Source organism: Cricetulus griseus, chromosome 3 (assembly GCF_003668045.3).
Source record: "Cricetulus griseus strain 17A/GY chromosome 3, alternate assembly CriGri-PICRH-1.0, whole genome shotgun sequence".
Classification (NCBI taxonomy): domain Eukaryota; kingdom Metazoa; phylum Chordata; class Mammalia; order Rodentia; family Cricetidae; genus Cricetulus; species Cricetulus griseus.
Genome location: NC_048596.1, coordinates 58,872,608 through 58,943,494, shown reverse-complemented (window position 1 = coordinate 58,943,494; position 70,887 = coordinate 58,872,608). Strand labels below are relative to the sequence as shown.

General features: G+C 49.7%; 2 protein-coding genes across 2 annotated transcripts; both read right to left on the bottom strand.

The window, feature by feature from the left end:
• Positions 1-39,352: 39,352 nt before the first annotated feature.
• Positions 39,353-53,509, bottom strand: Ifitm10 (interferon induced transmembrane protein 10). Its single transcript, XM_027409173.2, has 4 exons — positions 53,468-53,509; positions 52,678-52,917; positions 51,356-51,808; positions 39,353-39,794 (listed from the first exon to the last, which is right to left on the bottom strand). The coding sequence occupies exons 1-4, from the start codon at positions 53,507-53,509 to the stop codon at positions 39,645-39,647; spliced, it is 885 nt and encodes a 294-aa protein (XP_027264974.1). The 3' UTR covers positions 39,353-39,644.
• A 2,849-nt stretch (positions 53,510-56,358) lies between these two features.
• Positions 56,359-68,419, bottom strand: Ctsd (cathepsin D). Its single transcript, XM_027408899.2, has 9 exons — positions 68,246-68,419; positions 66,065-66,224; positions 63,971-64,094; positions 63,210-63,328; positions 61,469-61,689; positions 57,873-57,995; positions 57,454-57,598; positions 57,265-57,363; positions 56,359-57,174 (listed from the first exon to the last, which is right to left on the bottom strand). The coding sequence occupies exons 1-9, from the start codon at positions 68,311-68,313 to the stop codon at positions 57,007-57,009; spliced, it is 1,227 nt and encodes a 408-aa protein (XP_027264700.1). The 5' UTR covers positions 68,314-68,419; the 3' UTR covers positions 56,359-57,006.
• Between the last annotated feature and the right edge of the window lie 2,468 nt (positions 68,420-70,887).

Here is a 70,887-nt window from a genome sequence, read left to right as displayed (position 1 = left end):
TATGGATTCCAGATGAAAGTATTGCACCCTGTCATGGGTCTGGTGTGTTCAATAAGTCCTTGACACCAGCTTTCCTGAAAATATTTTTTGCTATATCCCTGTGCTCATATGGTCCCAGCCTGCTTTGCTAAGCTTGTGGCATGGCACCTTTTGACTTTAGTCAAAAGTCAGTCTGTGTTTCATGGCTGGTGTCAGACAGGTAGTGATGTCTACTTGCACAGGGAAGTGCAGAGTCATCCTGACTCTATATTTGCACTCAAAATGGAGCCAAATGCCACTTTATGAAATGGAGTCACCCAGGGCAAGGCATAGCCTGAAATCCACTGTTTATACAATATAGAGCAGCTTAAATCAGGGAACTGCCAGATCGCAACACCATGTCCTGGAGATTCTGTCAGCTTTGGGAATGTGGGCAGATCTGCCCATAAAATCCTGATTCAAATAGTGTTGGGACTTCAGTCTGTGACTCTGTCAGGTTTGGGAGAGCTCTGGCATTATCATTTAGGGTGTTTAAACTGTAGCCTTGCAGCTGGCCATCTTTCAGCTGGAGATCCAGCTCCCGCCCCTGGGAAGACACAGAACTTGAATTTTCCAGTAGCAAACAATGCAGAGAATGACTCCCAGCATGCTCTAGGGAATGCAGCCCCTGCCTGAGCCTGCAGCTGTGTCCCCAGGCTGTGTGTGGGGCAAGGCCTGGCTGCCCAGTTGGCTGGTGTCCCACTATTTGGGGAGATGAATGGGACGTGGCAGGTGTGAGAGTGAGGGGAGTCAGGGGAGGGTAGTGGGGACCAACAATAGTCAAAGTGGCTGATACACTTGAATTAAAATGTTATACCAACCACATTGCTTTGTACAACAAATGTATACAACTCAAAATAACTAACCAGCCAAAAGACATGGGCTCAGTCAGTGAAGTACTAGCCATCGAAGCGTGACTATCCGAGTTCAGTCCCCAGCACCCATGTAAAAATCTGGGTGTAATGGCATGTGTCTATCACAGCATTGAGGACTCAAAGACAAGAGATCTCTGAGGCCCACTGGCCAGCAGCCAGTCTAGCCTAATTGGTGATTCCCACTTCTAGTGAGAAATCCTGTCAGGAAAAACAGGTGGGATGGCAGCTGAGGAATGACACCTGAGGGCAATCTCTCTCTGACTTCCTCATCTCTCCCTCTGTGTGTGTGTGTGTGTGTGTGGTGTGAGTGTATGTATGTGCTGTGTGTGTGGTGTGTGAGTGTGTGTATGAATGTGTGTGAATGTGTGTGGTGTGTGTGTAAGTGTGTGGTGTGTGAGTGTATGGTCTGTGTGTGTTGTGTGTGTAGTGGTATGGTGTGTATGTGTGAATGTGTGTGTGTGTGTGGTGTGTGTGTGGTGTGTGTGGTGTGTGTGAATGTATGTGTGAATGTGTGTGTGGGGTGTGTGTGTGTGTGTGTGTGTGTGTGTGTGTGTATGTGTGTGTGTGTGTGTGTGTGTGTTTGTGATGTGTGTGAGTGTGTGTGTAAAAACAGAGACATGGTGTTACACTTGGCCTTTGACTTTTTCAAGGATGCCCATGCCTGTGTGACCATCTACAGAGGCTGCAGCAGCACCCAGAAAGATAGACTGCTGAGAAAACCCTGCTGCCTCAGGGCCTGGAGAACAAGAAGGCGTGGCTTAGGAGCCATCTTAGTCAGGACCTTAGTGTAGCATTGCCCAGCATGAGAAAGCACTGGCTGATTTACAAACTATACATCAGTGAGAAATTAAACGGAAATGTAAAAAATGGTTTCCACCTAAAGTGGCTTCTGATTTCTGTGTCCATTGTGGTCTGCTGAGCAAGTGCCTGGCACAGGCCATTTTACTTACATGTTTCTTTTCTTTCTTTCTTTCTTTCTTTCTTTCTTTCTTTCTTTCTTTCTTTCTTCCTTTCTTTCTTCCTTTCTTTCTTTTCCCTTCCTTCCTTCCTTCCTTCCTTCCTTCCTTCCTTCCTTCCTTTCTTTCTTTTTTTTACATTTTGTTTGCTTGTTTCTTCGAGACAGGGTTTCTCTGCATAGCCCTGGTCATCCTGGAATTTGTTCTGTAGACCAGGCTGGCCTCAAATTTAGAGATCCACCTACCTTTGCCTCCTAAGTGCTGGGCTTAAAGGTGTGAGCCACTACCACCCAGTTACTTGTGTGTTTCTGAATGTGAATGTTTTATGTACAGATAAGACCAACTGAAGCATATATAGTTTTCAGGCAGAGGCTCATGAAGACCAGGCTGGACTCAAACACACTATGCATTTGAGAATGTTTTCGAACTCCTGACCCTCCTGCCTCCACTTCCAGAGAGGAGCTGGTGCCTAAGGAGGTCAGAAGAGGGTGTCATATCCCCTGGAACACAGGTTGCAGATGGCCATGTAGATGCTAGGAATCCAACTCATGCCCTCTGCAAGAGAAGCAACTGCTCTTAACTGGTGGGGTCCAAGTTCAGCCCCAACTTCAACACCTGGCTGCAGCATGGATGCCTCTATTTGTCTCAGTGATGTAAACAACACCAAACAAAATGACTTGTACAAGGGCTTTGGGCTCCAAGAACACCCAAAATTTCAGGCTTGGAAGCTAGAAGGACAGGCTGGCTGCAGTTGCAAGAGGCTACCACCAGGTGACAGTGTTGACTGAAAAAAAATGAACAAGTGGCTGGCTGGACTGATAGAGCCCCTCGCCCAGGCAGAGCAGCAGCTACCACATTGAGTGCCCCTGTGAAGGATCCTGATCTGGTTCTGTGTTGAGAGGCTTCGTGCTGTCCTGGTGGCTCAGTTCTGTCTGAGAGGTGAAGCTCATCTGTGGACCTGGGCTCAGCTCTTCCATTTGTGAGCAGAATGTGACTGCTGGTCTCAATATCTCCACCCTGCCACCAGGATGTCTCCAGCTGAAGCTGTATAATCTGAAGATATTGGGGGGGGGTCCCTGTGTCCCAGAACTGCCCCCTTTCTACCTATGCAGCACAGCACATTCATGCCCAGAGGTCTTGAACCTGGCCTCACTGAATGTCCAGTTGGATGACCAGCCCTCTGCATGCTGAGCTTGACCAATGCTCAGCTTTCACACTTCTGGTAGGACATGAAGGGGTCCTTTGAACCTTGGGGTGTGCATGATTCTCCCTAGTTAGATATTGATGGTCCTACTCAACTCCTGCCTTTGTCTTTGGTTCCAGGTTTGGAAGCCATAAGCCAGAAAGCCCCGGGGCCCTGCAGGGTTAGGGCTGGAGCTCACATCCTTCTTTGCTACGTGCTGCAAAGCAGCTCCAGGCCCCAGGGCCTTTTCCATGACATAAGCACAGACTTTCCTGTTGAATGTGGGAAGTCTTCCCCTATGGCCTACCTTATCACAGGACTCTGCTCACCCTGCCTGACATCATGATTACTGCTTTATGACAGGGTTCAGGTGCCTGGGGATACACATGATGGTCAAGTGGGACCTCGGCCTGAAATGAGAAGAGGTCACTCCTATCTCTCTTGACAGACCCTGACTCAACCTGGGTGCACTCAGATGGGGACAAGAGATGTGGGTAAGAGTCCCAGTGGACAGAAGGCATCTCTGGCAAACTGTGTCTACTGTCATTATGTTCCTCCAGGCCCAGCTTACCTGACCTCCACTACAAGAGACAGGAAAGGCCTGGGTTGTTAGCCTCTGTTGTTGGAGGAAGGTCACTCTCATCTTGCAAAAGTCACCCAGGCTAGGGCTTCCCCTCAAAGGAACAGCAGTGAGAGATGACTTCCGCCTAAGTCAATAAAATGCAAGAATTTGATATCTGTGCACAAGACAGATGCCCCAGATAAAGTACAGCAGCTGCTTGTAAAAGGACTTGGCCTCAAAGGCAGAAAGAAAATGCTTGAACATGAAGGAAAAAAAAAAAAAGCAACTTTCTCAAAGTCAGTGTGAACCCCTCATGCTCAGAGTTGAAGCTCAAACTGTTGCGATTAAAGAGGACAGCCAGGAGCCTCTGTCACTGCTTTGAGTGACTGTGAGTCTAACCAATACAGTGGGTGAGGACCATACAAGCTGCCTGTGGGAAGGGCTGGCAGGAACAGTGCGTGGCCAGCGTCAGGCTTGCTTTGCTGGATCACTGCAGGGTCAGTGTCAAGGCACCTGGTTTGCCCAGGTATGGGAGGTTCCCGGGGGCACTGGACTTTTGGTGCTAAAAGATGCTCTCTTAGACTAAGCCACGCAGCAGCCTACCACCCTTGACTCATGGCATGCCCTCCTCCCCACTCCCAGCTCTTCTGGACAGCTGAAAGGCCATCTGCTCTGGCCCTTCCACAGCATAGGTTTCCATGAGTGCCAGCCACTGGCTAGTGAGCCTCCAGGCATAGGATTTGCTCATATTTCTGCTAGCCTCTTTACCTCCATCTTTTAAACTTGGAGTGTATGAGTAGCCTTTGAATCTCATATCACATTTTGGGTCTCAGTTCTATCGATCACTTGTCAGCACAGAGATAGTTACAAAGAGGGTGTGTTCGGAGGTACCTGTGTCTTGGAACAACAGTACAAAATCAAGCAAACTGGACTCACAAAGCAATTTGAAGAAAGTTGTGGTACTGTCTACATACATGGACCTTAATTTGTCCCCATTGTGTGGGCCAGAGAAATGACTCATAGGTTAAGAGCACTTGCTCCTGTTTCAGAGGCTCATCACCCATAGAGGGCCTCACAACTACCCATAACTCCATTTCCAGGGGATCTGATGTCCTCTTTAGTTTCTGTGGATACTAGGGAACAGACTGGCTGGTGCAAAGATCAGGGTGAGAAGGATTCAGAGGAAAGTTTTACTGTGAGCTTGTGTGTGTGTGTGTGTGTGTGTGTGTGTGTGTGTGTGTGTGTGTGTAAAGAAGAGGACAATCCTAGGTGTCAGAACTCTGACACCTTCAACCTTTGTTTTAGACAGGGTCTCTTGTCAACCTGGAATTTCATCATGTAGGCCAGTCCTACCTGGCCAGCCATCTGTTGGAGAGCCCCTGCCACTGCCTCCTGTCTCACCCACACTGGAATTACAAATGTGTGTCATTGCACCTGGCTCATTGCATAGGTTCCAAATTAATTTTCCCATGCTTCAGGCTTACAAGAAAAGCATTTGCCAACTAACCCATCTTCTCAGCCCTTGCTGTGAGTTTATTAATGGGATTATTGATGCCTGGGCTCTGTGATCAAATATCCATCCCATAATTAGAGCTGTGCATCAAACAGAGGTAATAATAGTGCCAGGTTGCAGAGTGGTGTGCATATCCTGGGCACTTAGCTAATTTATAGAGAAATTAGGAGCAAATCTTGTAACCTAATAATTTTTCAAGAGAAAAAGAAGTGCCTCGGTAAAGATGAGAAGGAAGGAAAAATGAGAAGCAGAAAGCAGAGTGGGGGCCTGGGTCTAGTGTCTGACAAGCCAACCCCCAGCCAGAGACAAAAGCAAGCTGCCTTCAAGGTGGAGCACACTGCCCCTGGCAGGACATGGTTTTCCATCCCTGGGAGACAGTGTTTATGTGTGGGGTGGCAGCTTTGACAGCATAAATACACAGAGTCTTGACAACAACATAGCTGAGGATGGCGTCGGCAGAAATCAATTAAACACAAAAGGTTTGCAGCCTTGGGCAATAAACAACAAAACTGATTTAGCTAGTGTAATTCTTAATCAAACTTGTGAGCTGTTAGTTTGCCCAGGCACACACAGCACATCTTCCATGTCCTGTGGGAAGTCCATATTTCATGGAGTCCTCTCAGTGCCAGGCTTCTCAAGGCCTTGAGCTATGTCCTGAGCCCAGGGGTGGCAGAGAGGCCCAGGAGTTTGCAAGGGGTGTTGGGTAGTGGGGCTGAGAGGCCCTGTCATGCTCTATTGCAGGGTTGTCAGTGGTGGGTACGGAAGAAACCAACCACAAATGACAGGAAGAGTTCTTTGGGATGGCTACAAAGGATGGTGGCTGGAGTTGCAGCCAGGCAAAATGAAGCTAAGGGGAAGGTAACATGGGGACCATTAAGCAGGAAGAAAGAGGTACAGCCAAGGGCGTTTGACTCAGTTCCAGTTCCCTGTGACCGTGGGTCACATGGCAGGGGTAGGAGCATTGAGACAGAGAGACAGGGAGCACAGAGGACATCACGGGGAACAGTTTTGCTGTCACGTTGCATGTGTCACAGCTAATAGCAGCATGGTAGCCAGCAGCAAAATGTCCCTCCCAGCCCAGAAGGTGAGGAAGGCAAAGGTGGCCACTCTGGAGTCTGTCACTTCCTCACAGAAACTGTTCATCAACAGAGGACAGTGTTGCTGAGGGGACTGACCCCAGGCAGGGACATGCAGAGCTGGCTGGCGATGACAGTCTTTACCACACTGAGTGGTACTGTGAGCCCAAGACACACACTAACAGCATGAGAAGACACTAGGCCTTGTGGTGCCCTGAGTGTCAGAGTTGTGCTGGGCTTAAAGGCTCGTGGTGTCTCCTCCAGCAAGGCTGGGTTCCAGCAGACAGTGAGAACTTCCACCTGGCTGTGTTGTCCTCTTTGTAAGACTTGTACCTCACAACACCGAGGCCACTCTTTTCTTGGAAACCTCCGTGCGGATAGTATCCTGAGCCAGGAGCCCCTGTCCCCTCCCCTCCCATCTTGGTTTGACAACCCTCTGAGTGTAAGTGAAATGCCAGGACTCTAGGGGGGACCTTGAGTTTCTTGGGGTCCTCCCTGGGGCAGTGGTGGTTGCCTCGTGTAGCGGTCATGATCTTGTCCCATCATCATCAGGAGTCATTAGTAATGTTTATTGCCCTGCTGCCACGAGGCTTCAAGTCAGAAGGCAGTTAACTGTCGTTGCCTTCCTTACACAGGGGACAGCTTGCTTGTGCTGTGCGAGGAGTGCCTCTCTTTGTGGTCAAGAGAACAAATAAAAGTGTTCAAGATGACAAGCTAAATGACAACTAGCAAATTCCAACAGTGACTAATGTATCCTAGGAGAACAAAGTTGGCCTCACTGACACCCAGAACTCTCAGAAGTTATTAAGGGGCTAAGTGCTCTACCCAGTAAATCATGGCCCTAATGGAGCTGTGACCTTAAGTACAAACTGCATCAAACCACAGTGTAAAGAGAAGAGGAGGACACGGGGCAGGGAAGCGGGGGCAGGGGTTGGCAGGGAAGAGAAGGGAAGGAGAGGGAAGTAGAGAGGAGGGGAGGAGGGAGGGGAGAGAAGGGAAGGAAAAAGGGAAGGGAAGGGAAGGGAAGGGAAGGAAAGGGGAAGGGAAGGGAAGGGAAGGGAAGGGAAGGGAAGGGAAGGGAAGGGAAAGAGTAGCAAGTAGCAAGCATTTCTGTGCCTTCATCCCTGGTGCATTGCTATAATAGTGCACTGCTACAGCCAGTATCTGCATGAGTACAGATGAGCCAACTGCTGCAGTCAGCTGCTGCATGGGTGCAGAGTACTAACTTCATTGATCGGAAGGCTGGACACTCTTCTGGAAATCCCTGGACAAAATGTGCCCCAAGTCTCCACAATAGCAATTCCCCTGTCTTGGTGAGAGCAGTGGGCACAGCAAGGAATGGTTGGACTTGCAGGATGCTGCTGACCCTCCCGAGGGGGCCCAGGGAGACCTGCAAAACGTCACAGAAAAATGAAAGGCAAGGAGATGGGGAGACAGCTGCGGCCTCCTGTAAACAGTCTGATTCCCAATGCGAACCAGATTGTGGCCCAGGACCTCAGGTAAACATGTGTGTCAGCAGCCCCCAGCCCCCCACCGCCCAGGAGGCCCAGGGTCTGCATGGCCCAACTCTGGGACACATCACCGTCACCGCCCAGACGGTTCCTAATTAGGCAAAATTAGGCCTTGCATTCCTCCCAAATCCCCAAGATCTCTGCAATTTCAGGTCTTCCCCAAAGGAAAACATCGGGTAATTAAACAGCACGAGCAAGAATGGTATAGAATGTTCTCTGGCTGAGGAAGCAGCTCTGGTTTCCCACCCACCTTGGCTGGACAGAGGATCTGCTGGGAGGTGGATTAACCATGGCCTTGTTCTCAGGGCCTGGGTGGCCGTGGGCCTGGGGGAAGGGGGTAGGCAGACCTGGTCTTGGATCTCTGCTGCTGGGGTGTGGGGCTCTTAGGCCCCCATGGCCTGGGTTGTGCCTGTTGGCAGCACCAAGGACAGTGTCTTCGACAACAAATTGTTGAGATGGGGCTGTGTCCCATCATAAGCAGCTCCATGTTGAGTAAAACAGTGGTTTTTCAGGTTGTGTGTTGCTCAGAAAGACTCCATTTTATGAGTAGCTTTTGACTTCATTCTGCAAATGAAGGATGACTGTGCCTGGGTGGACACTCAAATGGCTCCACCTGGCCAAGCCACATTGATAAAAAAATTTACTCTGGGGGTGGAAAGGGTACCACCTAGAGTTTTATCAGAGTGAACTGAAACCATGGGGACACATGAGTGTTTTAGAATCATACCAGGAAACCTAGGCCCAAGAACTCACCAAACATACCAGACTAAGGAAAGAGTAGAGATCCCTCACCTGGACACTATAAAGAGATATATAGACTTAGTGATGGTAGCCACCACCCCACCCCACCCCTGCCACACCCCAACCTGTCATATGATCACTTGGCTCAGTTGTTAAGAACACTGCTGCTCCTCCAGAGGCCCTGAGTTTGGCTCCCAGCACTCACGCTGGATGGCTCACAACTAACTGTTCATGTGAGATCCAACTTCAGGAGATCCAGCTCTCTCTTCAGGCCTCTTCAGACACCAGGAACACACATGTACACAGACACAAAAAAAATGTTTAATGCTTGTTGTTGAACCCTTTCCAGACAGAAAAATGCTGCTGAACAAGCCCTCGGCCCGCACGTCCTCTGGCTCAGAGTGGATTTGAGGGCCAGGGCTCCATTTCTGTGACACCCTCCCCTCCCCACCTCAACTTCTGTGTTTTCTCTGAGACGGTTTCTGCTTCGTTCAAAGTGTTGCTTTGGTTTGGTTGGTTGGTTTATTTGAGGCAGGGTCTCACTCTGGCTGAAACTGTAGGACAGGCTAGCTCTAATTCACAGAGATCTGTTTGCATCTGCCTCCTGGTGTTAAGGGTGTGTGCCAGAACTCCAGGACTCACTCTAAGTGTTGGGATGTTGTCTGTAGACCCTGTGGGTCCTAGATACTCTGTCCAATAAAAGCAGATGCATCCCAGTTTTTCAAACTGTGGGATATGGAGTGGTGAAGGATGTGACAGAAGCATCAGGGTCTGCATTCACAAAGACAAAAAGTGATTTCAGAGTCAAATGTGTTTGAATCCACGGTCTCTCTGGTAAGACTGGCCATTATTCTTTCCTTTTAATTTATTTGTGTGTGTGGTGTGTCTGTTTGGTGTATGTGGGTGGGGTGTGTGGAGAGAGTGTGGTATGTCTGCTGTGGGTGTGTGTGTGGTGTGGGCATGGGGGTGGTATGTGTGGGGTATGTGGGGTATGTGGTGTGTGTGGGTAGGGTGTTTGTGTGGGTGGTATGTGTGGTATGGGGGGTGTGGTGTGGTGTGGTGTGTGGTGTGGTGTGTAGGGGGTGTGGTGTCTGGTATGGGGGTGAGGTGGGGTGTGTGTGGGGTGGTAAGTGTGGTATGGGGGTGGGGGGTGGTGTATGTGTGTGTGTGGTGTATGGTGTGTATGGGGTGTGGGTGGGTGGGTTTTGTGTGGTTGTGGTATGGGGGTGTGGTGTGGATGGGTGGGTGGAATGTGGGGTGGGGGTGTGGCGTGTGTGGTATGGGACGTGACACGGGGCACATGTTGGGAGTCAGAGGACATCTTGGCAGAGTTGGTTCTCTCCTGCCTTCTTGTGAGACCCAGGACAACTCAGGGCTCCAGGCTTCTTTACAGCAAGTTCCTTAACCTACCTAGTCATCTCTCTACCTTAGCGATGTTCTCATCTTTAATAAGTGGTAGAAGAGTTGCTTTAAAATTTTTATTTAGATACATTTTAATATTGCATTAATTACCAGCGAATGTTTGATATGCATACCTATTTTGAAGGAGAGCTTGTCAGGAGTGTAATCTGGAGGTGTGGGAGAATTTCTCATATTGAAGGAGGGTTGTATGTAGAAAAATTGATGCTTGTTCTGGAGCACTCCCTGCCTAAAGGGCAGCAGCTAGGGATCTCAGTCTTTGGGAACAATCTAATCTACCCAAATGGGACAAATGTTGCCATCATGGGGCCCTGTTCAGCAGCCTTGTACAATAGTATCTTTAGCTTTACCCTCTGATGGAAGTCTGGCACTGTCTGGCCTGGCTTGCTGGTCCCCTCTCTCAGATAGGAGGCTGTAACCTGGGCATACTGCTGATGTCCCCTCCATTCCCTCCTCCAGAACATTGCTAGGGTATGTTCATGACTTAGTCCCACAGCTCTCTGCACATAGCCGTGAGTGTGCCCATGTGTCAGGTGGTGTGGTTTCCTTGTGACACAAAGGCAGGTCAGATGTGGGCATTTTGAAGACAGATGTGGCTCCATGGTGAGTATAGGGGGTATACTCACACACAGGATCTGCAACCCGTTGCTGCCACTTTAAAGTCCTTGAGGTGAGCAGTATGGTTCCAGCAGATGGTGGGCGTGGCCTTGCTGTTCAGGGTAGAAAGCAATGAGGCCTGCTGGCCTGGAAGGGGGTGTGGAGGTAGATACTCAACTAGTACCAGGGACTAAGGACAGGGCACCTAAGTCTTCTTGATGACTTCGTTGACATGCCCAGCTTCCAACACTGTGAGTGTGGAGGTCAGCAGCCTTATGTTAGGAGGTCATTCATTTGTTCTTGTTTAAGGAGGCCGCCACAGCAAACGACCAAGCCAAGAGAGCAACAAGACAGGAAAGGCTGGGTGACCACTCAGAGCACAGCAAATTTTCACTGTTGGCCATGAGAGGACCATCTCCTAGGGTTGTCAGCCAGAAGGTAACACTGTGACTTTTACCGTTTGGCTTTACCTTTGCCTCTCTGATAAGACATCCCATTCCCTGAGGCCTCAGTGCTAACTCACAAACACACACGTCTGTAATGTCTATAATGAGTGACACCAGGCCTCTTGTCTGCGTCTGTATGAGACCTAAGAGGCCTGTACTAACTACTCTTATCAAATTCTGCTTAACACATCCTGTAGGGAGACCTCTCCCACCATTGACTTTCAGGCTACAGGGTGGGGAGAGAGGTGAGGGCTGAGAAGATAATCCCTTATCAGCTGTGTATGCCCAGCTCCCAGGACAGCTATGAGGCTGGCCTCATCCCCTGGGCCCTTCCCTTCCTGTTGAAGGAAATAGAGGCTTAGGGCCCAGAAGGGGCTCAGCCAGATCACAGGCAGGCATGCTGACCATGCTGGAGGAGGCTGGCTCCCTGGGGAGTCCTGATTGTACCACATGTCAAGAGTGAGTCTCAGCAGACGCTGGCCCAGCACCCTCCTCCAGAGCCAGGAACAGCTTTCCTCTGGCGTGGGAAAAGTATAGGAGGTCAGGGTCACTCCTCATGGCTCTTCCGTGGGAATCTGTTCACAGTGGGGCCTTCCTGTGGGGATGCTGTACATACAGGTCTGCCTCTCCTACACAAGAAGGTCACTAGACTCTTTTCCTGCCCTGGCCTTCAGGTGCCTGCCTGTCCCTGGCTTCTCACCCCCAGATGTCCCACAGTAGGGCTTTAATGTGCTTCCTCCAAACACTCTGGCCTATCTGAGCCTATCCTCTAGAGCAGTAGCTCTCAACCTGTGGGTCATGACCACCCAAACCATTGGAAAACACAGATATTTACATTACAATTCATACCACTAGCCAAGTTACAGTTATGAAGGAGCAAGTGAAAATAGTGTTATGGCTGTTATAGTGTTCCTCACCACAACATGAGGAACTGTATTAAAGGGTCACAGAATTAGGAAGGCTGAGGATCACTGCTCTAGAGGGATACAAGATGACCTTCACAGGAGAAAGCAAGATCATCTTGGCTCACCTTGGTCAAGGCAGGGTTCTGTGGGACGTGGGTAGCACACTTTACCTCCATCTTGCTAGGAAAACACAGCATTCCTGTGGAATCAAAGCAGAATTTTATAAGAACAGAACAATGGAGAGGAGAAAAGTCATGAAGACTGTCCCATGGCCACGTGTGTCACACTTGTGTCTTCTAGGGCATGAGTTAACTGGAAGATGGGAGCTTGCGCCATAGAGGTAGCAACTGCAATGAAGTGATAATCAGGTTACAGAGAGCAAAACCAGTGAGGCCACCTTCACCTTCCACTGTACGGGTCCAGGGAACCAGACTCAGCTTGTCAGGCCTAGCATAAGTGCCTTTACCCGCTAAGCCAGCTCACCAGCCCTTTAAATGGCATTTTTGAAAGAGGGATTTTGCAATGACTTCTTCTTGAAAGACAGCTTAGAGAGAGATAAAAGAGAAGAGAGGAGATCAGAGGAGAGGAGAGGAGAGGAGAGGAGAAGAGAGGAGAGGAGGGGAGAGAGAGATGCAGACACACTCTTCCACTGGTGTAGGGCTGAACCCGCCTTGGGGACTGTAGTCTCAGCCCTGACTTGTCAGCCTGGTGCTCTCAGGAGAAGGGGTGGAACAGGCAGGAGACAGCATGGGAAGGAATGAAGATGGGGCCAACTGGGTGTGGGTCTAAAAGGTCAAACGATCTTGTTTTCTCTCACAAGGTGCTAGAGAGATCAGCTGTGTAAGAGGCCATGGGGCCTGTGTGGTGGTGAACACATGCAGTCCCACCACTGGAGAGGCAGGGGAAGGAAGGCTGAGAGTTCTGGGCCAGCCTGGGCGCCACAGCGAGACCATGTCTAAGAAAAGAACAATGGCTGAGCTTTTTAGTTAACTTCCAGAACACAGACCAACTGACTCACAGCTTTCTCAGATACAATTGACACATTGCACAGTGTTGTGTACAGTCAATAGGTCTGGATGCAGTCACAAAGCTGGGTGGCATTGCCACAGTCCATTCCCAAAGGACTGTACAGTTGTCAGCAGCCACTCTGCCTCCTCACTATTGCTACGAGGCCACACACCAGCTAATCCCCTTTCTCCTCTCTTTGCTTGTGACAGACATTGAATATTCGTGGATTTACCTGAGATGTAGTCTTTTGTGGCTGGTCCTTTTACTCTAGATTCATCAATGTCTCATCCCTTTTTACCGAGGAATACAATTCCAATGCATGGATATACCACAATGCCCTAACCCACAAATACATGGAAGGACATTCATTGTTTCCACCTTGGGGCTTCTGTAAACTTTATTGCTATGAACCTATGGGTGCAAAGTTTTAAGGTAATTTTCACACTTAATACTTATAGAGAAGGCCATGCATGTAATGTGGTGTATGAGAGGAAGCCAGAGGACAACCTATGAGGACTGGTTGTCTCTTTACCCAGTACGGGTCCCAGGGATTGAACTCAGGTTCTTAGGTTTGTTGGTAAGCTTCTTTACTTGTTAAACCGTCTCAAATGCTCGTGTGTGAGCCAGATTTTATTCGGACACATACTTTCATTTCTCAATGGTGTGCTCAGGTGGAGCTGTTGAAACATGATAACTCTGTGTATAGAGACACAACAAAGCCATTTATTTGCCAGAGCAGCCCTGTCATTTAATACACCTTTCAAGTGTATAACTTAATTTAATACATTTAATACACAGGGTCCAAGTCCCCCCAAACCCTGGCCTTCTCCTGTTGTCTGTGAAACCTTAGTACTCTCAGAAAGATTTTTTAAATTATTACATTTGTGTGTGAGACACACACACACACACACACACACAGAGAGAGAGAGAGAGAGAGAGAGAGAGAGAGAGAGAGAGAGAGAGAGAGAATATGCCAGTGTGTATATGTGGAGGAGGTCAGAGGACAACCTGCTGGAGTCCATTCTCCCCTGTCATATAGGTCCAGGGGTCCGAACTCGGGGCAAAGGCCTAGCAGGCCCTCTCCCGGTGAGGTTTTGATCTGCACTGCCCACTGGTAAATGATGCAATTCTCAAATGCTAATCATCTGCAAATATTCTCTGGACCCTGTGTGTTCGGATAGTGCCATCATTTCTTTAGACTGAGTCTGCCATCCTCTCTGTTAGCCTTGCATGCTACACTTTTACCCGTCATTTGTTACTTCCAGCAGCTTTTTGATGACCCTTGCAGAATTTCCACATGGGCAGGCAGGCAGCCTGTCTTCCATCTTCCTCTGCAATCTGTCGCCTTTCTTGTTTCTCATGCCTTGCAGGCCAGACCCTTCCTTGAAGGGTGGCAGACAAGGCCGGGGAGCCACATTCCTGCCTGGTTCCTTATCTCTGAGGGAAGCATTTAATCTCTCAGTACTTGCTACAAAGTCCACCACATATTTTTCATAGATGCCTTTTTTATCAGATGGAGAAAATGCCTTTGAACTCCCAGCTTCTTGAGAGTTTTATGCTGAATAGATTTTGGATTTTTCAAGTGTTTTTCTGATATATATGACTATAATCCCATGGGTATTTTCGTTTGTTAATATGGTGAATCCAGTCTGTTTATATGGGGAATTTGCTGACTTCAAATACCCAGATACTCTTTGCTCCTAGTAAGGGCTGTGTGCCTCCACCAGGGCTAATCCTTTGTATATGTTACTGGATCTGACGTGCCAGGTTGTTCCATATGTGCGCGTGAGAAATGCTGGACCCCAGTTCCCTTGACACTCCAATCTTATTTTTGATACCAGTGTGAAGCCACGTAAGCCTGGGGGTTGGGCAGGGACCATGAAGCCACTGTGGCTTCTTTGCTGAGGGCTGGTGGGTTTGTCGGTCACAGACCACCCTACCAGCGTGGGGCTGTGTCAGAGCATCTTTAGCTACTGCTGTAACTTCCCGAACACATCAGGCTGGCCCACTCAATCAGCGCTCTGGAAGAGCTTTGGTCATTTCTGGTCAGAGACTTTACCATGGATTTCCCTTCTTCTCTTAAACTAGTTTTTTTTTTCAAGTTTTATTTTGTTTTTAATTTTGTACATGTGTTTGTATGGGGCATGGTATGTACATGTGTGAGGAATCCAGGGGAGACTATTAGATCCTCTGGAGCTGGAATCACAGGTGGTTGTGAGCAGCCCTATGTGAGTGTTGAGAACCAAACTTGGGTCCTCTGCAAGAATAGGAAACATACTTAAGCATGGGACCATCTCCACCACCCCCAGTGCTTCCTGTTCCTTTTGTATAGAATCTATAGAATCAAAATCCAAACTGAAAAATAAAAGCACTACGGTTCTGAAGGGACATCCATGGAAGATTGAGGGGACCCTGAGGCGGGGTAGGGGAGGGTGCAACAGAATAGCCAGTGAACATGCAAGAGAATTGGCTATCAAAAAAAAAAAAGTAACTTCTTCACTGATAGTCATAATAAAGAAGGTGTGTGGTTGCCAGGCATGGTGGCATGCACACTTGGAATCCAAGCTTTAGGGAAGCAGAGGCAGAAGAATCAGGAGTTCAAAGCCATCCTCAGTTACATAGCAATTTCAAGACTATCCTGGGCTACATGAGACCTAGTCCAAAACAAAACATAAATAAAAATACATTTTTCAGGAGAAGAGAAAGTGTTTCCAGCAATTATAACAGCAAGGCAATGAATCCCTCTCCCTCTTAGAAGATTGTTTATTTTTATGTGTATGAATGTGTGTCTGCATGTATGTCTGTGATGTGCCGTTACTATGAGGCCAGAAGAGGATATTAGATCCCCTAGAACTGGAGTTACAGATGGTTGTGAGACACCGTGTGGGTGCTGGGAATCGAACCTGAGTCCTGAGAAAGAGCGGCCAGTGCTCTTAACTGCTGAGCCTTTTCTTTGGCTTCCTGGCTTTCTATTCTTAAGACCCAAATTAATCACACAAATCTGCAGGCCATCAGAGACTGGACAGGAAAGAGCAGGTGATTCCTGTGGGACTTGGGCTCTGTGGAGATTCTTGACATTTTCTCACTAAGTACATTCATGTCATCAATCACGGTGGTTGGTTTTATATTTTTTCCTTTGTCGATCTGTATAGACATAACAGTTCTTATCGAAACTACAACAGCTAACCTCATTTTTATTTAGCAAAATGGAGGCACCCTTTCACTTGATTCTGAGACTTGCTTCAAAGTCAGCGAGCGACCCATGGAAGGGACACCCTGAGAGGAGGCATCCAAGCAGACCACAGACAGAAAGAAGCCACCCCTCCATAGTCCCCTTATTCTCAGGAGGCTGCAAAGCAGCTCACTGGAGGAAGAGAGCATCTGACATGTATCTGGGGCAGCTGGTCATCCACAGGCTTTAAAGGCCCGTGAAGGTGGAGAGATGATTGGGACCCAAGTTGAATCCCCAGCACCATATAAAAGCTGGGTTTGGCAACACACTTGTAATTCCAGCATCTGAGAGGTAGATGAGAGGCTAGCAGGCCAGCCTGGACTACATAGTGAGATACTAGCTGTAAAAAAAAACCAAACTAAACACAAAAAACCCTACATCGTGCAGAGGCAGATGAACCAGTTGAAGCAGATACAGAGCCTTGAAGAGACAGGGTGTAAATGAAATGCTTCAAAGGCAAGTGAACTCCTGGCAGAGCATGCAGCCCGCACTGCCTCGCAGGAACACAAGTCCATTAGGCCTGCAGCAGCAAGACTGATGGCAGTTCCACATGGCATCTTGTAAGGAGCCAGAAGAACGAGGTGTCCCCCCACTCTGCCCGTGGGAAGGTAGAATAGCATATCATCTCTGGAAAATTGTTTGACAGTTTCTCAAAAAACTAAACATACACTGACCATACGGCTCAACAGTCCAGTTCTGGGCGCCCAGCCCAGAGGCAAGAACATGTGTGTTCGCACGAACCCCGCACACAGTTGCACCTACACTCTTTGATGTATAACCCTAACTGGAAATGATTAAAGTGTTCTCAGTGGGATAGTGGGGGGGGGCGAGCTTGTGGGTGGGTCTGTGACGGGGAATACAACTGTCCACTCAGGAACAGTCAGGATCTCAGGGAATCACACAGATGAAAAGACAAGCCAAAGAAAACTAGCCCCATATATCCCTCTCCTACACCATGTTCTAAGTGACAAGACAGTGGCCCCTGGAAAGGACAAAGGGCTCGAGCACTTCATGGGAAGAGATGGGAGTAAGGTGTGCACAGAAGTGTGCCTGTGTCTCTGTAGCAGCTGCACAGTCACTCCTGCTGTGAGCTGGCACAGAGCCAGATGCCCAGCTACAGGACGCCCATCTGCTATGAGTGCCCCACACTGTGTGGCAGCATGTGGGGACTCGAAGCTGTGCTAGGAATTTACTGTAATTATTTAAGAAAAAATTCACCTGCGCAGATGGCTCCTTCAGTAAAGGACCCGAGTTTGATCTTCAGCCCCTAGGTTAAAAGGCTGGGTATGGCAACACATGCCCATAATCTCAGATTGCACTTGGGAGGCAGAGGCAGAGGCAGGAGGATCTCTGGGGCTCCATGGATAGTCTGTCTAACTTCATCAGAGAATTCTAGTTTCAACAAGAGACTTTCTCCAAAGACAAGATGGAGAGTATTGAGAAGAGCATCTGATGTTTCCCTCTGGCCTACACACACACAAACACATACACACATACACACACACACACACACACACACACACACACGCACGCACGCACGCACGCACGCACGCACACACAACACTGTGTGTCTATGCAGACATGTGCATACATGCAGACATGCACACAAAGCATCATGAGCTGGGGCTGTCATTTTGGTGCTCAGGAGACTGAAGCAAGAGGACTGTGAATTTGGAGCCAGCCTAAGCTACATGGTAAGACCTCTGAATAATAAACAACAGCAATATTTTTTTATGGCCTAAGAGTGTCACTCGGCAGCAAAGCACTTGGCTCCTATGCATGAAGCCCTAGGTTCAATGTGCAGAGCAGCAAAAACAAAAGCAGGAAGCACAGCAGAAGCCACCAGCAGCAGCAAAGGCCTAGCAGGCAACTTTGCCTTGTGGGTAAGAGGAAAGAACAGAAGAGAAAAGGATGTGTCTGGTTAGTTTCACGGACACTGTAGAAAAAGATAAGGCAGACTAAAGCAGACTCTTGTAAAATTATGGAAGAAGGGCCAGGCATGGTAGTGCACCCCCCATAATCTCAGCACTCAGGAAGCAGAGGCAGGAGGATTGCTATGAGTTCCAGACATCCAGGACTATGTGGTAAGACCCTGTCTCAAAAATAAAATAAAGTAAAATAAAATTGTGGAAGAAAACGACACTCCCCCAGGAGCCATTCTAACATTTAGTCTTCAAAAAACGGAAGAAACACAATTTAAAAGTGTAGGGAAAAGAAGTGTAAAAAGTCTAAACACAGAAAGCAAGCAACGGGTACATTGAAGACCCAAGGCTTGTGAGGGTGACTGGGCAGGATCTCACCTTGCACTGGCCACTTCCTAGGGGTCATGGAGAATTGAAGGACTGAGTGGGCACTTCTGCCAGCTACACAGACCCCTCTTAATCCTGCTGTATACTGTCGAAGACACTGTCCTTGGTGCTGCCAACAGGCACAACCCAGGCCATGGGGGCCTAAGAGCCCCACACCCCAGCAGCAGAGATCCAAGACCAGGTCTGCCTACCCCCTTCCCCCAGGCCCACGGCCACCCAGGCCCTGAGAACAAGGCCATGGTTAATCCACCTCCCAGCAGATCCTCTGTCCAGCCAAGGTGGGTGGGAAACCAGAGCTGCTTCCTCAGCCAGAGAACATTCTATACCATTCTTGCTCGTGCTGTTTAATTACCCGATGTTTTCCTTTGGGGAAGACCTGAAATTGCAGAGATCTTGGGGATTTGGGAGGAATGCAAGGCCTAATTTTGCCTAATTAGGAACCGTCTGGGCGGTGACGGTGATGTGTCCCAGAGTTGGGCCATGCAGACCCTGGGCCTCCTGGGCGGTGGGGGGCTGGGGGCTGCTGACACACATGTTTACCTGAGGTCCTGGGCCACAATCTGGTTCGCATTGGGAATCAGACTGTTTACAGGAGGCCGCAGCTGTCTCCCCATCTCCTTGCCTTTCATTTTTCTGTGACGTTTTGCAGGTCTCCCTGGGCCCCCTCGGGAGGGTCAGCAGCATCCTGCAAGTCTGTTCACTCCATATGGCCCTTGTGGGGACTCAAAGCTCCAGGCAAGGCCTCAGAGTGGGCAGTGTGGCTCTGAGTGGACTGTGAAGATGTGAAAAACTCAGGACACAGGGGCACTGTGGGCAAAGGCCCCGGTAGAGGACAAGGTTTGCTCCGTTCCTAAGTCCTCATCGGGACCAGTAGAAACAGTGGGTGTCTGAGCTCTCTGGAATGTTCTGGACGCAGAGAATGAGTAGCATGGGCACAGGGTCTGTGACTTGATTGGATACTGACTAGAGTCCACCCACAGGACTGAGGGCCAGACACACTCAAAGGTTCCCATTCTCTGCAACGCTGCTGCCTGTTGGGTCCCGTTGGCCCCAGCCTTTCTCCCACTGAAGAATACACCTCAGCAGCTCAAGTCCTCCATTCCACTGGTGAGGCTGCCTCAAGTGCTCCTGCCTCCACCACTCTCATCCAGAATGCACTCTCACTTGTGCTCACATCCTTCAGTGGGTACCCCAACCAAAAAAAGGCCAGTTATGTGTCTCCTCTTCACCCTCAAGCCCCAGAACAGGACTGGGATCTGAGAAAGGCCTTTCCTGTGAGGGCTGACCTTTCTCCAGCCACTAGGGGGAGCCCTCTCAGCCCCAGTGCACCTGCCCCTTTGTGGGCCTGAAGCTCCCTCTCTGTCATGGGCATGGCACTAATGCCTGTCCCAGCTGAGAAACGTGGAGAAGAGGCAGAGAGCGCAGAAAACTGAAGCTGTGGTAGTGGCCAGTGTCCAACCTGGACACAGGGACGTGTCAGTGGCAGAGGCGGGGAGGCTGCAAGAAGCAGGGCGTTGCATAAGGGACAGTATGGGCAGAGTCACTTCCCTATGGGTTTGAGTGGTATGTAGAGAGGCAGGACAGGGTCCAGCAGGGCCCAGAACAGTTGGAGACACTGCAAGAAGGAGCTGTTGTCTTCCCAGAGGTCAGAGTTCCATGCTCTGCTCTGTTTCCTTGTCAGTCTCTTCCTGAAGGGCCTGAATCATCTCAGGGACTATTTAGGAGGGTCAGGGGGGAAGAGTAGGTGACCACACACCTAACAACATGGCCCACTAGTGGGCCAGTGGGCACCTCTATACACCACCCTAAGCCGCACCCTTCAGACACCCACTGTGGGGTTCTGAGCTCTCACTGCCTGGAATCCTAAGGTCCCTGCCTCAGTGCTTTCAAAGTCAGGTCCTGTCTTGCCAGGACCACAGGCTCAGAGCATGCAGCCACCAGGGGGCGCCCATGCACCACTCAGCTGAGGACTTGTCTAAATGGGTCCTTGCCTGACTAGGTGAGCTCCTCCAGAACTGGCTTCTGTAGGCTCATAGGACACAGCCTGTGCCTAGGAAGGAGGAAGCAACAGATTGATGATGCCCGGGTTCAGAGGACAAACTGGTCTCTCACAGAGAGCTGGCAATTTGTTCTTCGTGACCTCTGATTTCCAAAGCTCTCCCCATCAAACTGGCTTTTTAAGACAGACGAGATAGAGCGCCGGAGACTTTCTGTTATTGCGGGATGCCATGTAGCTGGGAGAAGGTGCTGAGTCTATGGGAGACTAGTCTCTGGCCCAGCCACTCAGCCTCTGGACTCCATTTTTTTTGAAGGAAGTGGGTGGGATGGTCCCTGCAGCCTTGTCCATGTTGCTGAGGGACTGAGGTGCTCCTTGGAGTAGAATGCTGCTTTTCAAAGGTGCACAGATGTCCTGGATGGAGCACCCAGCTTTCCATCTGAGTCCCTCCTAGATGATGAGCTTTCATTTTGTAGCAGGGCCTGTAGACTCAGGGGTACTCCTGAGCCCACATCAATAATGCCACTAGGTTTTTAGTATATGTCTATCCATGCCTGTGCCCTGGCTACTCTAGGACCATAAGGACATACTGACAGGGTTCCCTTGGCCCTGGCTTCTGATGGGACTCTACATATGTAGGCCCCCACATACTTTAGCACTTTCCAGTGTTCACCTGAATTGACCATATGGTGCTTCCCTTCCAGTGCTCTGTGTATGGGGACAGGCCTTCCACAGCTGTGACTCTCAGAGCTCTGGTTACTGTGCTTGCCTGCTAGGCTGGCTGGTCTCAGAGGCTCTCTGCTAGCTGTTGTGTGCTATGCCTGCTTCCATCTGTCTCCATCTCTGCCAGACAACCAGCCAGTGCCATCAGTGACCACAGGGTACTGAATGACATATCATCTCCGCACCTTGAATAAGTCTAAGTCAGCCAGTCCTCAAGCATTGATTCTGCAGGACCCAAGTTCTTAAGCTACAGGTGTCCCCCACCATCCAAGCACGATCCCACAGGGTCTGAGAAATTCTGATTCCTGCCCTAGACCTTATCTCCTCTCCATCCCCAGTGATGCACTGATCCTGATTCTTGTTTTGACCCCCCTGATGCCCTGACCCTGAGTCCCAACCCTGAGTCCTGCTCTGATCCTATTTCTTATCCTAACCCCAAGTCCTCCTTTGATGCTCTGACCCTGAGTGTCAGGGCCTGAATATGAATATGATATTTCAGATACAGGCCTCAAGCTCAATTACAGGAGCTCAAATCTCCCATTGTCTTTTAGATGTCAGCTGGTTACCTCTGGATGGCCTGGCCAAGGTGGAGAATGTCTCCTAGTTTGCATAACAATAGACCTAGGCCCTGGGTGGGCCCACACCTATCCTGAAGGCTAGTGAAATGTGCCTGGTGCCAGAAGGCTGGTGCCCTTGTAGAATGTCTGAGAGCTTGAGTATGTGCTTCGAGGACTATCTTGAGGATTAAAGGAAATATTTGATATCAGCTCTATATATGATAATAGATATCTTCTGCCACTACCCCCACTTTTGGAAAGCCATTTAAAAGGATGCTTGAGGACTAGAGAGATGGCTCAGAGGTTAAGAGCACTGACTCCTCTTCCAGAGGTCCTGAGTTCAATTCCCAGCAACCACACGGTGGCTCACAACCATCCGTTATGAGATCTGGTGTCCTCTTCTGGTGTGCAGATATACATGGAAGCAGAATGTTGTATACATAATAAATAAATAAATAAATAAATAAATAAATAAATAAAATCTTTAAAAAAAAAGGATGCTTGAATAAACCATGGGCTCCAGTACTGACTGAGAGCCCTCCTGAGATAATGAGATGTCTCTGTCTCATCCTTAATGCCGTTGGGTAGCTAGGACTTCCCTCATTCCACACTCTCCTACTCAGGGTCAGATCCGGGGCTGTTCAGCTGGTTCCGATCACAGCTCCAAAGACATCAGTCTGGAACAGATGGCCTCTGTAATGTGGGACTGAAACAGGCCAGACCTGGGCACTTGAGTCCAGCTCTGATCCTAATGCTTACCCTGACCCTGAGTCCTGTTCTTAGCCCCACTGGTTCCCTGACCCTGAGTCTTGCCCTATTTCTGAGACCTGAACTGATCCTAAGTCCTGCTCTGTGAGAGACATCAGAGACATACACACAGAGGACAGGGCCATGTGAGGAGGGTCACAGAGACTGGAAACCCATGAACATAACAGTTTACCTAGCAATCACCAGAAGCTGGAATAAGCAGGTAGGATTCTGTTTTAGAGAAACATGACCTTGTTGCCCTTGATTCTGGCCTCCATCCTCCAGAACTGTATTACAGTAGTGGCAGATACCTGGTCATCTGTGTGTGTTTATGCTTGCGTGAACATATGTGTGTGGGGAGGGGAAGGGGTACATGTGTGCTTGCACATGTGTGGAGTCCAGAGGTCAGGGTTGTTGGTCTTCTCATTCCCCGGCTTATTTTTCTGAGGCAGAGTCTCTCATTGAATCTGGAGCTTTCCAGTTTCAGCAGTCTGGCTGTCCAGTGAGCTCCTGAGATCCCCCAACTCTGCCACTCCAGAGTTGGGATTACAGGTGCATACTGCCTCATTTAGAGTTTACCTGAGTGATGGGGGTCTTGTTCTTGCTCGGCAGTCGCTTTACTATCTGTCCCCCCCCCAGTACCAGGGGCCTGATTTCTAAGCCACCCAATTGGTCATTTGCTGCAACAGCCCAGCAATGTGTGAAATGTGTAAAAATGACAGAGCTGTGTCTTTGCATCTCACCCCACCTAGAAATGGCAGGGACTTTGCTACTGATTCAAGAGCATGTGAGGAAAATCTTAAGCTAATGAGAAGAAACTGTAATACTAGTATGGCTATCTCAACACAAAACAAACAAAATTCCACAGCCAGGACCAGGAAGTGACTGTGCCAGCCTCCAGCCTGGTCTTGGGCAGGGAGACAAAGGACATTCCATATCTACACACCCTCTTTCTCCTTGCTTCTCTGACCTACTCCATCAACTGACTACCAGAACTATGAGTTGCTATGGCTGTTCTGGAGGCTGTGGCTCCAGCTGTGGGGGCCATGGCTGATGTTCAGTGTAAACTGGCCAGATGCATTCTGGTGCTCTCACTGTGATTTCTGGCAGACGCAGTTTCCTGGGTGCCTCTGTGACCACTACACTATTAATACCAGAGGTCAAAGGCCCTACTTTCATTTTTGCCTTGGAACCAATGGACAGGAGACTAGAGGACAGAGGTCAGGAACCAGGCCATGCTTCTGGTCAATCCCTTTCCTGTGTCCCAGGTTCTGTTCTCTGCCCCACCCAGAGGGAGGGGGCCAGATGGACCCGTGAGGCCTCCAAGATGGGCTCCTGCTGACCTGCCTGGCTGGCTATAGACACTTTGCCAGCCACAGTTGTGGGATAAAATGGACATGTCCCCCCTCCAGGTGGAGCAGAGCTCACAAAACAAACTAACTGGAAGCTGGAGATTACAGCGCTGAGTCCTCAGCTGCCATTCAGGACCCCTAAGACACTGTCCTTGCTACAGTGTAGTCATATTGCATTGGCCTAACACTGCAAAACAGAAACATCTTCACTTGGGCTGAATGAGTTTTCACAAGCTGAGCAGCCTCCTAGACCAAGATCGATAACATTCCAACTCCCCCAGAACATGTCTGTCCTCACCACCTCCACACAGGCAGGACCTTGAATTTTCTTATCAAGTACTGGTTTTGCAGGGCTGCAGAGGAAGAAGTTTTACCGAGTATGCAGGAAGTCCATGGTTCAATGCCCAGCACCACGGAAACAAGATACAGTGCTGCACACCCGTAATCCCAGCAATTGGGAAGTACAGGCAGGAAGATCAGGTCATCCTGCCTACATAGTCAGTTTAAGGCCAACCTGGGCTACAAAAGAAGCTGTCTCAAAAAAAAAAAAAAAAGGTTGACAGTATCAACATTGATTGTTGTTACTGCTCTCAGCAAGTACTAATTTTCCTGGCCTTTGGGCTAGCTTCCTAGCTCAGTGGGACACAGCCATGCTGTCCTGTCCCCAGTGGTTCAGATCCTTTGCTACTTTTGTGACCCATCTAGCACTGCATTGTGGGAACAAACAGAGAACTCTGGTGGACAGGTGAAGAGGTGTCTGAGTAGTCAGAGCTGGACTGGAATATGAGTAGTGAGAGCAGGGACTCCTGCATGGGAGAGGACCATGCAGGGAAAGGGTGGGTTCAGACCAGCTGCCATGACCAGGGAGGACAGCACGGAGGGACACTGTTCTGAGATGGGAGGCCAGGGCCACCTGCTCACAGGTGTGAGGCTCAAGGATGCATTTATTTTGGCATCCAAAAACCCCACCTGTGCCCAGAGACGCCTAAAGGAGGCACAGGAAAATTCTAGGCAGGACTACAGAGCTCCAAGGGTCTGAGCTCACACCTCAACCCAGAGAAAAGAAGTAGCTCCAGTTGAAGCTAGGAACGGAAGATATGCACTGGAGCAAGGACCTTAACTGACCATGCACTTTGTAACTGTGACACTGTGCAACGTAAACAGATTTTCCCAACGAAGGCGAAATGAGCCACCAACTCCTCTCAAGATAAAATAGATGAGCTGAACCACCCTTTGCCTTAAAGTTTAAGAAAACGCAACGCAAATGCCTAAGAAAGTCTTCCAAGTCTGGGTGCTTTCACTAGTGAAGTATATAAAGTTGTTGAGGAAATTATAACACAAATTTCACATCATCTTTCTCCAAAAACTAGAAGAGGAAGGGCCACTTTGAAACTCTTCTTCTTTAAAGTGAAGAGCATAATCAAGACCAAAACCAGACCAAGCAGGTTTAGACACATGGACACACAGACATGAAGAGAGACTCCTGAGGAGTGTCCACCACAGCTGCCACATCCCTGTCAGCCCACACCGCAGCCAAGCGCAATTGCTCCAGGAATACAAAGCTGGCAAGAGGTTGGGCATGAACATAATTGGCCATAAGAAGAGACTCAAGTGGCTGGATAGCCCACTGAACAGACCTCAACTCCATTCGCATGAAGGCAAAGAGAAGGGTTCCTTCAGCACAGGCCTGAGATGCCCACAAGACCACAACGGCAGTGTCCCTGAGGGCTAAAGGGGATCACTTACCCTGAGATCAGCAATACAGAAGGAAAGTCCTCTGTCACCCCCTACCATGACCCTGATTGACATAGCCTACTGCAAGGTGCCCAGGAGCACAGAGATGTCGAAGGGAGGCCAGGGAGACAGCTCAGTGGGTAAAGTGCCTGCTGTGCAAGCATGGGAACCCCAATTCTGTTCTCAACATCCACATAAAGACTGGGCAGGGTGGCACATGCCTGTAATTCCAGTGCTGGTGGATGGGTAGGGTCAGGTGGATCGCCTGGGCTCACTAGCCAGATGGTCTATTCAGTTGGTGATCTCCAAGTTCAGGGAAAGACACTTACACAGGGAAAGAAAGGGAAAGGAAACCATGCTGATCCGTGGGTGTTGATTTATGTATTCATTTAAATATTAGATGTGTATTGGGTATGCCTTTGTGAATTCAAGTGCACCACATTCACAAAGTGCCCCCGAGGGCCAGAAGAGGAGCCTCAGATCTCCTGGAACTGGAGCTGCAGATAGTTGGGAGCCTTTATGTGGTTTCCTGGGAGTTCAGCAAAAGTAATGAGTGCTCTTAACTGCTGAGCCATCTCTCTAGCCCTCAGATGTCATAATAAATGTGATTTAAGAATTCACATCATTCCACCAAAACTGCTAGAACTAGTAAGTGAAATCAAGGTCATAGGGCAAGAGACAAATTTTATGATTCACTATAATAGTGAGGAACAGTGAGAGGCCGAACTTATTAGAAATATCATTCAAAATGCTCGTACACAAATAGGCCTCTGAAATATTCATGATGTCATGCATTTTCAGGGAGTTGCTTCTTACCGTGGCAGCGCATTGCACTGCACAATGCTGGGCACAAAGCATGAGGACCCGGCTGGTGTGGACGTGAGCATCAGGAGCTGTCATCCACTGGTGGGAATGCAAACTGGTCCGGCCACTTGGCAGATGGTCTGACAGCATCTCACACAGCTGTGTTCGCCCAGTGACTTGTAAACACATCCACACACAGCCTTTCGTGTGGGAGTTTGTGACAGCCATAATTGCTGAAACTTGGAGGCAAGCCAGATTTTGCCCTTCAGTGTGGGGATGGATAGACAAACAGGTCTATCCAGACAGTGGATTATGATGCAGTGATAGAAAGAAATGAACTAGGGCTGGGATGTAGCTCAGTGGTGGGGCACTTGCCCAACATGCTCAAGGCTCTGGCTTCCATCTCCAATGGCACAATAAAGAAATGATCTATATGGTTCCTCAAAAACTTAAACAGAACTAACTACCATTCTGTGATTTGAGTATGGAATGTCTCCCATAGGCTCATGTGTGAATACTTGATGCCCAGATGGTGGCGCTGTTTTGGAACGTTGTGGCTCCTTTAGGAGGTGGGGCCTCATTGGAGGAAGTCTGTCACAGGGGGCAGAACTTCAAGATCCATTTCCTGTCTGCTCTCTGCTTCTGGACAGCAGAGTATTGTTACCAGGACCCTCTAACCCATCACCATGCCTTTGCTTTCCCTGCCATGATGTGCTGCACCAACGCAAACTGTGAGGCAGAATTAAACCCTTCCTCCCTCAAGTTGCTTCTAATCAGGATTTTGGCTGCAGTTACAAGAAAAGAAATGAATACGAAATGTAATCTAGGAATCCTATTTCAAGATTTGTACCCAGAGGAACTGAAAGCAAGGAGTCCATGAGGAGCTGTACATGCGGCAGTATTCACAGTGTTGCTTGAAAGTGGCCACAGTGTTCATCAGGGGAAACGGGGGGGCAACAGTGGCAACAATGTGGCCACACACACAGCAGAATTCAGCTATAAGGAGGAAGGGGTTCTGACCTTGAAGCCACTGTGCTGAATGAGACAGGCCTGTCACAGGGGAAACACACCCCCTCTGTGATCCCACTCCTGTGAGACCTTCAGAGTCATGGTATCCACAGGGCAGGATGAATACCTGTGACTGGGGATGGGTGCCAGTGTTTTATACCAATAGATCTTCAGTATGAGAAGATGGAGAAGTTCTGTGGCAGGTAATGAGGCTGGCTGCGTGAACTGCTCTTTTAAAAATGGAAGGATGTAGGGAGGTGGGGTGGAGGTGGCTATGATCAAGATACTTTATATATGAATGAAATGGTCAAAGATTGAATAAAAAGCATTAAATAGGTAAATAACAAAAATAAGAAAGATGCTAAATATCATGTGAATTTTGCTACACTATAAAATGACTGGAAAGGAGCTGGGGAGATGGCTTAGTAGGTGAAGTGCTTGGCTTGCAAGCATGAGAACCCGAATTTGGATCCTAAGCCCCCACATAAAAAGCCAAGCGTAATAATGTGTGTCAATGATCTAGTCTAGAGACAGGAGGATCCCTAGAGCTGGCTGACCAGATGTGCTCGCTGAATCAACAAGGTCCAGGTTCAGTGAGAGACCCTGCCTCAAAAGATAAGGTGGGAAGCCACTGAGGGAGACGCTTGATATGGATTCTGGCTAACACACACACACACACACACACACACACACACACACACACACACACACACACACGCACGCTCAGCAGAAAAATAGCCATGGAACCATGAACAGGGAGAAAGGCATCTTGAGTGTGTATTGGGAATGGAAATGAGCCAGTGTGGGAAGGCTGTGTGTTGTGTGAGCCATATGACTTTCCGGGGAAAGAGAAATAAATGGTGAAGACTGTGAGGCAGTTAGGGTGTCCCAGGAGATGGGGACAGGGTAGCAGTGGAGCAACCTGGATGGTTAGCATAGCAAAAAGTATTCTACCTGGCACAGTGGCAGCCAGTCCCCAACACCATACGCTTCTCAGAAGCCCCACACGTCTCCCACCAAGACAGAAATGCAGTGTGAACTCTGCTGACAAATGAATGTCAATGTGACTTGTGGACTGTGACGAGTGGGCCTCTCTGGACTGGGACAGTGATACTGGATAAAGCTGTATGTAGAGGTGCAGGCTGATGACGGGTAGATAGACGGAAGGACACCTGGCGGGAGGCAGGCAGTGGTAGGTCAGGTGGGGAACACACGTGCTTTGGAGGACAGGTGAGTGGGGGCAATTGTGTGTAGAGTCGGGTGAATGCTGGTTCTCTGTGCTCTGCTTAAGTTTGTTGTGAGCCCAAAGCTACTAAAAAAAAAAAAATGAGGCCTATTTTTACAAAAATCAATCAAAGACTTAGTTGTAATCTAACTACACATGTTCAGAATTTGTTTGCTACAAATTACAAGATACCGACTGGAGAAATCAATGAATATGAGAGCTGCGAGCGTGCCCTGTGGGTTTATTTGGAAACTCGGAGGAGTGACCAGGTCAGGTTCCAGTTTCAGCCTCACTGGAGTTTAATAACAGCACAGGGTGCTCTGCAGAGACTGACACACTGTTAGTGGAATGTATGTAGAAAGGGTAGAAGGAATATCCAAAGAAATTCTGAAACAAGAAATCAGTTGGAAAAAAAAAAAAGGAACTGAGCGATTTTAAGACTTTTGTGAAGTGGCAGTGGTCTAGACTGTGAAGTGGTGACGGAGGGGTGGCTGTGAAGATCAGGGGAAGAAGTGAGCCCAGGTGTCATCCCGCCACAGCCTCGTGGCTTCTGAGGAAGGCAAAAAGGCAACTATGATGGAGAAGAGAAGAACTTTTGTCTGATCTGCTACTATAACAGGATACCTGAGTCTGGATACTTTATGAGGAACAAAATTTAGCCCTTACAGTTATGGAGACTGGGAAATCTGAGGAAAAGACACCACTGAGGACATCATTTCTGGGTCCTCATATGGAGGGAAAGAGAAGTGGGCCTGATTCATTTATAGGATGCAGGTCCACAGGTGAGTGTGGAGCCCTCCTGATACAGTCACTGCCAAAGGATACCACACCATCACTTACAACCACATTACAGCATGGGTGTTTGGGGGACACAATCGGAGCCCTAGCAGGAGTGGGACTCTATTTCAGTGAATGGACCAATGTAATATCCACCTGTGGGGCAATCTTCCAGCAGCAGCATACCTTCAAGTGTTAACAAATCAACCACAGACCAACTGCACAGTATGCTTGTGCCAGTCCATGCCTGCATGCAAAGGAAAGAAAGGAAAAGAAAGACGCGAAACTAGAAATTGTCTCATCATGTCAGAGAATGGAAAATACCTTGTCTGCAGCTGGGCTTTCTCAATGGAGAGCAGGCAGTGCTCACATCAGAAAAGATCATGTTGGGGTTGTGACTCAGTTTCCACCTTAGGAGACTGCTACATGAGAAGCAAGAAATTACATTGAAAGAAATCGGAAGGAAGTAATTTTGAAAGATAGGAGTGAACTGCTAAAGGAAAACCAGCAAAAGCAATGAAGCCCAAAGACTGCACTTCAAGATTGGTAACAGCTGGTTAATTCCTAGATTGTTCAAAGAAAACGGAAGCAAGAAGACAGACATCCCCTACCACAGGTAAGAATTTGGGCTCGGTTGTGTAGGAAGATGGCTCCCAGGAGTGGCGGGACTGGCTCTGTCAGTACTGTGTACTTACTTGCCTCAGGCCCCACAGCTCATCTGCTAGGTCTTCCCCAGGAGCTGGCACCACAACTCATGAAAGAAGTGTGCCAATGGGCCTTTTATCTCCATGAATAAATTTTGTCTACCAGACATACAAAGAATTCAGCACCAACATGGGGACTCACATCCAAGGACATTTGACACGTGAAGTAAAGATTGACCATAAACTATGCATTGTAACATGTAAAAAGATTTAAATTTGAACAGTATTTCCCACCTACAATGCAATTATGGTATAAATCTGAGGAAAAAATAACTAGAAAATTTGTGTTAGTTTGATATTAGAAAACATCACAGATGCTACAGAAAAACATGATGGTGGATGGGTGAAAGACCCCAGCTAACGTGGGGTTAGCTCGTTAAACAATTTACAAGAGTAACAGAACTGTGCTGTTTTCTGGAATCTGAAAGTACTCTTAAATGCTGAAATTTTAACTGGCTTGATCTTGTGCAGGTGACACAGCTGCTGAGAAGTGTTTTTATCTGAAATCGTAGGCTAAACATATGAATTGTTAATAATGAATTGTTAATATGTGGCTATTTTGTGTGTGTTCCTATGTTTCAGGTGCCAATACGTGTGCTTATGTGTGTTTGTGTGTTCATGTATAGGTGGGCATATACATGTGCTTATGTGTGTGTGTGTGTGTGTGTGTGTGTGTGTGTGTGTGTGTGTATGTTTAGGTGTGTGTATGTGTTTGTGTATGTGTGTGTGAGTACATGGGGGGCCATACATCATGTATATACGTGTGGTTATGTATTTGTATTATGTATTTGTGTATGTGTGTGTTCCTATATGCATGGGTATGTACATGCATGTGTATGCATATGTCTAAAGGTCAAGCTTGAATGCCATTCCACGGGCACTGGCCACCAACGGCCTCTATCTGTCTATCTATCTATCTATCTATCTATCTATCTATCTATCTATCTATCCATCCATCCATCCATCCATCTATCTATTGTAGTTCTTTCATTGGCCTGGAACTCACCAAGCAAAGCCCCAAAGACATGCCTATTTCTGTCTCTCAGTCTTGAGATTACAAACACACCACCATTCCCATCTTTTTCTTTTTTACATAGGTTTTGGGGCTCAAAATCATGGAAAGTTCTTTACCAACTGAGCCATCTCCTGAGCATATTTGTTTCTTGTTGTCATTGTTTTTTTTGGGGGGGGCATGTCTTAGGGTTTTAATTGCTGTGAAGAGACACCATGACCACAGCAACTCTTATAAAGGAAAACATTTAATTGAGATGACCTACAGTTTTGGAGGTTTTAGTCCATTATGATCATGTTAGGACATGATGGCATGCAGGCAGACGTGGTGCTGGAGAAGGAGCTGAGAATTCTACATCTTCCAGGAAACAGGAAATAACTGTCTCACTGGGCATGGCTTGAGCATATGTGAGACCTCAAAGCCCACCTTACAGTGGCACACTTCCTCCAACAAGACCACACCTACTCCAACAAGGCCACACCTACTAATGGTGCCACTCCCTTTAGGGTCCATTTTCTTTCAAACCACCACAGGCTTTTTGTGTTTTTACTTATGAAAGCAACCAACCAAAAGCTTTTCAACCAGATGTGATGAAAACTCTACATGTCAAAACTGTAGAATAACCGGAGAATTGAGGAGAAAAACATGTGGCTAAAGACAAGTATCCTGACCCCACCATGGCCTTATCTTGCCTGAGAAGCCTGACTGAGTGGAACACCAGGAGGTAAATATGTCCATCAGATTGATGAGTAGATTATAATGTGCTCCACCTTAACTAAGTCATCAACGTGAGTTTTTTAACAATTGAGAACCCTGGGTCATGTGCCAATGCTGTAGCAGGAGATGGAGAGTTAGGGGTGAACCATGATCACTGGAAAACATCACCGTTCTCATCACTGAATTTCCACCAACCACTTTTTCACTGTCTCTGTTGTTTGATGCTCAGTCAGGAAAATGACAGCACAGGAGACACCCATAGGGAAAAAAGTATCTAAAGCTGAGAGCAGGGCTACACCCACCCATGGTCTACAGTGAAGTGGTATGAACCCCAGCCATCTCCCTCAGTATATGCAAGCTCAGAACAGTGTCCTGGGTTACCAAAATAAGGTGCAATATCCAAACTGTATAATGTCCTCTCTGTAGTGAAAAATTCTGTGTTGCATGAAAAACAAAAAACAAAAACCCATGTTTTTATCTGAAGCCCATTATGCCAAACTTACTTCCTTAGTGTATGTGTGAATGCACATATATATGTGTACATGTGCCTTCATATATGCATGTGTGTGCATGCAAGTGCGTGTGTTTGTGCACATATGTGAAGGCCAGAGGGCAACACTGGGTGTCCTTCCTCAATCGCTCGCCACCTTGTTCTTTGAGACAGTGTCTCTCAGTGAAACTGGAGTTTGCTCACTCAGCTAGCCTGGCTGGCTAACTAGCTCCAGGGATCTTCCTGTCCCAACCTCCCCAGCACTGGGGCTACAGATGCCTTCCACCACACCCACATGAGGATCTGAACTCTAGCCCTCACACTTGTATGACAAGCACTTTAGATCGAGCTGTCTCCCCAGTCCCTTGACAAGTTCATCTTGATGGTAAACTTGACTGGGGGACCAGTGACACTCCCTTCTGGTGGGTCTCTGAGGATGTTTCTAGACACATTGACCCAAAGGACAGATAGAAGGTCATGAAGGGGAAAGATCCACCCTCAATGTGGGAAGTACCACTTAGCAGTTTGGGCCCAGACATAATAAAAGTGGGCGGAGAGGACACCAAGCAGCACACACAGCACAGCTCGCCTAACTGCTGCTGTTGCTATGAGCTCACAGGAGCGGTCCTCCAGGGAGCCTCAGGCTGGGACTGCATCACTGGTCTCCCTCCTTCTGAAGATCCCCACTTCTTGGATTGAGCAGCTACCAGATTCTTAGCTTCTCCAGCATGCAGACAGCCATCACTGGACCATCCAACTACGATGTAAACCAGTCTAATAAATCCCTCTTTAGGATACATGTGTATGTATGTAGATACATGTACTGAATAAAAAGAAACCCCATTAGAGGCGGTCCAAATTTTCAACCGCTTTTATGATGAAGAATATACACTCTGTGTTTGAAATAAGAAAAGATGGCTGCATGGTGCCCCACACCTGTAATCCCAGTACTTGGGAGGCTGAGGCAGGAGAATTATAAATTCTAGGCCAAAGGAGCCTCATTAGCACAGTAGGTAGCACGTCAGTCTCATAACTTCTAGGCCAGGCTGAGCTACATGGTGAAACCTTGTCTCAAAAGAAAAAAAAAAAAAAGGACAATAGAAGAAAGTCAAATGTAAAGCTGGTTGCCTAGGGAGTTCAAGGTCAGCCTGGGCTACATGAGATGGAATGAGAGATGAGGGGGATTAATGAGCTAAATATTCAGTGCAAGATACCGAAGATAGGCACAGAAAACAGGACAGCAAAAAGAACAGCAACTCTTAAAGATATTAAAACCATCTGCATCAGTTACCTTTCTCATTGCTGTGACCAAATGTCACAAAAAGAAGAACTTTAAGAGGAGTGGTGCTTTCCTTTGCCTCATGATGCAAGGTGGGGAAGGCCAGGCAGCTGAGACTTGCAGCATGGCTTGTTGCATCTCAGTGGATCAAGAAGCAGAGAGGTCATTCTGGAAGGAGAACCAGCCTGTGAGCCCTCAAGCCTTGCCTCTGCAGACCTACTCTGTCTCCATGAGCCTGACCCCATGTCCCAATGGCTCCAGGAACTCCCAGGACAGCACAGTCTCTGAGGGCCCAATGTTTATAAATTTAAGCCCGTGGAGCACATTTCAAATTCAAGGCATGGCTCCTTCCCACTTAGAAGCCCCTGGGCACGTGGCCCCATCATCTGCGGCTCCAAACACAGCACAAAGACACTCCACTCCCAGTGACATGTCCCCAAAGGAGTGGGAAGAACACCAAGTCTATCACATGCCTCTGTGGCTAAAGAACAGCAAATATAGCAGTGTTTTAAAAAACACTAAACAACAGAATACTTTAAATTTGGCACAGACACACAAGGTTGTTTCAATGTTAAAAAACAACAAATAGTATAATTTACAATCTTTTTTAGATTTATTTTTATTCTCTCTCTCTCTCTCTCTCTGTGTGTGTGTGTGTGTGTGTGTGTGTGTGTGTGTGTGTGTGTGTGTGTGTGTGTGTGTGTGTGTGTGTTTGACTGCTTATGGTGCTTGTAGAGGCAAGAAGAGGGTGTTAGATCCCTTGGAAATGGAGTTACAGGGGATTGTGAGCTGCCCAATGTGGGTGCTGTGAACCAAACCTAGGTCCTCTGCAAAAGCATCCCATGCTCTCAACCATTGAGCCTTCTGGACAGCTCCAGGTTTATTTTATTTTTAACTATGTATAGTGTAGTGTGGTGTGTGCATGTGAGTGCAGGAGGGCAGAAGAGGACATCAGGTCCCAGGAGCTGGAGTTACAGGTGTCGTGAGCTGTGTAATGTGGCTCCTGGGAACTGAACCTGGGTCTTTTGCAAGAACAGCCAGTGCTCTTAACCACTGAGCTATCTCATCAACATCTACTCTAACTTAATAAGGGAGAAAAATTCATGTAATCAAATTAAAAAATGCAGAAACACCGTTAAAGAGCACTCCGAAGAAATTTAACATAATTGTGCTGGCAAGGTAGGAAAAGCGCTTGTTGCACAAGCCCAGTGACCTAAACTCAATCTCTGGTCCTTGGATAGAAAGAGAAAAGGGATTCTAAAAAGTCTGACCTTCACATGTGTTCTATGACACACATGTGACCACGCTCACACATCATACACACAATAATGATAAAAATTATTTTAATTTTTTAAAAAAAATGCTGGAAAGCTGGCTCATGGTTAAGAGCACTTGTTACTCTTGCAAAGGGCCCGGTTTGTTTGCCAGCACCCACATAATGGCTCACAACCATCTATAACTCCAGTTCTAAGGGAGCCGATACTCTCCGCGGATACCACGTGCACACAGTGCATACAACCTGCAAACAAGATATTCAGTGAGAGTGAGGGTAAGCAGACAAACCCAAATGTTTCCTTCTTCCATGTCCGTTTATATAGGCTGCCATCAGAAGCCAGATTCTGGCTTCACATAACTGATCAAGAAAATCCATCACAAGAATGCCTGGCAGCTTGGGTTTTATTTGATCCCAGATACAGCCAAGTAGACAACCAAGGTTGGCCATCACATACCATTGCCATTGCTTGTCCTCTGCTGACTTCAGACTCCAGCTTCTTCAGCCTTCCATCCTGGATGAAAAGAATGCTGCTGTGGTTTTGCATTCCGTTTTTTGTTTGTTTGTTTGTTTGTTTGTTTCTCCATTTCCCTGCTGATGGACACCTAGACTGGTTCTGTAACTTACCTGTTGTGAACAGTACTGCAGTGATAGATGTGTAGCTGCTTTGTGATATGTGCCCAGGAGAAGCATAAGCTTTGGTATTTTATTTTATCATATTGGGAGGTATATTTTTGTATATGTTTATAAATGTGTGTACTCATATGTAAGTGTGTATGTGGAGGCCAGAGGGTGATATTGGGTGTTTTCCTCATTGCTCTCCATTTTATCTTCAGAGATAGGTTTTCAATGAAGCTGGAGGTCACTAATTCTCTTGGTCAGCTGGCCAGTGACCCCTGGGATCCCCAGTGCTTGGGTTACAGATGTGTGCCAGCAGCTGGCTTTTATGTGGGTCCTGGGATTCCTCACACTTACAGGATAAGCGCCTTGCCCACTGAGTGCCTCCCGGCACCAAGCTTATTACTTTTTAATGTACATTTTTATGCAATGCAAAAATCTGTCCTATCATCTCCGCAGTCTAGCAAGAAAGCCCTTGTTGGCATATTATGAATAGTGGTGAGCTTCTTTATGCAAATTTGAGAGAACTACAAATAGCAAGAATAAATATCATAGGAAGTCACATGGCCTTGAAGGACTTATCTTTCCCACGAGGGTTATACAGAGAAAGCTTCCTTTTTCAACTGCTATGCCACACTGTAAATGAGACCTTAGGAAAGGCAGCCAGTCAAGAAAAGCAGTGCATGCTGATTCCATTAGGTATTCTGGGAACATTCACAGATAGAGCCCTACAGCTACAAAAAACAAAACAAAACAAAACAAACAAACAAACAAACAAACAAAAAACAAAGACACATGGAGAACGATGCTGACCGTGCACCTGTGCTTTGGATATCAGTTACATTTCATGACAGTAATATACACCCAGAGAAGAGACTATTTCAGGATGTGACAAGTACAACCACATAAAATTCCTATGTCTAGAAATCAACCCAACAGACTCTTTAAGACTGTAGAGAAAACTAGAAAGCATTCTGGGCAGAAACTAAGGGAGGCCTAAGTAAAGGCAGCCTACTGCACACTCGGAGATTCGGAAAAATCAACATTGTTCTACAAATGTCAGGTTCCCCTCCTTGCCCCCAGTGTATCTACCGATTTAACCAAATTCTCACCCATGGGTGCTTTGATTATCATATAAGCTATCTTTTCATCCCAATGTCTTCAATTTTTTTAAAAAAAACATTATTTTTAAATTTTTAAATTTTAAAATATTTATTTCTTGTTTTATGATCACCATGGGTATGCAGGAGCGTCAGATCCTCTACAACTGGGGTTACAGATGTTTCTGAGACGTTATGTGGATGTGAGAACCGAACTTAGGTCCTTTGGAAGAGCAGCACACATTCTTAACTGCTGAACCATCTCTCCATCCCCCCTCCCAGATGTCTTCTACTGATATGTTACCGAAAAGCAGTTGCCATGTGAGTGGTGTCAGGAAGAGGTGGGGAGCTGCCTGCCACACCTTCCAAGCATTGGCTAACAAGGAAGTGGCTAAAAATGACAGCCCCATAGGAAGTGATTAGGACTTTGCAGTGTTCTACCAAAGGGGCCAAATACCCAGGGAGGTATAAGCTGAAGCTGCCATTAAACACCACCAGGAGCTTGGTGGAGACAGCTACCAGGCAGCAGGGAGGCATGGAGCCACAGGGGCATAACCTCAGAGCTGGGGGAATGAGAAGGGGAGAGGAGGAGGGGTGAGGAGGACATGAGGGAGCAGAAAGGTTGAATCGGGGGAAGAATAGAAGAAAACAAGAATGGAGATACCTTAACAGAGGGAGACATTTTAGGTTTACAGAGAAGTCAGGCACTAGGGAAATGTCTGGAGAGCTACAAAGATGACACCAGCTAGCAATCTAAGCAACAGAGGAGAGGCTACCTTAAATGCCCTGCCCTGATAATAAGATTGATGACTGACTTATATGCCACCCGGTAGCCCTCATCCAGTAGCTGGTGGAAGTAGAAGCAGACACCCACAACTAATCACTGAACTGAACTGCAACCTAGTTGCAGAGAAGGACGAGTGAAGAGCAAAGGGGTACAGACCTGGCTGGTGAAACCCACAGAAACAGCTGACCTGAACATCCGGGAGCTCTTGGTCCCCAGAGTGATAGCTGGAATACCAGCATGGGACTGATCCAGACCCTAGGAACATGGGTTTCAGTGAGGAAACCTCAGAAATCTACAGGACCTCCTGTTCAGTACTTATCCCTAGCATAGGTGTGGACTTTGGGAGCCCATTCCACATAGAGGAATACTCCCTGAGCCAAGACACACGGGGGTGGGCCTAGGCCCTATCCCAAAGGACACGATAGACTCTGATGACACCCTAGGGAAGGCCTCACCCTCCAGGGGGGACAGAAAGGATATGGGATAGGTAGGGTTTTAGTTTAGGGGGGAGGGGTAGTAGGGGAGGAGGGGAGAGAGAGGGAACTGGGATTGACATGTAAAACAATCTTGTTTCTAATTCAAATAAAAAAAATCTGCAAAAAAAAAAAAAAACAAGCCAAAACAAAACAAAACAAAACAAAAAACCAGAGGTATAAGCACTTTTAAACTGGCATCTCCTATCAAAGAAGGTGTTCAGGAACCCCATGGCCCAGCAGCCTACCTAAGGACAATCCCCAAGAAATACATTATTTTCTGAAGATGCTAAATATCCCATCAATTTTTATGAGTAGTCACCTCTGTACTGCATTTGAGCACAGAGACAAGCAAGCTATTGCTGTTTGCAGAACAAGAAGGAAAGGGATTTAAAGTGTGTGTGTGTGTGTGTGTGTGTGTGTGTGTGTGTGTGTGTGTGGTGAGAAGCAATGTAGCCCAGAAGTCTGTTTTGGCTCATGATGTAAGGGTGGGGAGGGCATGGCCATGGCTGAGGAACGTGGGCTGCTAGTGCACATCTCAGTGTTCCTGGGAGCAGAGAGCACTGAACAGGGCTGCTTACCTCCTGTTCTCTTTCCCCTCTTATTCCACCCCAGTCCCCAGCCTTAGTTTGGTCTGTTTGTATTTTGTTTTTATTTTATTTTCTTGACACATAACTCAGGATGTGTTGAACCTGTGACCCTGAGCTTCCTCATCTCTCCTTCTTGTCCAAGGCCTTGTCTAACCTTCCAGATAGCTGGTTAGGACCAGCTCAAGCTTCTGCATATGCTCAGCCCTCCACTGACCTCCATCTACACTCTGTGCCCACTGCTGGCGACACCCTCAGTCTTGCCTGTCCAGTCCTGACACTACTGAGGGTATGATCAGAAGCCACGAAGGGGGCCAGGCCTTCCCACCACTGAGCATATCACCACTACCCGAGTCCCACAGTATCTCTTTGTTTCCAAGACCAGCCAGGTCCTCACAAGGTGGGGCCTCTGTCCACTCTGTCCACCATCCACCCCAGCTCACAGGGCAACACCCTTCTGTGGCAGCACCACTTCCAGGACCAGCATGCTGTTGCTGATCTTGACCTTTGAGCAGTGACCTTCAGTTGACAGGGACTAAGTAGTGAGAACCTGATCATCACCCTGTGGGGTACCCAGAGACTGGCGGGACTTCACCATCACTGGAGGATCTTTCTCTAGGTACTGCACATCATCCCTTCCACTCCATACAGGCTGCCCAACTCTGTGACTCCTGTGTGGAGTCCCTCCACCTAACACCCCTCATTTCACCATCTACACAGCTGGCCATCCCAAGACCACTTGGTTTCTGAGCAAGCCTTGTATAGAGTGAGATGTGTGCAGGTCCAGGGGTCATGGGCTTCAAGGAGCATCTGATCAAGGTTCCCAACCCTCCGAGTGACAAGCTAGACTGCTTGGAATACCAACAGAAGACAAAGCTGAGCTGGGCACATGTTTTAATGACAGTTCACAGACACAAGAGCTCAGAGCAGGGGTCGTAGCTTGGAGGAAGAAGTTGGGGTCAGGAGTGAGGGAGCCCTGGGTGCTGGCAGCTCCCATCCTGGAAGCTCCCACATAAGCCCTTCTTGCTGGGTGTTAGGTCTGAGGAGTGCAGGAACCTGGGTAGGGTGCATGGGTCGGCAGCCACTGGCAACCAGGCAGCATTGTGAGAGGAAGCCTAGAGATTCAGTGACATCACGACAGGGGCAGGAGGCAGATAGGGTGATTGGGAAGAGTGTGCCACTTTGTTGGGCACTCAGCTTCTGGCGGCCTTGCTACCATGCATGGCTCTGGGCCTTGGTAAAAGCCCACTCTGCCCCACACTCTCAGCATCCTGAATCTCAGTGACCATCAGTCTCAGTGCTGTGTCTCCAAGGCCACTGCCTGAAGGGCTCAGTAGTCAGTGAGGGGGTACCGCAGGAAAATGAAGATGAGGATGATGCAGGAGGCTGCCAGCGCAGAGCTGGTGATGTTAAACAGCCGCGCTGTCTTGGCATCTTCCACGGCTCCATTCAGGTCATTCAGGAGCTTCTTGTCCCGAACCTAGAGGCAGAAGGAGGAGGAAGAGAGGCAGAGGTAAGAGGAGGCAGTGGGTGGAGTTTAGTGGAGGAAGAAAGACAGAGGTCAGTGCAGGAGGAGAAAGGAAGGAAGGAGCAGGAAGAGACCAGAGGAGGGAGGTCAGGATGGTGGGGAGCAGAGATAATGAGAGTTGAGTAGTTTCAGCACCTCTGTTCTGCATGCACCCATCCTTGGTTTGGGGAACATAGTCAATAAGAAACTCATCTTCCGTGGTTTGTAAAGAAAATAGTGTCTAGACAGAGAAGGAAATGGGGAACAAAGAGTACTGGTACCCTGTGAAGGATGCCCAGGAATTTCTGTTTTATTTTAAGCAACTGCTCAATGAGTCTGAAGTGATCTGGCATAAAAGAGGAAGGTGACCCTGGAGACAGCGGGTGCATGGTGAATAGGATTGTGACTCCAGAGACAGTGGGTGTGGGATGTGATGACATGTGTGTCCAGTGTGCTGTGATCAGTTCTGCCTGGCTTGGACATTAACTAGGATGCTGAGTGGACAAGACATCCTAGGGAGATGGGGACAGAGCTGACCATATCTAAGAGGCTACTTGGTCAGGGCAGACATATCTTAGGACAGCCCCCTTGTGCTACATAACCTGGAGGGGTTCTGGCTGAACATGATGCAAGCTGAAAGCAGAGCCCAGAAGATGAAGGTGGAGGATGAGCATAGTGAGAAGATGGGGATTGCTATATCCATGGACTGGGTTTGGTTGAAAGAAGGAAGATGGACAGAAAGACACTTGGACTAGCTGATGCCAGAGTTAGGGAAGGAGCTACCCGAGGAGGAATTGTGGTGGGAGGGAAGATGGGTGGCTGGGAATGGGGTTGGGGCATGGACAACAGAGGACAATTGAAGCCTGCTAGGAGGAGGGATTGTCCTTTGGAGGGAGGAAGGCTAAGGCAGGAGCAGGGGAGAGGAGGAGGTGTGTGATGGGTACCCAGCAGTAGGCAGATGGAGCAGAGAAGAGGAAGGATAGAGCTGGGGTGGGGTAAGAGAAAGGGACAAGACCCAGCAAAGGGCAAGGAGGGGTGACTCAGAAGGTAGGTTGTGCTGTATGTGAATTGGATGGAGAGAGTATGGGAAGAGCTGCTGAGGAATCAAACGAGTGAAGGTGGGAGTGAGACTCTGCCCTCTGGTGATTTGGGAGGGAACCAATATCTCTGTCATAAAGAATGAGGTGTGTCCCCATTTACTTAGTTCCCAGGATTTGAGTGAAATATTTGATAAAGTTTTATCATTTTTCTCCAGAAATTTACATTCTCTCTTCCCTTGGTTATATATTTGCCTACTTGTTTTTCAACTATAATGCAAAACCCTTTCCACCACTAATGCTTGCTGTAGACACTGGATCTCTAGCAAGTAAGATTCTATATCCAGTTCAACTACCCCACTGTGATCATTAGCCAGGTGTTTTCTTTAACAAACCAGCTGTTCTACTTCCTCTTGAAAGCCCATCCTCCAGGCTGAAACTGTGCTAGAGAAACTCTGGGCCTGAGTTTTGCCTTTTCAGGTGTCCACTGGTGACCACATACAGTTAGTGGGCCCTGTTGCTGCTCCTAGTTTTTGCCTTTGGTGTTGGGAAAGGCCATGGTTAATCTCATGTTAACATTTTGCCCATAGGCTCCTATGAGGAAGACAAAGAGGATTCTAGAACAATGCTGACTAGCAGAGGGTACACAGAAGTGCCTTGGCTCACCCTTGTTCTTTTTATTATTTTTTTGAAGAAAATAGATATTTATACTTTTACAATTCTGGAGGCTAGAAGGTAGCTATAAATACAGAAATGAATATCAAATAAGCAATGTGGATGAACAGGTGAATTCTCTCTCTCTCTCTCTCTCTCTCTCTCTCTCTCTCTCTCTCTCTCTCTCACACACACACACACACACACACACACACACACACCACACACCAAGTTGCTTGGACAAGTGGGGCCACTGGTGTTTTGATGAGTGTTGGATGGCAGGAGAGACAGTTGGTGATATGCTGGATGAATGGGATACATATGTACACAGGGGGACATATGTCAGATGGAAATAACAGGATCGTCAAAGATATGAGTGGCTGCTTGTTGTGGGGGCTGGCAGGCAGATGAGAGTATAAATATATGAGAGTGTTCTGGGTGAGTAGAGCAGGTGTTGTGAAGAGACAGAAAATATGTTGGTTGTGTAGGGTGCCTTGGATGATGGGAACCAGTAATGTGTTTTTGTAGTTAGGATGGACACCTAGATAGAAGTGTGCTGAATGGGTGGGGCAGGTGGGCAGATAAGTTTATGAAGGTGTGTCAGATGTTTGGAATAGTAATGGTGTATAGTAGTGCATTTTGTATCTTTGGGATGGATTCCTGATATGTATGCTAGATGCATGGAATGGGTAGACAAACATTTTGGATTGTGTGTGGGATGGGTGAGGAGAAAGACAGAGCAGGTTGAAAGAATATATCATTGGCTAATGAATGGGGGATGGATACAGATTCTTAAATTCATCAACCAATCAGTCAGTCAGTCTTCACTTAGTGCCTGCTCTGGCATCCTGGATGTGTAATGGCAGCCATGCACAGCCCAGCTGTGCCCTAGTATGCATCAAGGAACAAAGAAAAGCCTCTGTCCTCATGGTTCACAGACCAGAAGAATCACAAGGCATAGGGCAAGTGAGGCGGGTATCTGTGAGACACAGAGGCTAGCGAGATATCTGAAGATGCCAGGGGTCGATGGTGTCCTGGGAGATCCAGTCAGCAGCTACCCCAAAAAGACTTCATTGAGGGGATATCAGTGACGGGTTTGGTCTCATGGGGGCAAGCACACCAGCTGTGGGGATCAGAGTCCCATGACAGGGTAGCTGAGGCCAGCCAGGGCTGCTGTTGGAGGTCAGAGCACAGACAGGTAGGGAACAAGAGAAGCTGTCCAGTAGATGGTGGGGTTTTGTGAAGGCTTTTCAGAGAATGGGAAGGCCAGACAGACTCTAACAGAGCCTTTGGTTGAGGAATCAGGTCAGATGGGAAGGAGGCAGAGTCTGGCCTGGACAGAGGTGGGCCAATTCATCAACCAGGAACATGGGTCTTATAACATGGACAGGAGCTGTGGCAGTGAAAGTGGGCTGGTGGATGGGTTCTGGATCTGTGCAGCACTGACAATGCTGAATTCAGCGAGGTGGATGATGGGGCTTGAGATGAGGTGGCCTTGAGGATAAACTAAAAGTGAGTTGCAGAAGGAAAAGTGGGAGGTACAGGCCAAGGAGCTTGGCAGTGCAGGTTTTGGCACCGGTGAGAGCTGGTTTCTAGACTAATGGCTTAGACACCGGGAACAGCAATGCTGCTGAGTCTGGAGTTCAAGGATTAGGTGAAGGGCAGAGATGAGCATGAGAAAGACATCGGTGCGTACGTGATAAAATGATGTCGGGCACTGAGTGGGGAGCAGGGGTCTGGCCTCACAAAGACGAGGAAATCAAATAGGAGCATAAGAAGACTTGGGAGAGTGGGCAGAGAAGCAAGAGGAAAGCTAAGAGGAACAAGGGAGGTGGGTAAGTAAGGCAAGAGCAGAACACTGGAGAAGCAACCAGAGCAGGAAAGATACACAGTGCTCAGTGGGCCCGAGACATGACACATGATGTCTGTTGTGGAAAAAAGTATGGAAGGCAGGTACTGGAGAAATGTGGGAAGTTGGATGAGCCGATCAAAGCAAGTAGGGGAAGAAGATAAGGGCATTAGATGAGATGGGCAGGTGAGTGGGTGGACGAATGGGCGGCCTTTTGGTGAATGTTTGTGATCTAATAGATGAATTCATGAATGGAAGGGGGGAAGGACAGATCCTGGGTGGGCAAATCAGAGGGTCTCATCCTCCAGTGCTGAAGGAATAGGAAAGAGGAAAGGAAAGGGAGGCTGATGGGGACCAAATGGGCGGGAAGTGCTGAGCTCTGGATATGCATGCCACCAACTTATACAATGAAGGTTCTGGGCCCCAGCGATGGTAAGAGGCGGGGCCTTTGAGGTAAGCCTTCAGTTAGAAGTCCCTTCCACCATGTGAGGGATGTGACTAGCCTACAGCCCAGAAGCATAGAGACCTGAGGGAGCCTGACCATGCTGAAGCCTTGTGAAGTTCCAGTCAGCAGAACTGTGGGGAAGTCACACGGTATGGAAACTCTCCACACAGCAGGTGACTTAGATTGGGGGTTTGTGACCAGCAGGCACGGACACATGAGGGATGGGCAAGGGAGGTGACATGGTGGGTAGCCAGAGGTTACATGAGTGAGAGGAGGAAGGAGAGAGGCTGGAGGGCACATGGACGGGGCTTTTAGAGTGAATGATGAAACATATGGGCAGAGTGGTGGGGTGCATATTTAGAACAGACAGGGTAGAAAGAGGTAGGCTTCACTTGGATAGAAGAATGGACCAGTTGAGATGGGAAGCTCCCTGTCTGTAGGTTCAACTGAACTACAAGTCAAAAATTATTTGAAACAAAGTGGAATCTGTGCTGAACATGTGCAGTTTTTTTTTCCTTGTTGCTCTTCCTAAGTGATGCAGTGCAGTAGAGCAAAAACTGCTCTTTTTAGTAAGGCTGTGTGTCACCTGGAGACGGTGTGGAAATCATCTGAGCATGTGTAGGATCCAAACAAATACTAGGATGTTTTAAATAAGGATTTGGGCATCCACAAACTTGGGTGTCTGTAGAACCAATCCCCTGTGTGAATACTAAATACTAAAGGAATGGCTAGGCAGCAGCCTTCCACCCCACCTCCCGGAACACTGGGAAGCTCCTCCCATTTGGGGTCCCAGCCCCATCACTTTGAATCTATGTTCTGTCCCCACGTGGAAACTTCATCACATGAACCCACTCACAGTAGATGACAAACCCTCACTGTGGAAAACAAGGCTGTGTCTCAGGCATGTCTGGTCTGCTCTCCCGTTTCAACTACACAGGCTATGGAACTTTGTCCCTGGGCTTCTACAAGGCCTACTCCCCATCCTGTGACACACTTCCTCAGACACACATGTCTATGGCCTGGACCACCATAACTTACACTCAGTACACCAACATGGACTTATGTCTGAGCCCACCTTGTATGAAATAACAATTCCAGCCACTCTCCTCAGTATTCAGAGATGACAGTGAGTTTTCTGATGGTCTGAGTTCCCTGCCAGAGGGAAGGCTTCTGTGGTCAGGGGCTGTGTGGCCAGTCAGTCACTCCTCATACACTGGGCAGTTATTTGCTGCATGGCAAGTGAACAGGGTAGTGGGAGAAGTTGGAGCATTCTGAAGAACCCATGACTACATGGTGATCTAGACAGTTTACTGAGTGGCCGTGATGGTGACATCACAGGAGAGGGTGAAAGAGAGGAAGAGAAAGAGGAAGGTAGACATAAGCCTCAAGATGAAGAAAGATGGGGGGTGTGTTGGGGAATGGCTCAATTCATGTAAAATGTTTACCAAACAAGCAAGAAGACCTGCATTTGATCTGAGGATCCTGTGTTTGACATCAAAATCCAGGGAGGGGCTGGGGAAATGACTCAGAGCACTTGTTACTCTTGCAGAGAACCCTGGTTCAGCTCCCAGCACCTAAAAGGTGGTTCCCAACCGTCTGTAACTCCAGTCCCAGGGCATCTGACAGCCTCTTCTAACCGCCTTGGGTACCAGGCTTGCATGTGGTACACATACATACATGCAGGCAAAATACACATGCGCATAAAACAAAATCAATAAATCTAAAAACCTATTTTTCAAAATTCAGGCACATGACTATTAGCTCACCACTGGTGAAGCAAAGACAGGAAGATCTCTAGAGTTTGATGGCTATCCAGTCTAACTTAACTGTTGAGTCCCTGGTCCCAGTGAGAGACTTTGTCCCAGAAGACAAAGTGGGAGTCTGAGAAGATGGCTCAGTGGGTAAAGGTACCGCTATCAAGCTGAACACCATGAATTCAATCTCTGAGATCCACATGGTGGAAAGACAGAGTAAACGCCCATAAGTTGTCCTTTGACCTCCATACAATACACATGAGTGTGTATTCATGCACATACAAAAGTGTGTGTGTGTGTGTGTGTGTGTGTGTGTGTGTGTTTATAAAAGTGGATGGATTATGAAGAATGACACGAGGCTGACTTCTGACCTCCACATGCATGCTTGCTTATACACATGTGCTATGGCACACATACAAATATGTACACACACCCCATACATAGATATGAATACACACACACCCAACACAGACACAGAAGTGAAGGGAGATGGATAAAAAAAAATGCAGACATAGGGCAAGTTCATAGACAGAAGAGAATGAGAAAGAGGCAGAGGAGGAAGAAAGTACATGGTAGGTGTGTGGGTGACCAGAGGGCAGAAGAGGCAGATGACCTTGTAACCTGTATGGAGTGGAAGGGTGACAGTGGGAGGAGGAAGGGTGGAAACACATGGGGCAGTACATAGATGAAAGACAAAATATGGAAAATGGAAAGTAGGAAAATGAATCAGTAGGTTATTGGATGAACCATTAGTAGGATTTATGTTTATGCTTGTGGTTTTTTCTTTCCATTTTCTTCCTTCCTTCCTTCTTTTTTTAAATCTTTTTTTAAAAGACAAGGTCTTACTAAGTAACTGAGGCTGGCCTTGAACCCTAACTCCTCCTGCCTCTGACTCTCAAATGTTAGGATTTTAGGTATGCACCACCAAATCTGACACGGTGTGCCAGGGTCTAAAAATAAGAGAGGCCGGAACAGTGAAGGAGCAGAGGGGACAGCAGATGAGCACACGGCTGAAGCATGAGGTGTGCGGTTAGGCAAGGGAGGATGTGCAGGTACACTCACAGCCACACAGACAGACAGACAGACAGACAGACAGACAGACAGACAGACAGACAGATGAGACAGACAGAGAAGGTGGGGGATAGGAGGGAGTGAAGAGGAAATAAGAGAGTAGACATTTGGGTGGACATAAAGCTGGAGAAGAGACAGATGTTGGAGGCTGATGGGTTTGAATGTTGATATATGGATGCCAGAGGAAAATTCTACACAGGAAGAGGGGAGCAAAGGTTATGAAGGTTGGAACGAGGAGAAGATGGATGGATGGATGGATGGATGGATGGATGGATAGATGGATGGATGGATGGATTGATGAGTTCAGACAGTGAAACTGAAGTAGAACTACAAAAGAGGAGAGAAAGTTAATGCGGATAAATGGATGCATGGGTAGAAAATACAAGAAAAACTGATAGATGGGTGGATGAACTGAAGGTAGAAGAATGCAAATGAGAGGGTGAGTGACAAAATGCACGCATGGCTACTTGGTATGGAGGAGTGATGGAAAGGGGGAGGATGTGGCAAAGCATGGACAGAGGGACAGCAGTGCTGGTGAGTGAAGTGGTAGTGTTATGAGAAAATGACCTTAGGGAGATAGTTTAGCGGGCCACTGTTAAGGTTGGTAAGGATGGAATGAGACAGTAGAGGACAGAGTCAGAAGTACAAATGATTGTGTGTCAACAGGTGGGTAGAAGGCTGATGCTGTCTGGATGTAGTGAACAGAGTGGAGAATAGATTGACATAGCCATGGATCACTTAATGAGGGGTATCTGAGAGACTCCAGAAGGCCTCATCATCTGTTAACATCACAGAGGATGTACACAAATCAACTATGACACTACTAGGTGATGAGGTCTTATATATGTGACCTGTTGTTGCCTGAAATGTCACTCTACTGTCTAACAGTGAGTGGATGGCCAGATGACTGTATACATGGGTGAGTGAATGATGGAAAGGTGTAGGGATGGGCTGTGAGTGTGTAGAGGGATGAGTGGATAAATAGTAGAGTGGGCAGATGAACAGATAGGCAGATGTGCAGATGAGCGTGTAGGAGGATGGGTAGAGTGTGGTAGATGGGTGAGAGATGAGTGGATGGTTGGGCCATGGATGAGTCGACAGGCTGATGGGTGGATGGATGAGTGTGTGGATGAGCAGAAGAGTGGACGGATGAATAGTGGGGTAGGTGAGTAGATGGGTTAAATGGGTGGATGGACAGGTGACTGCTGGGTGGGTGGATGGATGGGTGAGTGGGTGAATGGATGAGTGCATGCATGGGCAGATGATTGGGTAAACAGATAAATGAATAGCTAGATATGAATGAGTGTGATGTGGATAGATGGATAGTACACGGGTAGATGAATGCACAAATGGGTGTGGTGTAGACAGATGGATGGGTAGACAGATGGGATGGATAAGTGGGAGGATGAACAGCTGAATTAGTGGGTGTGTGGGTTCATGAATAGAAGGATGATGGATGAGTAGATGGGTGGATGAATGAGTAGCTGAATGGGTATGCTATGGCTAGGTAGACGGATGGATGGGTGGGTGGATGAATGAGTGGATAGATGGGCTGATAACACTGATATTTAGAAAGGATGAGATGGACAGATACATACATACCAAACCCAACCAGAATCTACCATCCTAACCTATTCTTTCAGGCTTTCCTGTCTCAGGCGGTCCCCAAGCCGCCTGGGCTCAGATCAAGCATCAGCCACATGCTGGCTGCCCTGCACTCCCTCTCCTGCCCTTCATACTTCCACTTCCCACAGAGGATTTCCCTGATTAGTGTCTGCTCCTTTCTCCAGATAAAACTTTCCTCTTACCCATCCTTCAAGGCCCATGGAAAATGATACCTCCTCCCAGAAGCTGGCCCCAATCTCAGTGTGATGTTTTCCTATTCTAAGACACTGGGTTATATGTCCCCTCTGGTAACATCCTCTGTTCAACCAAATAATATCCTTAGACTTCCCCCTTGATGGTCACCATGCTTTGGATACTGGAAGGGTGGTCCTGAGGGTGGCTCAGGCAGATGTGACCAGGGAAGGAAGGCCTTAGAGGGTCTGTAGGAGAGACCCTGCAGAGAGAGGGGATACCTGCGAGTCAGTGTGTGCACACAGCTTAATATTTCCCCAGGAAAGGGGTGATGAGGGACCTTGAAGGGGCTTGAATACCAAAATTGGGTGCAGCTAACAGTGGGACTATGTTTTTATGAGGCAGTGTATGGAGACTTGATTTACTGTATCTTGTTCTTCCCTAGACACAGAGCAGTCTGCATGGAGCTGACCTGACCCATGTGGTTGGAAGAATGGATGGTGGCCTGATGGGAGATTGACAGACAGGGCAGGCAAAAATGCCATTATCTCACACCAGCCTGCCAGCCCATCTGATCACATGATGGCTTGAACAGTGTTGTCTCTTTTGTGAGCAAATGAGGGTTAGGGCTCAACAAGGAAAGATGGATGAAAAACCAGCCAAGTCCTCCTGACCTCTGGTCCACCTGCTGTCCTTGGACATGCTTGTATTGGGCTGCATGAGTGGCAGGTGCAGCTGATCAGGAGGCTGCAGCTAGATACACAGGTGGACTGATTTCCAGGCATCAGGTCAGAGTTAGCCTGGTCTGTGCTGACCCTGCACATCCCTCCAAGAAGCCCCAAGACCTGTCCACTGTTCCCTTGGAAGACCCCAGGGAACAAAACAAAGGAGAGACAGTAAGCCTTCTCTCCTCTCCAAAGTGTCAACCTCACATCCCAGTACAAACCCATGACCATCCAGAAATGCCTGACCTACCTACAACCCACACCAGATGGGCTACCCTGCCCAGCCAGCCGGACACAGCCTGAGCCAGGGGAGGAGGGGACAACTCCCGGACCTGAGCCCAGGCAGCCATGTCCAAATCCCCGGGCTGTAGACAGTGCAGGGAAAGAGGGCACCAGGGGAAGCTACGTTCCACTAACAATCTGGCAATTGTGCCCTCTGCCTGGCACTGCCCCAGAGAACAGAGCCGAGCTAGCCTTAAGACATCCTGAGTCTCTAGGTTCCCTTCTCATTCTGCCTCTCAGCACAAGTAGGCACACACACACACACACACACACACACACACACACACACACACACGTGTGCAAACACATATTGACTCACAAATACTTGTATGCACACATATTATACTCATACATGTGTCCACTCATGATATACACTTAAACAGATATAGGCATGTGATTATGCTGGTACCACTCACATGTAATTGGACATACATTTCTATATACATTCATGCATACTGGCACACAGTTGCATTTGCTCACACACATACATACATGTATGCACATGATTACACGCATATAATGACACTCAGACATATGCTCAAGTGTCCACACTCACATCCATATAAACAAACCCACCCACGCAACACACTCAAACGTACCCACTCATACTCTCCACACACAGTAAATTACACACATGTGAGCACATGTGCACACACACATGCAATCACATGCTCTCACAGACGTGATCACTCGTGTACACAACTCTTGTGTGGCACAGCTTGAGGTGAGGAACCCAGGCCTGGAAATGAAGGCATGAAGATGGTGTGGTACACTGAGCATGAGTCACGAAGAGGAGGGGAGAACCTGGTGGCTTGTCATGTGATGCAGGACAGGGTGGGGCTCATGTCTGCAGATGAATTGTGGGCCGAGCCGCCGGGGCATCCTTCCTCTTGGGTCAGTCTTGCCCTCACTTTTTAATCCCTACAGCACCCTGCTGCTCTCCCAGCCCCTGGCACCCCTCCTTGCTGGGCAGCTGCAATCTCGGGACTGCATCTGGCTTGGGCCATTCAAGTCTGGGCTCAGGAAGTGAGGTCTGTGTAAATAAATGTGAGCCAAGGCCTTCCTTCCGGAGATGCAGGATGGGAGGAAGGCACCCAGGCACCATTCCCGCACCCTGCTGGTGAGGCTCTAACAGTCCAAGGATGCTCAGTCCTTACCTGGGACACAAGGGCTGAGCCACTCTAGAGCCATCTATGATCCCAGCTTTCCCCAGCCCCATTAGTTGTGTTCATTTCCTTCACTTTGCCATGGGAAATGGTAGGGGTAGGAGTGGTTGAGGGGTCCCACATGCTTGCTATGCTGTTCTGTTTCCAGTCACTGACTCACAGTGCAAAGGGGAGGTGGTCCTGGAAGTTGTAGCCACAGTGGGGTTCAGAGTAGGTGGGGGATAAGATGAGTTTTCTAATATTTCTCTAGGCCAGGCTTTGGCCTTCTATCACACACCTGGCTGGGCAAGCAAAGTGCCTGGTAACAGATCCCCCAGGGAGGGGCTGACATAGAGGTTCTGCAAGGGCCCTGAGACTACCCCTCTGCTTTTCATAGCCACAGGATTTCAAGTCCCCTGGCTCCATGCAGCCTCCATCCCATTTACCTAGGTGTGGCTACTAGCCATGTTGACTCCCATGTCTCCTGGCCAGAGGACAGGATCTTGAGCTCTGAGGGCCTGCTCCCAGTGGCGTAACTAAGCTAGTTGTACAGAACAGACAACCCTACCCCACTCCCCAAACTGGATCAAGCTTTCTCGGTTTAGGAAAGGGAAGTGGCCCTTTGCTGCAAGTCCAGACCTGGCCAGCAGCCTTACCTCTCTGAATCCATAACAGATCTCCTGGCTGGGCTTGCATGCTCTGCCCTGGACTCCACTAAATGACATTCCATCCTGCCAGCCCCATTATCCCTGCCCCATCCCCCACCCAGGCTCACTTTGAGGGAGTAGGCCAGAGCAATGAAGCCCAGGCAGCAGAAGTTGAGGTAGACGAAGTTGAAGATGGACCACAGATAGTAGTCGTTCACCTCCGTGGTGTCCGGGTAGACCTCGATGACTGTTGTGGGGTTCGTCATGGTCTTCTTCTCAGCTAAGTGCTTGCAAGCCTGGGGGACACCTGATGCCCGAACGCTGTCAGTCTTGCTGCTTTTAGATTCCATGGGGAACAGAGTGGGTGCCATGGGGGGCGAGGCCGAAGGCTCAGGGGCCGGGGCTGCTGCAGCCTGCAGGGCAGGAGGCTTGGACACACAGGTGAAGCAGCCCTTGGGTGAACCTGCTGGTGGCCTGGGAATCCAGAAGGCCCCGTCCAGGGGGACTCGGGCTTCCTGGGTGCCGTCCGTGGTGCTGGCCGGGGCTCCCAGCAGGGCTGGGCACTGGCTGGGGCCCTGGGCCTGGTGGGAGGGACAGAGTGAGGAGAAGCTGGGTCCTGAGCGCCCAGTAGCACCTACCCTGGAGCCTTACAGCATCTTCCCTGCAGCCCCATAAATGGCCTTCGGGATATGGAAATCCCTGTGAGCTTGCCAGCTGCCAGCCTGCCTGCCACCTGCCTCCCCCACCCAGCCGGCCACGGCCAATACCAAAGCCATTCGCAGTAGCCCTGGCAAGCACATAGGAGCTTTTCATCGCTTTGCCATCTGCATCCACTGACACACACAACAACACCCCCTCAGCACCCTGACTGACACCCTGTTGCGAAAAAGCTGAGCACCCCTGCATCCCCGTGCATTTGCATTCGGCTTTCAGACCTACAGTGACACTGCTCTAGTTACCGACTGGCAGAATGAACAGCTCTTGCTGAAGCACATACACACCAAGGCGGACCACAAACATCATCACTCGCTGTACAGTCCCAGCACACCCTCGCGCCCAGATGCGCCAGGTAAACAACTGCCCACCAAGACACGCAGCACTACACACACCACCCCACATGCTCAGACACATCTCCGAAGGATACGCGCAGGTGCCGGGCTCCAAACTCGCGCGCATCGCCCCCCCCCCAAACCCCGCAGAAAGCGGCACTTGGTACCCTAAGAGCACACACCGTCACACGGATCCACTCACCTTCCCCTGCCCCCGTGCCACCAACAGACCCACAATGACACTCAGTGAAATGGACACTTTCAAGAGAGAGCTAGGCGCTGGAGCCCTGAGCCACTGGGCGCACCTGACACCCGTGAGGAGACAGTAGGGGGCTACAGCCGGGCTAGGTGGCCCCTAGTCTGACCCCGGGCTGCAGCAGACACCAGGACCGCTCACCTACTGGCGACTCGGCGGCGAGTGGGCCAGACCCCTGCGCCTCGGAGCGCTCGTCCTTCCGCTGTCCCGGACCGCTGTCTGTCCGCTGATCGCGTCCCAGCGGCCCAACCTTGGGGGCGGGGAGCGAGCGGGGCTGGCGCCGCTGCCTCCCCCGCTGCCCGCGCGCGCTCCGCAGCGCCAGGCCGGCCGTGGCTGCAGCCAGAGCCTGACTCACGGCGGCGTCGCAGACACCTCCGCCTCCTCCCTAGGGAGGGAGAGGGCCCGCGAGCAATGAAGCCAGGACCCCGGGGAGTCGCGAGTTGGGCAAAGCTGGGACCCCGGCAACCCATGAGCTGGGTGGTTCCCATATCCACCGACTACAGAGCTGTTACCCCAGCCCACCTGTCCTCAGTCTCTCGCCGGTCCTCAGGTCCTGGCAAAGTCTGTCTGTTGAGCACTCCACCTTGGTCCCAAGGCTGATTCCCTCTCCCTGTATTTCTCCCACTGAGACTTACTAGCTCCAAGACCTGTGCCTTCAGAACCCTTTTACCTCGAATCTCTCCCTTTGCCCTGTTGAGTCCCACCTGCCACCCTCAGTCCCTATAGTAATCATTGCCCTTTCTCCATGAGGCCCTGTCCTAATACCGGTTTTCCAAGCTCCCACCCACCTCTTCCTTGATCCTTCCCAGCAGGGTTCCATCTTTACTACTAGTTAAGCCCCTGTCTGAGCTGGTCCAGTCCCCATCCCTAATAGGGTTTCCTTTTGGAGTCTCTGGGTACCTTGAAGCCTCCAGATGGTAGATCACAGTTCCTACCCAAATGGGATGCAACACACCAAACTCCAATGGAATACTCATCTTTGTTCAATCCTGTCTCTCAAGTCCCCAAGTCTAGGGCTTTTTTCTTCCTGAGCCCACCAAGTCCTTGCTCTTCACCAACAATCTTCAGAGCACTCCTCCCTGCCCCTGGGTCCCCGACTGGAGCTCAGCCCCATTGGATTGCAGTTCTTGTCTCCCAAGTCTGATCCCACCAAAGCCTGGTTCATTTGTGTTACTCCTATTCATCATAAACCCAGCTTGAAAAGAGAATCAGACCCATAATAGGCTGGCCTGTCCCTGCACAGTAAGCTCCTCACTGCCCTCAGGGCCAAGTAGGCTACTGCAAAAGCTCTGAACCCTGGTCCCTCTCAGAGACCCCTACACCAGTCTCCTTGGAGCTCAGCCTCTATCTGCTCATAGCCTCCAAACTCCCATCCTGGGTTCCAGTCATCTGACAGTGCTCTCGGTCCCTACCCATTACTTGCCCTAAGCAATACTGTTCTCAATGTCTCAGCTCCATGTCTCCCCCAATTCTCAGTCCCTCTTGGACACTTGTCCCCAACTGAACCTCCAGCTCCAGATAAGTCCCAATGGACTCCCTTCACCATAGAAGACCCCCGACAGTCCTCCGTCCCTCAGGACCCTGACCTCACCATGCAGGGGTAGGGTCTCAGTAGGTCCTCTTCACCCTACTCTCAAGTTCCCCAACCTGTGCACAAGAACCTTGGTTTTCTGCCCTCTTCTCTGGGACCCTTTCCAGAGAGGTCCAGGGCTGTCTGAGCCCTTACTCTTTCTGGTCTCCTGGAACCTGGGCTCTCTGAACCCTGAGTCCTTCTCCAAAGCCCTGTCTCCTGGATAAGCCCTGCCCATGCCAAGATCCTCCCTTCCTAGCCCAAACCCCACCTCCGACCCCTGGCACAACTCAGTTCTGCATGTCAGGAATTTTCAGTTTGAAGTGGATCTTAAGTGTAGATAAGAATTAAAAAAAAAAAAAGGAAAGAAAAAAGAAACTCATTGAGTGGGTGGAATTAATTTCCAAGCAGGCAGGGACCCCTCCCTCCTTTTCTTGGCTTTCTTCTGGACACTCCCTAACAGAGCCTAGCCTTGTTGGTCCAATGAGCCTGGGGGCAAATGGGCTGTGCCAGAAAGCCAGTTCTCCCTTACCCAACTCCACCACTCCTTTGGATCCCAAGGGCCTGGCAGCCAGACTTGCTGACTCTGATTTGAGGAAGATCCTCCCCAGCCTGTATGTGTCTGTTCTGTGTACCATGTCACTAAATTTCCATGCATTTGCACCCTTGACTTTCTCCTTATCACACAATCTAGGTCAGGTGCTATCCTTGGCATATCTGGCCTGTGAGACTCAGACTTCAGGAAGCAGAAGGGTCCTTTGGACCTCAGAGCAAGATGACGGCTGAATCAGGGCCTTCTTCCCAAAAGTCAGCTTCAGGGCTCGAGTCAGGGCCCCAACTCTCAGCTGGTGAGGAAAGGGCTAGCCTTGGTTATGGTCATGCTTCACTGTCCCCTAGATCAGGGGGTTGAGGGAAGAAACTCTCATCATGAGAAAGCTAGGGTGCAGGGTTTTACAGGCAGCCTCCCTACCTCTGCCTATTGCAAGGGTCCTGCTTCTTCCCCGGGGACTGGAGGCTGATGTGAGGGTGCCATTCAGCTGAAAGAGACTGGATTTGAACCCTGAGCTAAATTCCAGGGCATCCCCAGGGCATCCCTGGGTGGTGGTGGTGGTGGCTGCAGCAGCAGCAGTAGCCGCATGCAGGCCTGGCAGAGCAGCTCAGCCTCAGGCCCGCAGGGGAGGGAGGAGCTGTCTTCAGCTTTGGTGCACAAGCCTTTGATAACACTAGTCTCCAGAAGCCCTGCCAAGCCCTGCGGGACTCCTGCTCAGATTTCAGAGAACACTGGGCACATGTTTACTGGCCTTCTGGCAACCCTTGGTAAACTGCTCAGCTCTGGAACAAAGTCCCCCAAACTTCTCCTATTGAGACAATGGCAGCCACTGTCCAGCAGGTAAAGGGTGCCAGGACAACCCCAAAGGGTGACAAAGTTCACAATTCCTTTTATCCTGCACATGCTGATGTGGGGAAGGGGTTCCAAGACACCAGAATTACTGATTCCAAAAGGAATCCCCCACCCTACCACTAAGGACTCACAGTCTCCTACTCTCTAAAACTGAGGTTTGCCTCCACTGTTGCATTTCAACCTTCATTCAACCCTTTCTCCTGAGACCCAACCCTCACACCAATGCTTGTATAGTGACTGCAGCTCATGACTAGGGAGTTCTGACTTATGAACTCAAAGACCCCAGGAAGGCAGGCTCCAACACCAGCTCCACCCAGAAAGCAGAAGGCTGCTTCTGGCAGAGGCCCAGGCAGGAGGGAGGCTGCTTGTTAACACCCAGCAACAGCTAAAGGACTGACCGTTGAGAAGGGAATGTATATGGAGCCCTAGATACCCATTGGGGCTCATTCCATTTCCTCTGGGGACAGGCTGGTTTCCTGGCAAAGTATAGCAGGTGTTGGCCTGGCCACCTCTGAAAATGATTCAACACAGGCCCTACCCCAGAATTCTAGGCCTGTCCTAGTCTCAAGCCAAGGCCACATCCGGCTGCTGACTACTGCCTGAGGTCCCAGAACCTGCCAGTTCTAGCCCAGACTCATCTTGCCCACAAGGCCAGACAGCAAGCCAGAGCCTTGAGAGTCCCCTCTGTGGGCTGGCCTGGCCCTGAAAGTTAAAACTGGGCTCTAGCCCCATCCCACCCCACCCCAGCCAGCTTGACACTGAATGTGCCCTCAGAAGCACTGGGTTTCCCCAGTACAGCAAGCTCCATCCCCAGGCCCGAATTCAGAAGCAGTACAGAACACACCAACACAAAGAAAGAGGCCCAAAACAACTGTATTTGTATACCAACTTTGGCTCCCAGCGGCATAGCCCAGGATGAGGGCAGCAGAGGCCAGCCAAAACCAGTCAGACAGCCATCCTGCTTCTGCCCCAGGCTAAGGCATGCTTTCCCAGGTGGGTGGGGCCAGGCCCCAAGTAACACACTAGGTTCATAGCTTTGCTTCTGTCCTCTTGCTCCTTCCTGCTCATCTTCAGACCTCTGTCAGGCCAGGATACAGACCGTGGGACAGTGGAGCCTGGTGTCTTCCCCAGGCTGGGTGAGGGACATAGGTCAGATAAGGTTTCTAGGAGGGATCCCAAGACCCATATGCCTGCTTTGGAATGCTGCCCTCTGCAGCAAAGGGAAGCAGGACAAGGCAAGCTACCAAACCAGTAGGGTCCTTTCAAGGCAGCCCTTGCACTGGGTGGGCCTTGGCCTCCTTCAGACAGGAAGAGGGTAGCAATCTGAACCCAAGGACAGAACCACAGAACAGAACAACTGGACCAGCTCCAGCCAGGCCTCCCAAGGGCTCAGTAATGCCGTGAGTGTGCATGTGTGTGAGTGGGGCAGGTGGAAGGGTGGGGCTGGCTGGCTTCCTCTACTGGACTCTGATCCATTTCCCTGCTGGTGGGCAAGGGACAAACTAGAGCGTGGCAGCCTTGGCAAAGCCGACCCTATTGTTGTCTCTATCAAACACAGTGTAGTAGGTGCCAATGAAGACATCACCCAGGATCCAGAGTGGCCCACTGGGTGGGGGTATGTCCATCCCCATGAAGCCACTCAGGCAGATCGTCTTTCCACCCTGCGACACCTGCAAGGCCAAAATGGTCACATGATCACATAGCTCTCATCTCACCCAAGATGTCCCAGATTCACACTGCCACTGCCCATACCCACTCACCTTGAGTACATATTTGCTTGGAGATAGTTCATAGTCTTTGCCTCCTAGCTTCAGAGTGACAGAGGGCAGACTGGACACCTTCTCACAAGGGATCATGTACTATGAGACACAAAGAGAACATGGTACTGAGGATATGGCCTCTGGAACCCCCTCTGCCTGCTGGCTAGCCCACATCAGCCAGTGGCTTACCTCCCCCTGGATGAGAGGCACTGCTCCAATGGCTTTCTGCAACTCCTTCACCTCATCCACAGGCCCCACCAGAAGAGACGTTCCTGTGTCTACGATAGCCTCACAGCCTCCCTTGCACAGGGTCAGGCCATTGGCCACATCCAACCTATGGGGCAAGAGTGTATCTGTCACCTCACCCTGTCACAGGTGAGTCTGGGGCATAGCTTGTCTAGATCCAGCCCTGGAGATAGATCCAGCCCTGGAGATACATGTTTTTTTTTTTGGTCAGGACCAACCAACTCATTCATACAGGGCCCTGAATGGTCCAGGGTTACAAAATGAGAAAACTAAAATGGCAAAGTAGCTACAAATGGCTGTTAGGGCTTCCCAAATGCCACCCCTACAAAACACTCCCACTCCCAGTCACACCCATGACTTACTGGTCCATGTGCACCTGCCAGTAGGCCTTTCGGGTGACATTCAAATAAGACAGCTCCCCCTCATAGTACTTGGAGTCAATTCCGCCAAGCATAAGCTCCCCTCCAGGTTGCCCGGTGGGGTCCCTGGGGAGAGAAGAATCAGTCAGTCAGTCAGTCACTCATTAGCACAGGATGGTCATCAGAAGGCCAGAGATCAGAAGAAAGGGGTTAAGTGGGGCAACCAAGGAGGGCTTCCTGAGGGAGGAGCCTGGGGAGATGTTGAGTACAGCTAGACCTGCTCTGGGTCACTATATTGTCCAGAATGGCAAATGTGCCTAGACTTGAGTTACCCCTCTTTATAAAGCAACATCCTAAGCATGAGTTATTCCACTTCGGGTGTAAGTAGCAGGAAGAAGGGCTCTGCATCTTATTTATACAAGCAAATCCCCACCATCTGTCAGCACACCAGGAGAAACAAACTGACAAACTGATAGCTGAGACTATCAGATCCTAGCTCAAACAGACTCCCGTTTATCAGTCACATCAGATGAAAACCCCTCAGCTGGGACTCCTAAGAGGCAACCCAAGGCTGAGATGCAGAAGGCATTCTGACCAGTCACTCAGCATGAGCCTGGTCCAGGAATACTATCATGGCAAAGGACACTTGATTCTGTCCCCAGGCTGTAGTCTCAAATAGATTCTCTTGCCCCTGAACTCAGTGTACTTCCAAAGTGACCCTGAAAAGGGCCCGCCACCAAATCCTGCAACTGGATTCTCTGTGTCTGGGATTCGGAAGACTTCTTATGTGGTTCCCTACGTTCTTCCTGGTGTTTCTATCATCTCTATTTCCAACTTCTATACAGCTTCTCCAGGCTCTGCAGCCTCTGCCACGCTTTCTTGGCTATTTTGGAACCTGAGCATACAGACAGTATTGTGTGAGGGGTAATGTGTGACCTGTTAGTATTTGTAATTAAGATTTGAATAAAAGTGGCTGGAGAGATGGCTCCGTGGTTAAGAGAGCTTGCTGCTCTTGGAAAAGACTGAGTTGACTTCCCAGCACAGGAGTCAGGAAGTTCACAAACAGCTGTAATTCCACCTCCTGGGAATCCCAACACCCTCTTCTGGCCTCCACTGGCAACTGCACTCATGTGCATATACTCCCTTACAGACATACAACAATGAAAAGATTGGAGTAAAAACCTGTGGTGCCAGTGGCTGGCTATCAAGCAAAGTTGGGATTGCTTGGCAAAGTACAGTAAATGAAACCTATTTAGCTTGTTATTTATAGTTATTCAATAAATTCTAATACTGTGGAAAGACACCAATGCCCCTTTATGTTTCCAACATGATACATTCATGTTGCCTTGCCTGGCCAGGGATAAGCCTAGATTACAGCCAGCCTAAGGCTCAGGTCCTAAGCAAAATTCCCATTTCCAGATCTACTGCCCTGCTGAGTATCCTTGATCCCACAGGGATGGGAAGACCCAGAGAAAAGAGGAAGGTGGAGCCTTCTACCCTAGGGAGGGGCTTCCAGCCTAGTCTCACATAAATTGTTGTGTACAGCTGGCCTTTCTCTGAAGGATTGCTGGCTGGGGGTGTTCAGGATTCGCCATTGTTGGCCAAAGCCAAGGCTAGAGTCAGGCTGGAGTTGAAGGATGCTCTCTGCCTGACAAAACTGAAAGCTGGCTTCTAGGAGGAAGCCAGAGCCATGGCCCTGAGAGGCTAAGCTGGCTCCATCCACAGCCGTAGCACATGCTGTCTAGGAATGCTCTATACCCCTCTCAGCTTCTCCTCCAAACCCTTCTCTCAATTCCCCCACCTCTAGTCTCATGGGAAAGCCCACCACAATGCCCTCAAGCAGAACACAGGGAGTGTGGCATGAAGCTACAATGCCGAAAGTTCTTAAACAATCACCACGTAAGTATAAACTGAGAGGCGGGGATGTGAGCATCATGCCTGGCCAGGCATCATCCTGGGGCACAATCACCTAAAGCTGAAGGAAAACTTTCATTCAGGATCTGCCATCCCACTAGGCCTTCCTAACCAGGCTCTGCACTTTCCTCCTGGCCTATGCTACACTCAGGAACCCTGAGCCTCTCACCCTGTTCTGGTACCCCGGACTCCACCCTGCCTGGCTTTGGCTTGTCATCACCTCTGAAATCCCAGATGGAAACAGGATGGGTACCAGCCCTGCCTCTCCCCTCCTCACCAAGTTCCACCCACACCTGGTCATACAGCCACAGCCCCTCACTCTGCTGGTTTCACACCTGCTTGCTCAGTAGCCACACCTGTGCATCACCAGCCTGGGACCTGGCTGGCAGAGTAAGTGCCCTGGGGCCTAAGCTGTAGCCACATCCTTTCCTACTTGCAGGGGGGGAGGGGGGGCTCCTCCTCGAAAACAGACTCTAACAAGAGATAATATCTTGAGATCCTAGAACTGAGCCTTGAGACTAACAGGCAGGTGGTATTTGAAGACCACTAGGCCCTAATCCATCATGGGCCTGGGAAAAGACTACTATTGATAAGACAGAGATCTCCAGTCTGTGACCTGGCCAACTTTTTCAGATAGTGTATCTATATGTAGTCCTGGCTATCCAGTCCTGGAGAGCTTGTTATCTGGTCACAGATCTTCCTGCCCTTGCCTCTTGAGTGTGGGGATTAAAGGCATGTGCCACTAAGCCCAGCCTGGCCAACTTCTAGGTACCCCATATTCTAGGGAACAGAGCCCAGGGGTCTAAGGACCCTGTGCATTCATCCATGGCCCTGCCTCTAGGGAATCACTTTGCCCAGAGCTGAGCAAGGAACAAAAATAGATAGGGAAAAACAAAACTAGAAGAGTCTTGGCTGTCACAGGGCCAGTGACCCAGTCAGGAGCTAGGGGTCAGGCTTGAAAACAACATGAAGTGGGCACTTGGAGGGTACCCTTGCTGAGGCACGCAAGTTAAGTCAGTCCAGAAAAAGGAGGGTGTGTCAGCAGCAGCAGCTCAGAGCAGGAGGACACCTACTTACACCCTGCCCACATCCAGGAGCCCTATATACCCTGCTGTCCATCTTGTCTGAAGTTCCTGAACAAAGCTGTTAAACAAGCCTGCAGGAGGCAAGAAACTGATGCTAGATGCTCCTTGCAAAGGTGTGTGTGTGTGTATGTAGGTGAGTGTCATTTGTACTGCGGGGAGTATCTCTGCTAACAGGAAGGTCTGCCACACTCAGTGTATAACTAGGGCTCTCAGTCCTGCCTCAGTGACTTTTGGCTTTGCCCTAGGGAAAGCTCCAGAGTTGTGTCACAGATCAGGGCTCATAACCCTATGTCTCCCCTAGTAACCAGAAGCTCAAGCAGAAACTACATCTGCCCTTACCAGTCCCAGGACCCTAACCACCTGGTCATAGGAGGGAAACTCCAGCAGCCAAGACTCTGACCTAAGCAACTGGCACCTCCTGGCCAAATCCCCTGGCATATGGCCTTCTCTCTCAGGCAGATAATAGTTAACTCCTGCCTTACAGACAGCTTCAGGTCTGATGTCATGGCCAAGCCCATAGCACAGACTCTTAAGTCCCAGCCATACCCCTCCCCCTGGAGCTGAGCCCAGGAGGTGAGAGCCACGCCTCTCCTGCTGCACCTGTTCAGGAAGAAGGAGAAGATGTTCTTTTCCACCAGCTTCTGTTGCATCAGGTTGTCAAAGACTGGAACCACATTATTGACAGAGATACTTGGATATCCCATGCCCAAGATGCCATCAAACTTGGCTGCGATGAATGTGATTCCAGGCTGCTTGATGGCTTCCCCAAAGATCTGTTTCTCCACCTTGAGACCTCCTGGTTGCTCGGACTTACATGGCACCTGCAGGCCAGAACACATATGTCACAGCTGATATTCCCTCTCAGGACAACCAAAAAAGAAGGGCTGATCATAGTCACACAGCTGGAGACAAGGACATGGTGTCAAAAAAAGTCACTCTCTGAGGGACTTAGAGAGAGAGAGAGGCTACTTTGTCAGCTCCCACCTCACCCACCCCTCCATATCTACATCTACCAAGAGAGTGTTGCTCTTGCCCTTGGACTTGGGGACGAGCCACTGAGCCTGCAGCTTGAGCAGCTGGGTAAGCCACAGCAACTGTCACCCTGAAGCCACACTCCATTTGCCCACCATCTGCCCTCCCCACCAAGCTGAGGCTGCAGACAGAACCAGAACAGGAAGTAGAAAGAGCTGCTGCTGAGGCCATGTCAGAAGATGTAATGCGGGCAGTTGACATCCTGTGTATTGAGGGGCCCCTGAGAAACATCACAAGGAGCCCTCCACAGGCAAGGAAAGAGCAGAGCTCTCATCTCATAGGTATAAGGTGTCACTCTCCAGACAAAGGCCAGGTGAACAGGATGCTGCTGGCTGGTCCTAGCCCCAACCAATAGGATCCAGTTGACAGGATTTGCAGCTTCCTGCTCTCTACCTTCTATGACCCTGATGTCCTGATGCTAATTCAGAAGTGGTGAATGGCCTCTCCTTGGGGAAGAAGCTCCACCTGAAAGATCCCCCTTCAGACATAAAAAGAGCCCATCACAGACACTCTCTCTCTCCTGGCTCCTTCACAACATTTGTTCCAGCATGGACAGGGTTTTCCAACCCATCTCAGCAACAATAAGTTCCAGGGACCCTTTCTATCCCCAGGCCTGGCCCCTTAGCCCAGACCTTCCTCAGGGTCTTAAAGACACTCTGGTGGCAATCAGGGGGTGGTGGCACACACCTTTAATCCCAGCACTCGGGAGGCAGAGGCAGGTGGCTCTCTCTGAATTTGAGACCAGCCTGGTCTACAGAAGAAGAACAAGTTCTAGGTCAACCAGAGCTACACAGAGAAACCCTGTCTCAAAAAACAAAAGAATACGCAGCTGGCACCTCAAATCTAAAGCATCCAGCACAGTCATCCTCAGCCAGTGTCCCCAACACCAGCCAGCAAGCTCACTGGCCAGACCAGGGTTTGTCAGCAGCCGCTCAGGGTGGTAGTCCCTACTAGTCAACCCTGCACACCCCAGCTTTGCTTTTCCCTCTCACTCTGCCAATCCCGGGAACTCCTGGCTGTCTCTCCAGTTTGCACACAATAAGGCTGCCCATGACCTTCCCATTTGCTTTCTTACCACCAAGCACGCTGGGCTCTCCTGCCCCAGGGCCTTTGTTCAAGTGGCATCCTAATTTAGCAGGTCTGTCTCTGTTTCCTATCACCCAGCATTGCCACAGACATCCAAGTTTGGCAGCCCTCTCAGGCGGCTGAAGTTATCATTCCCTCCTTCCTCAGCTATAGGTGCTCACAAGATGGAACCCTTTGCCTCAGCAGGGGCCTCTGAGCTCCGGGACAGGCTGCAGGGACTCACCGATACAGTGTCCTGACTCAGGTACCCAGAGAGGCTACCTGAGCCATAGTGGATGTCAAAGGATGTGCCATTCTTCACAAAAGTGCTGGACTTGCCGCTGTTGTACTTGTGGTGAATCCCTGTAGGTGAGCGGGAAAGTTAATCTGCTTGCCACCACCATAGTCTCTGGCCTCCCCGGGGTGTTGTGGGGCCAGCAGTCCAGGCTATTTCTTCAACTTGGCCTTTGGTCATGACCTATACCCATACACTGAGGACCCCCTGGACCATGGGCTATAAACCCAAAGTCTTGATCTTGGCCTTACAGGTGGCACAGCCCTCAGTTTGCTCCATCCTTAACCAACAAGATCCCAGCCTCAATGACAAGGCTGCAGCTGACAAGACCTGGTAAGTAGGTACCTTGGAGCAGAGCAGGAGAGCAGGGCCTGTAGGATGTGGTGGAGAGGTGGGAAAATACTGTCCAGGAGGTGGCCTAGATCTGGGTGTCTGCAAATCTCAAGCCCAACCCACCTCCTATAGCCTCCCAGAAAGGTTGGACTTTGAAGAGATGGGGCTGGAACCCCAGTTCTCCAGAGAGAGGTAAGTCAATACCAGTTGCTCAGGGGCCCCCACAATAGGGCCTCTGTCACCCTGACTGTTCCAGAGGCCACTGAGCATGGCTGAGAGTATAAGACAGCAGAGCCAGGCACCTTAAAGGATGCCTTTAGTTTCTCCTCGAGATCCTCAGCGGGGGTGCTGGGAGAGAGGACAGCAGGGAGACTCACAGCAGGCTATGTCCAGCAGCTTGCAATGAATGGAGGGGACCCACAGGTTAGAGGAGCCAGTATCGAAGACCACTGTAAAACACTGTGGGGGGGTCCCGATGCCGATCTCACCATAGTACTGGGCCTGGGGAAGGAACAATGATCATTAGGGTGAGAGGAGGTACCTGAGAGGGCTTCTGGCTATCTAGGAAACCAAACCTAAAAGGCCCAGGCCTCAGCCAACACATCTATCTCCATCTACTGGACCCTGAAGGGGAAGGGAGATTTCCAAAGAATAGATTTGAGAAGGGTGGGCCTGAGATCCCAGTACTGAACTCCAAGACTCTGGGCCCCTTTACCTAATGTATTATGAGGCTGGGGACAAACTGGACAAGTAGAAGGGGACACTATTGGGACCTCCACAAGCCTAGTGATGGATAAGGCCAGTCAGGAAGGCCCCTCTGCTGTTTGAGAGTGTCACACCTGACTCTAAGGGCCTTTGTTCCTGCCCTGTACTTGCTTCACAGGCCTTAGTCTGGGGACTGTCCTGTGGAACCAATGATGAGATGGGCCACCTCTTGGAGGCAATGGTACTGGCCTCAACTTAGTCACTGCAGAGAAGTCTGAGCTTGGTTTGCCATTTATTCATAGAGACAGCAGTGACCACCAGGGCTGCCAACTCCAGGGGCTAGGCAGGCACGGAAACCTAGTTGTTAACTAGTGGCTATGGGTCACCAATACTGTCTCCCTGGGAAGGAGCCTGAGCCACTGGTGGCTATAAGATGCAGGGTCCAATCCCATTGAACTCCAGCTAGCATCAGAAAACCCAGGAGAAGTAACTGGGAAAGGGAAAGAACATAACTTAGCAAACTGTACGTGCGTGCGTGCGTGCGTGCCTGCGTGCGTGCGTGCGTGTGTGAACGTGCGCGCATGCATGTGTGTAGAAACTAGCCAGCTAGACCCAGACAGGCAGATCTTCCACCTTCCTCAGCCAAACACAAGCCTGGGTTTCATGTTTCCTGTCACTGCCACAGCTTGGGTCAGACAAGACAGAGGACACTGCCAATTCAGCCAGTGAACCACAATGCCCAGGGCTACACAGCCATCCTGGGCTTATAAGACTTGGAGGCAGAGGCATTCGATGCCAGGTTCTGGCCCAGAACCTGCCACAGAATTGGGACCAGTTCACCATGTGACTTGCAGAGGTTTTCTCTTAGCTTGTTTCCCCTTCAGAGATAGTAGGCTGCTGAGCCAGACCGGTAATCCCAACTACTTAGAAGGTCAAGATAGGAGGATTCCAAGTTCAAGGCTAGCTTGGGCAATTATCTCAAAATAAAAAGTAAAAGTAAAAAGGGGAGGGTTGAGCACACAGTGGTAGACCAATTGCCTACCATGCACAAGGCCTTAATCAGTTCAATCCATAGAAAGGGAGCAGGCCCTAAAAGGCAAGGGGGTGTTTGGTCCTGGGAAGTATGGCAAAGTGATAGTAGTGGGCCAGGGGATCAGCTTAGGCCTCACATAACACATGCACACAGAGGCTCCAGTAAGTCATACCTAAACAGGCCCAGTAACTGCTTCCCCAGGCTCCCATAACTCAGCCCTAGAGCAGGCTCGGGCCAGAATGGGTTTGATTCCAGACTGCTCTATACATCATAGGATAGTCCTGAAAATGAGACACCAGCAGCAGTTCTGGGCTAGAAAGCCAGGTCTGAACTGAAAAGTTGGTGTCCAAAACTTTCTGTGGGGTTGGGGAGGGCATGGCTGTGGGTGTAGCTCGGTGGCCAAGCACTTGCCCACCCTACATGGGGCCTTAGGCTCAATTCTAGGACCACAAACAAAACAAAGGAAAATTCTAAAGACCCAGGAAGAACCTCCTGCAAGGACCAAGCAAGGCCACCCTAACTCATCCGTTAGCTTGAGCAGGCCCCTGTCAAGGCAGGAAGAGCAAGGATTGTAGGAAGGCAAGAATGAGATGCTGTTAAGGAATGGTGTGGCTGAATCTGGAAGCCCACCCCACTGACAATATGCTCCATGAAGAACTACTGATCCCAGGGAAGCTAGCCCCCTCCCACATTCACCCCTCAAAGCAAGCTTCCAAAACACAACATCACTCACATCCAGGTAGTTTTTGAGCAACTCTGACACTGGCCCCTTGGTCTCAGCAGGTGACTGATTGGAGTACTTGGTTATGGGACCCTTAAGGATCAGGTCTTCCACAGAGCCGCCCACTTCTGTCATGGTCCGACGGATAGACGTGAACTTGCGCAGGGGGATTCTGTCCAGATGGGATAGAGGTATGTTAGGGCACAGCTTTGATTGGGTAGAAGATCCTACCCAAGGATACTCCAGGCTGGGCTAACGCAGGCCTCTCAGTACAGAGTGACTGTCAGCCACCATGTGCCTCAGTGCTTCTAGCAAACTATGTCCACTTAGATGACCCGTTATATCTCAAACTGGCCACGACATATAATAAACTCCTGCCCCAAAGCCATAGGGCCCAGTGGCCCACCAAATCAGCTAAGGGCAGCCCATCACCAGCACAGACTCCTCAGTTCACAGTCACAGAAGGCTCCAACCTGCCTGGTTCCTCACATCCAAGCTAGTGTGCCCACCTCTTCCCTTCACCAACCACACCCTAGTCAGGTGGTTCTAACTCCAGAGGCAAAACAAACAACACACACACTGGTCCCCAAGCCTCTCTGTCAGCCTACACTAATCTTTCCTGGGTTAGTGGCTAGTGGGATGTGTTTAGGGTGTGGCCAGGTACTTATGCCCTGTGCCCTGGAGAACCCAACCCTGCAGGAGGAGAAGGCAGTGGCACAGGTGCATCCAAAGCAAGGTGCACACAGGACTCCAGGACTGAAACACTGAACCTGGTGGCATCTGTTGCCGTGTGAACTCTACAAGGATGTGTCCCCCCACTCCAGGCTTGCATTGACAGCAACATCTTGACCTCCCTGGAGGTTCTACCCCTGACCATGCAGGAGCTTGCTAGCCAGCCCTGCCACCCTTCACAAAACCCAGCACTCTAACCCAGGTGGCCCAGACATGCTCCTTGCAGCCCTGGTGCAGCCCACTAAATAGGGAATTCTCCCATTAGATAGCAGAGTGAGGGTCTCTGTCCTGTCCTTCAGGCCATCACTCCACCCTCAGTTTGCTCCTGCCCCCAAGGAGAGCTGGCCTGACTCACTTGATGAAACTTCCAGCCCAGGGATTTGTATTCAAGGTCACAGCTGGCCTTTCCTGGCATGCTGAGGGAGTGCTCTTGAAAGATAGGAGTCTTGCCTAAGAGTGGTAGACTGGAAGGTCCAGGCTTCTGGCCTGGGGGTGGGTGGGGGGCACACACCCTGCAGAGGTCAGGAAACATGCCAACAGCCCAAGCTACCAAGGATCACAAGAGAGTGGCTTTGGTTCTGGTGCCTAGTCCTGGGGAGCCTGGAGTTCTCTTCACCATTGCAATGCCACTTCTCCCCAGAGAAGGGAAGCCTGAGGGTAGAGAGGGCAAGGCCAGGGCAGGATCAAGCCTAAGCCACTCCCTACAATGGCTCCACTGAGGCTGCCCACCCCCAGCTAGGAACCTACAGGCTGTAGTTCTTCCCACTCAGCCCTGGTGCCCAGCCGGCCAAGCCAGCTCTGCTCCAGCAGTCTATGGTTTCATCCACTTGCCACAAACATGACTCCATCACAGAGTGGGAAAACACAGGCCACCACAAAGGCCTCATCTAGCACAAAGGCTAAGTTCAAAGGCCTGACAGGGGCCTGGTCACCAATGGGGCAAATCTCAGCCCCAAGGTATTTGAACTGGGACACTCCATACCTCCTCTCTCTGGGATTTGGGTGACTCAGGAGGGAGGGAGATTCATCACCCAGGACCAGTGGGAACACCTTTGAGTAAACTTCTGCACAGTAAATACCGGTGCACAGTTGTCAAACAGGGTCCCTTAAAAGAAAAGTCCTGCCCAGGAAAAAAACCTACGAGCTGACTGGGTCTTCCGACTTCCACAGCTGGGTTGGTAGTCACCACAATCCCACCCATGGAGCAGCACTGCTCCTCGGAAGCCCCCCCGCGCTGGGGAGGTTAGGGCCAAACTCATTTGTGGCCACAGTACTACTCCCTCCCATAGGACCACAGGAGTGGAGAGGAGCCCAGAAGACCCCTGCATGCTGAGTCTCTCGCCCTACCAGTCTGCAGGGCCCCATGGAAGGCCGCGCTGAGTGTACAGGTGCATTCCCACACCCCCGGGAGCACGCAGGACTTCGGAGGACCTCATCACCGAGTACAGGCCGGGTGCTCACCTGATAACAGCGGAGGCAGACGCGGCCAGAAGGCCGACAGCGAGCAGCAAGATGCCGAGGGTCTGCATGGTAGCGGCGGCCCGGCAAGAGCGAAGCTGAATACTTAAGGTCGCGCGCTTATAGCCGGAATGACGCCGCAGTCGCGAACAGTCAGCTGATCTCCTGTTTGCCCCTCGATAGGTCACGTGGGACGCGGGCGCTGGGCGGGGCGACCCGGGGACCTCCTAGAACACCTCCCAGGCGCAGGCGTGAACTGCTCCAGGCTTGCGCACTCGGGAACACTCCCGCCGACTTTCCCGGGACCAGAGAATTCTTGGATTCAGGTCACGTGGGGGAAGGAAGGCCGCGCCTATCCTAATCCCGGAAGCATCCTTTGGGGCGAGCCCCATCCTCAGCCCTGTCCCTCCCCCACCTGTCTTCTTGCAGAACTGGGGTTCCTATTACCTGGATGTCATCGCTACCTGGTTGGGCCTTGACCCTCTCCTGAGCACCAACTAAACCCCTAAGCCTCTTCCCTCTCAGCTCTTTTGGAGCCTCTCTGGACCCTTGGACCGGCATCCTCCATTCTCTTTAAAGGTCCACTACCTACTCATCTCCCCAGAGCGATGCCCCTTTTCCTCAGGCTAGAACACGTAGCTTGCAGATCCATAACGTAGCACTGCCCTGGGACCACACATCTAATGATATAAGGGACCAGGATCTGTGTGAGCTTGCAGAGAAGGTGGGGGAAGGGAGTGCACAGTGAGAAGACGTGGGATTCGGATTGCCTTTGGGTCTTCACGAACTCACTCCTTAATGTCCTGCTTGGTGTCAGCAACTGAACTCGGCGCTGTTCACAGCCTGGAGAGGCATTTAAAGAGGATGTCCTCTCTGAGAGGTAATGTCCAAGCAAGGACAGGAGCACCAAGGACCTTTGCAAGGGTCTGATCCAGGAAGCTCTTTTGGGCACACCCTGCCTGTACAGCTCATATGTCTCACTCTACAGAGGGATATATGAGCTGTTCCAGTTCCCAGGTTCAGGGCTGCGATTCTCATCTGTTCTGGCACCAAGTTGGGCACTTGACCTCTGCTGAGGCTCCCCACTCAAGGTCAGTGTTATGGCCACAAGTGTGTAAGCACAGCTTGGACCCTTCTCCACAGTTAGCACTCCACACACTGCCTAACCTTGGATGTGAGGGCAAGAGCTGCCCTCTATTCCTCTGGGTCTAAGACTATCCTCTGGTAGCCCAAGAGACAGGACCTGGCCTGGAGTTGTCGCTTGCTTTCTAGGGCTGCTATCTGGAGATAACTGCTGGACTCCGGGTGGGCAAAGTAGAAGTCCTCTGGGACACCATGCTGGGTCCCCTAGCCCTGCCATAGTGTTTCAGGGTGTCAGGTGTCAGTACAGACATCTGTGAAATGACCAGGCTGCTGAAGCGAATGGACAGTGTGTGTCAGCATGACTAGAGGCAGGACATAGTGGTCAGCTGTGCTCATGTGTGAGGCTGACAGAAGCACCCAGAGCAGCTGCACTCAGTAGGGACACAGGCCTTATGTGGTGCATAGCCTGACGGGAATGAGAAGGCAGGTGGGGCCACCAGCCTAGATATCCTAGATATCTTTGCACCAGGCTTGCCTTTGGCACTTTCTAGCCAGTAAAGAAAGGGAGCAATGTGTTCAGGCCCTGCAGTTCTGTATTCAGTTATCTACCTTTGGTTCAGAGATATACTTAGCATGGCCCATAACCCTTGCCCACCATACCATATGTCGACCCTGGTGGGTTTAGATGGGCCCTTTGAGGAGAATGAAGATGCAGGTGGGGAAGACAGCCTAGATATCTAACCTGGGCAGCTACAGCACATGGAGCTGCCTCCAGAAAGAGGAGTGGCCCTGGGTCCTTCCTAACAGCTGGGCCCTTGGCTTGGGGATCTCTTTAGCATCTTCCCCACTCCAGGCCTCTCCTGTCCATTTGACAAAGGGTCCAGCAATGAGGGAGGGGTAGAAAGGGAATCAGACCTGCCCAGAACCCTCTGTGTAACACTTCCTCCTCCTCCTGGACTTCCACTTCAGAGCCTCCCAGCGGCCGTATTACACCTCATGGGCCAGGTTCTCTGGGCCTCCCAGTATTGGTTCATTCATCTTGGGTTCCCATGACTACTGAATACCAACTGCATGCCAGGCTCTTCTCTGGGTGTCAGGAAAAGGGAACAATGCAGAAAGTCCTGCCTTCCTAGAGCCTATACTTCAGGTGAGGACAGACAGAACAGGAACCGAGTAGTTCACGCAGACCTCGAAAGCTGGTGCAGAAATTGGGTGCAGGAAGTCATGGGTGGGGGGTGTTGCAACCATAGAGTGCTCATTTGAGCAGCTCTAAGGAGGTAGACAAGAGCCAGGGACACTGGAAAATTAAGAGTCCAGAAGGTGGCTCAAGTCTGAGGGAGGGGAGAAAGAGACAGGTAGAGGAGTGGATAAGGACACTGGGTGCTTAGGAGAGGGAGGAGGCCAACTGAGAGATGCAGAAGCTGTCCAGGTTAAAGGAAGCAATAGGGCCTGGACCATGAAGCAGGGAAAAGAAGTCAGCTTATGCTTGGCAGGATTTCTTTGTTCGCTTTTCAGATGACACCAAATTAGAGAACAGTAGTGACATTGCAGACATGGCTATC

What these genes read in the sequence shown, in the direction of transcription:
- Ctsd (XM_027408899.2), bottom strand. Translation starts at nt 68,313, where the DNA reads ATGCAGACCCTCGGCATCTTGCTGCTCGCTGTCGGCCTTCTGGCCGCG. An exon ending in TGCTCAAAAACTACCTGGAT is followed by an intron (nt 64,095 to 66,064) that starts GTGAGTGATGTT and finishes TTCCTTCCCCAG; the next exon opens with GCCCAGTACTATGGTGAGAT. An exon ending in TGAGTCAGGACACTGTATCG is followed by an intron (nt 61,690 to 63,209) that starts GTGAGTCCCTGC and finishes TCTGGCCTGCAG; the next exon opens with GTGCCATGTAAGTCCGAGCA.
- Ifitm10 (XM_027409173.2), bottom strand. Translation starts at nt 53,509, where the DNA reads ATGAGTATTCCATTGGAGTTTGGTGTGTTGCATCCCATTTGG. An exon ending in CACTCGCCGCCGAGTCGCCA is followed by an intron (nt 51,809 to 52,677) that starts GTAGGTGAGCGG and finishes CCCTCCCACCAG; the next exon opens with GCCCAGGGCCCCAGCCAGTG. An exon ending in CTCTGGCCTACTCCCTCAAA is followed by an intron (nt 39,795 to 51,355) that starts GTGAGCCTGGGT and finishes TTCTGCCTCTAG; the next exon opens with GTTCGGGACAAGAAGCTCCT.